Raw genomic sequence first — 72,089 nt, 5'->3', positions numbered from 1 at the left:
TTAGGGTGGCTGCAGAGTATTGTTTCATGTAGGGTATGGTCCCTGGTACAATGGTTTTGACATATGAGCCTGGCCTTGCCTTTCTCCGCACGTCTTCTAGTTCCTTTCAAATGGGGTGCCCCCGGTCAGATGGCTCCAGTCGGCTCTGAGTGCGCCAGTCGGAGAAGAGTGGTGAGTAGGGTTCCTACGAGCCTTGGTCGGAGGGATGTGGGGTCAGAGTCGGAAGTAGGGCTCGGGCAGGCCTTCTGATCGGAGAGGTCATCCAGACGCAGCTGAAGCCTGAATTGAGCGCTCCGGTCGGATAGGTGGGCCGAAGTAGCCGACGAGCGGGTGTTGCTCTTCTTGGGCCTGGCCTTCCGATCGGTTGCTGGACCACTCCTTTGCCCTATTGTTTTTAGACTCTTGGGCCAAGCCTTGGCCCAGAAGCCAGTCCTCGAGGGACCCTGGGTTTATGAACCCGACATTAGTAGTCATGATTAGTTCATTAGCTAACCATTCTATGTAAGCACCTGTTCTACTTTCAAGCAAGAGTTGAGCAATCAGATCCATTCATCCCCTTTCACCTTCTAGTTCTTACTACTGTGCTAGACCATAGCCAAGTCATACCATATCACATGGTGATTCATGAATCAATGTATCCTAGCTGGTTACCCTGAAACACACGCCTAGCCTATACCCCAGGCACAAGCAAGACCAACCCACCACTCTCCTATCAAGGGGTCTAGGTCCCCGTCTAAACTTGGACTCCAAGCCCCCACTCCTGAGTCCTAGACACAATGTGGTGCTTAGACCTCCACCATCCTCACCTCTAATTAGTTGGTCTAGAAAGAGTCGGAACCCATGACCAGAGAGCAACGAGCCCTTCCGCTCCCATAAGCAAGTATGTGCTTAGGATAATAAGTCCATGACCTGACTACCATCCATAGCAACAGACGGTCCTTACCCGACATGGATAGGGAAAATAGTGTAACCAAGCTATGCCCCGTTGGCCGTGGGACACAACCTATTACAGCCACCAATACCCATACCATATCCCTTCCCAGTCTCCAATTCCTTTCACCATTTTATCATGAGAGTAATAACAATAATCACCTATTGTGAGTAACAGTAGGTTACTCACGCTACCGATAGCGTAAGCATAGCAGCTACTCAACCTATGCTAGTAGGACTCAGGTAGGTTTATCTATGCATGTAGTTTCAATATAAATCCTGTAACGTAAATGCACATCATATATATATATATATCCAGTGATTATTCAAAATAAGGGTTATGCATCGGGGCTTGCCTTGGGCAGGCGGATTGTCCGCTATGTCAGTCGTCAATGGCTATGGGGCTTCCTCCTATATGAGAACCTCCTCGTACTCCTCGATCACCTCCTCATACTCCTACTCTCCGGCGGTCACGAACTCCACCAATTCGTTCTCTACATGCATGCAATGATGATGGAACACTTAGTATTTTGGCAACAGCAACTCTTAAAATAAGAATACACATGCTAAGCTACTAAGCTAGCTCTAATGACTAAGATACTAAGCTAATCATTATCTCTACCAAATAGATTTCAAGCTCACCCAACAAGTGCTTAACTTTTATAAACCAATATCATGCCATTATTCCTTTAGCCTTAATGGGTATTTATCTACCATATTAAGTAGTTTATTATAGGGCTACAAAAATTACAGTGAGCATATAATAATACAATGAAGCTACTATAAAAATTTTAGGGTTTTTGCTATCACCAATCTACCACAAAAATTCCTACAATTATTAATCGAAATAATACTAAGCATCTCAACTATTTTAATGCTCCTTAGCAACCACACAAATATGTATGAACTAACTATACTAATAGGTAGACAATTTTTTTGGCAACCTAACAAAATTAGTTTCACAATTTTTGGATATCTATATTATTATATATTAATTACCAAAGTTTAGCTTAGAATTAAAATGAAAAGCTATTTCTATTTTAGAGGAAAAAAATAAACCAATTTCGGCCCAACGCGGCCCACGTGGGGTGCGGCCCACGAGCAGAGGCAACCCACGGTGGGGAGCTTGCGCACGTGCTAGCACTCTTGCAAAAATGCCCTCATGTTATCAGACAATATCACGAACACTACACGAACTATTTCTATAGACATCGACTTTGCAATGGAGCCCTCGTACCTTTTCACCTTCGCACCGAAGAGGTCCTCGAGACACCCTGCACTTGCCAGCATAGTGGACGGTGGCACTAGGCACTATGCTGGCCACTCAAGGCTCGCACCGACCCAAGTAACGAGACAAACCCCATCTATGACCCTAACACCTTCCCTACGTGGTGATATAGAGCAACAGGGCGCACTGGAGCGAGCTGCCACTGCGCGTGGTCACCCACGATGATGCCGCGGTCATCCCGATGAGCTACAGCACTAACAGGATAGTAGAGATAGGGGATAAGCACTAGGGGCACACCGTGAACTTGACTGAAGTGGTGGTTCGGCCGGTGACTACCTGAGCACGATTGGCCACGTGCATGCAACGAGCACGGCGATGAGCCATGGTGGACATGGCCGTGTCAGCGGCGGTGGGGATGTGGTAGCGCTCCCACTAGCGTGTGCATGATGGAGAGGGAGCTAAGGCAAGCTAGTGGTGCAGAGGAATTTGCGTGGGGTGAAGTGGTGGAGGCTGGCCACGACGTGGGCGGTGGCGGGTCTTAACCGCGGTGGCTGGGCGAAGCTCCAAAATTGAGGCTCGGCTAAGCCACAATCAAAGTGGGGTGGGGGCGGTTGGAGAGGGGACATGAGGGTGAAGGCATGAACAAAAGGGACTGATAAGAGGTGACCCCTCGCAGCTACGGTGCCGCTGCGATTCGACGGTAGCAGGGAGACAAGAAGAAAGAGGGAGCGAGGGAGTGGTGGGGGAGGGGCCACCAATGACTTGGCAAGGGCATGCCTTAGCAGGACGTGGTTGGTGCAACCAGCACAGCCCATGGCTAGGCACTAGCCGATAGACAAGCACGCTCACAATCGGCGTGGCCCGCACGCCGTAGTGCCATCAATGGCAAGGCGACGGCGACACGGCCACGTGCACGAGCATCAAGGTGGGCTAGTGGCGTAGTGCAGCTATAGGCGCATAGCATGCTGATGCGATGGTGGTGGCAGTGGTGTCATCATGATGTGGGCGTGGAGGCAGCAGCAGCAGCGGCAACCACGGTGGCAGGGGCGGTCAAGCATAGAGCGGGCGGGTGGCCTAGCGGTGCGGCCAGAGCAACCAAGCCACGGCAAGTCCATGGCAGCCACAGCCAGCTGGTGCATGGCCACACACGTGCACGGCACAACCATGCAGCGATGCGGGTTGGCCACGCATGGTGACCATAGGCATGGCGCCAAACAGCACAAAGTTGTGATGTGCATGAATTTTAAAGCGCTGATCATGACCAAACCGTTGCTCCAAAACCTAAACCGGATTCACTACACTCAAGATGGCATATGGAACTACTAAATTGAATCGTAGCACTACACCACTCCTTAACCCAATCTCTCCAAATAAATTGCTAAACATAGCAGCGTATAGCTGTCCACAAACTTAGAAATTTTCTAAGCGTTTGAGCTAATCTTAATTTCATATTGCATTTCTAACCTACTGAAAATATTACTTAGCAATATTATTTTTCAATAGCAAGTATTTTATTATCATCTACAAAGTTTGCACTTCCAACTTTATTTAAGTATCGCACACATGTTATATAGTATTTTTGCATAATAAAAATTGGTTTTAAAGCCTACTTGATATGCATGAACCATCGAACCAACTTTCATTTAGCATTTTTATTGATCATTTTGAGTTACAAAAATTGATCTACACACTTCACCACATGCATTAACACACAAGTATGATGCTTATGACATGTTTTAGTAGATGATTAACAAGGTAACACCAAGGGTGTTACAGCCAGCCCCACCTGGCAGCCACTCGCGGTCTGCCTCGGCGCAGTGTCCTCTGGAACCTTCTAGTGTCTGTTTCATGGTGGATAATCTCTATTAATTCTAACATGTAGGTCCACCTTGACGGTTTTTTGAATAAACCCTGCTGAAATCATAGATTCACCAAAACTCATGGAATTTATTAGTTTAGATCCCTAGACCTTTGTTGGTGATTGCTTTCATGTCGTTATTCATGTTTTATTGACTGTTTATAATGGCTGTTAACAACTGTCAACAGAGATCCACCTGGAGCTGGGCCAAAACATGATGAACCTTCTTATAGATCTGAGGGTGTGGGTCGAGACCCTCATCCTGTGTGTGCAAGCTGCCATTAACTCGAGCTTCCCCGTGCGAGCACTGGATAATCTGTTTGCCGTAGAGGAGCCATTCCGAGCCCTGCCGGCCCGCCTTCGAGCCATGGTGACTGAAGCCATTTGCCAGGGGGCTGCCGCTGTGCTAGCTGCTACCCAGCTTTAGATTAGTGTAGTGGTTCATGTCTGGGTGGTGGAGCAGGGTTTTCTGCCGGAATCGATGGACGATGACATCGTTGATCTGGTCGAGTGTTTCGAGCTGGCCACCAACGTCGTCTTAGCAAAGGTCGACATGGACGAGATCCTACATGCCCGCCTCGACCCTCGATCTGTGGGACATGCTAGTAGTACGAGTAGTCATGACTAGGTTTGATCTATGGGATGTATCAGTAGTACTAGTAGTACTGGTTGTCTTTGATCTGAAACTTAATTTGCTAAACATTCATGAGTGCCTTTGATCTTTGTTAAAGCCAACTCATGTCTTTGATAAAATTTGTTGAACTTGAAAGAACCATGTAGCGAGGAGTTCATCTGAACAAGTCTTGCCTTGATCTAATGCAAAATAGAGGAGCAAAAGATGTTGACTTTTACTATGAATGCAAGAAAGTCCAACCGCTGCATATTTGATCTCGTAGGATGGTAGAGTGCCATAGCAATCAGTCTACCCCTCGACTACTATGACTACTTAGATTGGAGTGAAATAAGTACAGAAAAGACCTATCACAATAGCACCAGGCATTCAAGTCTCAAGCGTGTCATGGTGGTCAAAAGCTCTTTTTCTCGATTCACTTCTTGTGTCTAGCTTTCCTGCCGCATTCGCTTCATTCTCATATTTTACTGTGCTTGTAAGAAAGTCCGAATGCGGCACATTCGATCTCATCGGACACTATATAGTACAAAGCTATGAGTAAAACTATTGCATACGGAGTGCACTCGGTCACAACATTTGTATCAGTAGTAGTAGTCATGAGTGGCTTTCCCCTTCCATCGATTGACACTAACCAAAATCATGCTTACATATGGCAACTAGTTACCATACCACGGATGAGTACTCTACAACAAACGATCACAACTTTTCCCCCAACCACGTCCCTCTAGTATATTCGACAAAATGATGTTTACCTATTTCTTGTAAACCACTTGCTTGCCTGATAGTCCGAGTAGCATAAATTTGAACGGGCTAGACATGTAACTAGTTTCAATTTTATTTGTTTTCTCTAGGGATTCAACGAATGTATTCATACGAAACAGGTTTCCCTATATAAATAATATAATGTGAGATGTGTCCGACCTGATCGGATTTACGATACTCGTACTTTCTTGCATGTGCTGTAAAATTTGAATAGCTATGTGGCTCCTCCATTAGGCATTACATCGACATGAGACTTGATCGGATGAATTCCGTTATGCATGTTTACCATACTACAGATCAAAAAAAGTACTAGAAAGAAACCTGCAGGCAAAACCAACCAATAGGGGCTAGAAACCAGCTACCATACTATAGATCAAAAAAAGTACTAGAAAGAAACCTACAGGCAAAACCAACCAACAGGGGCTAGAAACCGGCTACCAATTGACCAAAGGACCTGATTCACACCATGCTCAACAGAGTTTAACCCACCTAATACAAAGTTCAACAAAAGTAAACATACTCAAGCAAATCAGACTTCACAAATCAAAACCTCTGTACATTTGAATGTGTCTGACATAAAATGCAAGCCAAGATACATAAGGAAGAATAACAAAATAAGGAAAGAGTAACAACATGTACTCCATCTGTACTCCCAATATAAGGAAGATACATCAAATGCAACGTGAGATAGATCAAATGGAACTTTACTTACTCCTCTACTCATTGTCGATATCACTGTCCTCGTCCTCGTCCTCGTTGTTGGTATCAACATTGTTGTCATCCTCCTCTATAGCCATGAGGCCCTTTTGCTCATCAGCGATGATGTGGTTGGCCACCTGCTCAGCATTGGCACGAACCAGGTTGTGCCAGTGCTTCTCAGTGTTGTGGGCGGTGTAGATTCCCTATGTCGTGACGCTAGTGTCGAAGCCATCTATCCTGCTCCGGTAGCAGGCGAGGATGTACTCCATGTTGTCCACATTATTCTTGTTCAGGTAGGCTGGCAATTCATCTAGGACATCAGTGAGTTGGTGAAAATGAAGACGTAACTACTCACCTTTTCCTCTAGAGGCGGGTTGAGGGAGCCCACCCCGGTGTTCTATAGCACATGCCTGATCTTCAAGAAAGCCTTACTCACGATGCCAACAGCTCAATTATCTCTATCTCCAAAGGGATCCAATGAAGCTTCATCTTGATTCACCATGAGCATGGTGTCATCGTCCTTCAACATGGGCATGACGTCATCCCCCTCCTATGCACGCTTCATAGAAGGCTCACCCTTCACCATGGCGGTGGCTAATAGTGAAGTAGGTTTGGAGAAGGCAACCACACGTTCCTAGCGATTTTAGATCTACAGTGGGAATGGAAGGGCTCAGGGAAGGAAGGAAAACAAGCAGAGTTGTAGAAGAGATCACGGCGGTTAATATATCACTACAATAGAGGAGCCATTGGTGTTTTTTTGGAGAACAAAGAGGAGCCATTGGTGTTGAAATGTTACTGCACACGCAAAAGCCATTGGTGTTGAAATGTGTCTAACACACTACACAGACCTTAACTTACATTACAAACAAGTTAAAGTTGCTGCAAAATAATGACAACATCCATCCAAGAGGAAATTAGCATGTCCATAGACAACCAAACAACATTGATCCATTTAAACATGTCATGATAGAGAGATACATCAAATGCAACTTTATTTACTACTTTGCTATTGACTCCAACTCCGAGAACAAGGGAACATAGGAAAGATAGTAAGGTCTATCGATGATTTCTGGCAGGATGTCATGTCTACCATATAGAATGTAATGTGTAGGGATGACATGAACTTTTCTGCTATCCATGTTATATGTGATGACGGCTCTTTCCAACCCAACCCCAACAAAGAAAACCAAATTCCATTCTGGGTAAACTATAACCGTTGTGTAGCATGACTCAAAATCAAAATAACCCATTTGTTTCTTAGTCTTTCCAAACAACTTACGTAGGCTGATAGTATGCTTCAATGTCCATTTATTATTAGTACCAAAGTCTTCAAGGATCCAGATTGAAAGCTTGGACATATTATGACCACCAATAGTACATTGATACAAGTGACCCTGAGCTTGATGGATGGAGCATGAAAAACCATGCGGCCAATTAGGAATTTTCCTCCATGTCTTTCCCTCCATATCCACAGCAAGTATACGATGGTAACCCTCACATGACCCAATATAGTGCAGACAACCGTTAAGAAACACAGTTGCTAATTTTGACAATGTCCACTTAGTCTCCTCGCCCCAATTAGATTCCTTAAAGATCCATGCTGCAGTTTTAGATGAGTAGGTGTCCACACACATGCACTTACCATCCTCCTCCATATATTCAAACACATAGAAGTGCGAGGAGGCTGTCAGATCAAACCCCAATTGAGCCTCACCAACAGAATGGATTCTAGGTGGCAGTACCTTCAACTCCTTGTTGCCAGATTGCAGACGACATAGCAGTATCCATCAGCCCCAAGGCACCAGCATAGGATAAGGCCATTGCAGCAATCTAAGACAACTACATTGTTCATGGTGAAGGGCAAGAAGGACAAGGAGGGGTAAATACCAGTGATGCTGGTGAAGTGTCTTTGGCTGTAGATTCCATCATAGAAGAAGTCGGCCATAGTCTGGAGCATCAACTTATGGTTGTCCGAGATGAGGCATCTCTAGGAGTGACAGACACATTTGCAGCAGAACAAGGAGTGAGCAAGAGGCGGCGGAGGATCTCGACAAAGACATCATCCATGAGGCTGGCCAGTGCCTTCCTCTTATTGGGGGCCTCCTCCATTTTGTCATGTGCATGTAGTAGGATGAGAGCTTGCTCAGTAATGAGATCACTGAGGAGGAAAATAATCCAACAAAGATCCATCAGTAAAGTCCAAAACTCATACCAAAGTGCAATTTTAACAACCATTAACAATTTTTATGGTATGACCTCATCTAAATTTAGAGTAGCACCACATAGATATATATAACTCAAACTAGAGTAGCAATTAATGGAGCTGTAACCATTACAATTCTAGCTACATCAAGTCTAACCATCACACTTACAATTAGTACATGATCTCAGAGCTTCTTCCATATGAGATAGACAAAGATTAAGAGGACTACAATTACAACTGTTTTAAAGGATGAAGAGGGTGCCTCAGTTTTCACAAGTAGAATGTCAGTGAACAAGTGGTAGTGAGCATCATTGGCATCAGTAGCAACATATGCAGCTTAGACATTAATTAGTGACCTCAGTCATGTGAATGATGGACACAAAGCATTGATTTGCTTTCGAAGCCTTCATCTTGTTTGGAACCAAATGGATAACTTGGTTATCAACATGGAGAAGACACAGAAAACAAACATATGAGCTACATCCTAATACATCTAATAGCCATGTAGACATCATTGGCATAGAAATGTGGCCTCAGATCTGTTATAAGATCAAAATACCATAAGGACTCACTGGTGGCACTAGAGCATACAAAACAGAAATGTAGAATCAAGCAAGCACTAGAACAAAAAAATGTTTAAGGCAGAAGCGAAGTGCCTATTTGTTTGCCTAAACAGATCTACAAGTGACACGCGCTGGCAAAAAAACAACCAGTGCCACCTCCTAGTTTTTTTATCATCATTGGCCTAACCAGATCTGAAATGCTACAATGTTTCTTGTATACCTCATGTTCAAGCAAGGACCAAAATAGTGAAGCAAATAGGAAAAGGTGAGAAAGGAGACCTGCGGATCGGATATGTTGCCTCTGCTGTGGCACACGACAGACACGGATGCCAATGCCACCGCACTCCACTGGGAAGATCCACCACCTAGCCTCCAAAAGGAAGCCTAAGCCACCATAGCACATTGGGGATCCTCCATTGCCGCCACCATCGCTGGCACCGCCGTCGCAAGTCCAATGGGCACAAATTTGTTTCTACTTGCAGGGGATAGGGATATATCCAATATATAAGTCAACCTATCCACACAGAGAACATATACTACTCCAAAGACATGTCAACACAACCAGGTGTCTAGTGTAATGGTGAAGATAGTCTATTCCTTGCTCTGGGTCCTGGGTTCGACTCCTAGGTCTCATGTTTTTTTTAGTTTGAATTTATTAAACCCCGGTGGCAACAAGTGACACGCAAGCCATCGGGTCCCATAGGCCAGATCGAGATGGAGAAAGGTCCCACAGGTATACAAGACATGTAAGCCATCGGTTCCCAAAGGTTGAATGGTCCCATAGGTACACATGACACGCAAACCATCGGGTTCCATAAGTCGAATGGAGATGGAGAAAGGTGCCTTCGGGTCCCACAAGTCGGATGGAGAAGGGTCCACAAGCACAAGTGACACACAAGCTATCAGGTCCCATAGGTTGAATGGACAAAGAGACAGGCCCCATAGGTTCGGGTCCCATAGGTCGGATGGAGAAAGGGTCCCACAAGTACACGTCGCATGGAGAAGGGATAAAGCAGAGACTTTTATGATGAATTGCAAGTGTCACGGATAAGTAACTGTAGGTCCCACAGGTACATGTCAGATGGAGAAGGTACCGTATGGAGATCTATGATGAAGCACCGTCATTATAGATCGAATATTGTTCATCATAGATCAGTAATTAATTCAATGATGAAGCCTTGTTCATCACAGTTCTGAATAAGATCGTCATAGACGAGCAGGAACAGTCACATGAGTGATCGGTGACGAAATAATGTGCCGTTCTATGACGTTTTTTGTGATGATACCAGGTTTCATCATAGATAAAGAGGGTTCAAGGTTCGTCACGGTGATCTATGATGAAACCAAAATTTTCGTTATAAAAAGCGATTTTTTATGACAGTTTCGGATTTATGATTAAAATTTTCATCATAGAAGTGGATATTCCTAGTAGTGTCATCAAAAGGCACTATATTGTTCTCCACTTGGTTCCTTTAGTGAACCAAGCCACCAATTCAACTATGCGTCCAAGCCATTACAAATTTTCACTATGCACCATCTCCATGATGACTCCGTCCAGCATCAAACTCTCATGTCCTTCCAACTCCTCTACTCCACTTCCATAACGAAGCTAGCAGATAACCAAATTCATCCGTATTTTCTCTTGGATACCCATAGCAACGCGTGGGGAATTCTTCTAGTTTATAACAGTCTAAAAATCTTTAGGGCGACGCCAAGTTCCATTATAACTGTAGTATATAAGACAACCTTCAATGATGAAAATAACATGAACAACATGCGCTTCTCATTCTGCCATCATCAATGGGCTATGAATAGGCGTAAACATGTAAACTCATTCAAAAGATTATTTGTGTGAGCGGTTGTAAGGCTATTGTTGGTTATGTAACAGTTTTTCATTTGTCAGACATACTACAATCATTGCTACAAGCTGAATTCTAGGCCATCTCAATTTTGGGCCTTCAATTGCAAGTCATGCTATTTGGAAAACGATAATGATAGGGTGCGTCCCTTTGCCCACACTTACTCTATCTTGCCACCACAACCATCCTCCGCTGTGCCCCATCCCGTGATGTGCCCGCCCTAATCCCGCGCCACATCATCAAGCCACGGAATCACGAGAGGACAGCCATCTTTGGGTGCTGGCTTGGTCCAACCCCACATCTACATAGAGCTAGCTATTTTTGTCACGGCGTCCGCTTGCCGTGCTATACAAGGTCCACCATCCACAACTCATCTACAAGAGGAGAGCATAGGGAGCATAGCTGTGCTCTTTAACGCCCGATGCTTCATCACACACGCCTGTGCTATCGAAGGGTGAACGCATGTCGTGCTCTATCACTGGAGGAGATGCCAAGTTGTTGGGCAATCGCGTTGAGCTAGCCAGGCTGAAGGAGACACCCAGTTGTTAAATGACCGCATCGAGCTAGCTGAGGAGACACCCCATCGGCCATCGTTGGAGTCACCAAATAGCAAGGCCGGACAGCCGAAGGAGCGTGCCATTGACGGTCATCTACGTGCGCCTACACCTAGGTGTACACTAGACCGTTGTTCTCGACGTCCCCCTGACTCGAGCTTGCTGGATACTGTAGTTCCTCACCAAGTAGGTCATGGTTGTTGGCGATGTCAAGTTTTAAGTGTTTTAGATGTTTCAGATAGATATTTCAAGTGTGTCATTTGTATGTTGCAGAAGTAGATCTAGGATGTTGCATATGTTGCAATGACAATGTATGCATGTTCCAAGCGTATGTTTCGAGTGTTTCAGGTGTTTTAGACGTATGTTTCAAGTGTTTCATCTGAATATTGCATAAGTAGATCTGGATGTTGCATAAATGTTTGTTTTAAGTGTTTCAAGTGTTTTCATACATATGTTGCAAGTGTTTCATCTAGATGTTTCATATGTTTTGCAATAGCTACACATGTGTTTTCAAGTGTTTCAGACATATGCTGCAAGTGTTTCAACTGTTTTGGACATATGTTGTAAGTGTTTCATCTGGATGTTTCAAAAGTAGATTGGGATGATGCTGCACATGTTGTAATGTGCTCCACCTGCCACAACCTCCTACAACAGTTGTTGGGGTGTCGTGCATGCACATGGGGAGTGGAGGGATGGAACGCTGCTTGACGATAGGCATGAAAAGTGGAGGGAGATGCGGGGCGCAGGCAGTCCCCACGTGCGTGGGGGAAGTAGGGGAGCAGTGGGGGAGCGGTTGGAGTGGCAGGGAGGGAGGCACGGCAAGTAGGAAGCACGGGGAGCAGGGCGGGTAGTCCCCCTCCTGTCCATGTAGCAGGCACTAGGTGTGGGCATTAGCTGATATGGGCATGGACGCGCGCATCCATCCGGACATCCGGGCACTAGCATTGTCGTTTGGAAAAATTAGTTACCAAGACTAGGTTTAAGGTATTATTATAAGCAGTAGTTGCTAAAAAGGTATTATAAGCAATACTTGTCGTGTTTGGGTTTCTAGTTTTTTCCCACCCTTAACCCTTGGAGCATATCCATTTATCCAACAATATGTAGAAAATTATGTCCAAAAAATTGGTTTGAGAACTATCGGTGTTTTGAATAAACACCAACTAGTAAATTTATATTTATTACGCTTTAGGCCCGGATGGTGTACTAAAGGACATAAGGTTTATACTAGTTCGGGTAGAATGTCCCTACATCTAGTTTGTTGCTGCTCGTGTTATTAGCACTAAAAAAGGTTCGTAGTAGGGGGTACAAATGGTTGAGAGAGGGACAGGTCCCAAGGCTCTGATGGAAAAGTTGAAAGGATGCCAAGAGCTCGGTTGCTACTTGGCTGTGTGTTGTGTGATGTGTTGTGTATGAAAATGATCTGTCCCCTTAGTGGGGTATCCTGCCCTCCCTTTTATAGACCAAGGGGAGCAGGGGGTTACAGATGGGAAAAAGAGGAAAAAACCAAAGGTGGAGAAGGTCCTTCGAAGGTGCCGGGTCTTCCTTTTCCCTTGAGCCTACCCTATTGACATGGTAGACCATGCCAGGGATAGCATGTTTGCTGATCCTAATAGGGCCATGCTCTGGATTTATTTCAGCAAGTGGTCACATCCCATCCTACTCCGGCAGACGGTGCGGTATACCAGGGTGACAAGCCGTGACCCTACGAGGAGCAGACGAGGAAGTGACTATACATCTGTTACTGTACAAGGTGCAAGTTCTCTCCTGGATTGTAGTGGTTGTCGTATGCTTATGTCAAGATCCATGTTTGAGGGTTGATGGCGGCGCCCATAACACTGTAAGACAAAAGTCGGTGCCTACAACACTGTTTGGGCTCTGTCATGCCTGGAAGGGCTTAAAGCGCCCGTCCCATCATATCCTAACTATACTTTCCTACAGGCATGCAGGGCATGCCCTTGGTACTGCAGTTGACTCGAATGTCCAGTCTTACCTTGTGCTCATCATTATGAAGGAGCAAGGTGCAGTCGTCGGGCAAGGCGGAGCCAGCCCCAGAATGTCAGGTGAGGCGGAGCCTGCCCTGGGATGTTGGGCGAGGTAGAGCCCACCCTCAGCCATCGAGTGAAGCAGAGTAAGCCCTCAGCCGTCGGGCGAGGCAAAGCTAGCCCTTAGCCATCGAGTGAGGCAGAGCCAGCCCTCACCCGTCTGGCGAGGCGAAGCCATCCCTCAGTCGTCAGGCGAGGTGGAGCTAGCCCTCAGTCGTTGGGTGAGGCAGAGCAAGCCCTCAGCCGTCGAGCGAGGCAGAGCCTGTCATAAGCCATTGGGCGATGTGGAGCTAGCCCCCGGTCATCGGGCGAGGCAGAGTCTACCCTCAACTGTTGGGCAAGGTGGAGTCTGCCCCCAGACATTGGGCGAGGTGGAGTCTACCCACAGACATCGGGCAAGGTGGAGTCCAGCCCTCGGGGGTTGGGTGAGGCAGAGCCAACCCTTCGGGGCTAGGAGAGGCGCAGCCAACCTTCGGTTGTATGGGCAAGAAGTGTAGTTGCATTCTTGCCTATTCAAAAGCATCAGCATTTGATGGTTATTAGTTCTACCTCTTTGGGTACCCCAGTAATTGGTCCCTGATAGTAGCCCCCAAGCCCTCGAGTGATTCGGATAGAATCGTCTAGGGGTGATTTGACTTGCTAGAGGGTGCGCACGAGCGCACCCAATGGGTGTAGCCCCCGAGCCCCTAGGTGATTCGAATAGAATCGCTCGAGGGGTATTTTGATTCGCTAGAGGGTGTGCATGAGCGCACCCATCAGGTGTCATCCCTGAGCCCCCGGGTGATTCGGATAGAATCGCCCGGGGGGGTAATTCAGACCCTTTGAGGGTATGGCTATGAGATTTGGTGTTTAACAACTAGATAGTTTAAAGGGAACCCTGGTATCCCATTCGTGGGGATTCATCCAAGGTTAGCTCGGTTGAGACTCAATCGCGGATTAAGACTCCCTTAAGGCTTGTGTGCCTGAGTTTTCACTGCTCATGGGCCCATCCCTCGTTGGGGCAGCCATCAAAACTATTGGGCCAGCCCTTGAACTCCTAGGCCTAGGCAGGCTAGAGAAATGCTTTTTGACCCGTATCCCCTCTGTGGAAAAAGAGTCCTGGTCTACCCGGGAAGGCGAATCATTCGGCATGACTTTGGTGGGAAAGGATAGGGATCGTGGGTGCATATCCCATGACATGACGTGGTGGTGTATCATGGTAGGCATAGAGATCTAGGTAGATGGTTGCCCTTCTCACATCCATCACCCCTATAAAACCAAGGGGTTCGCCCCCAGGGTTCCATACTTTGCCTCCTTGCCTTTGCATCTACAACCTCCACCGCCAATCGCTTGAGCCTCCAGCACTCGCATTGCAGCCGCCGCTAAGCTCACATCCAACCACCCCTCCCAATTGTTCAACGGAGCCATGGTGCAGATCCAATATCTCCCTTCAGCACCTGGAGGGCCTCATTCATTGTGGCCTCCTTTGCTCATGGACCGCAGCCAAGGAGTGGTGGCTGCCTAGTAATGAGGACGCATTGTTGCCGCCCAAAGGCTACGTGGTGTCCTTCACTCTCTTTCACGAGCGAGGATTCACCATCCTCACCCACAAGTTTCTTCAGGGTTTGCTGCACTACTACAAGGTGGAGCTGCAACATCTTAACCCCAACGGAGTCCAACACATTGCGTTGTTCGTTGCCCTGTGCGAGGGATTCCTAGGGATTAGTCCCCACTTTGACCTGTGGTGGTATTTCTTTGCTGTCAACCTCTTGAAGAAGCAGGAGAAGAGGCAAGAGCTGAGCGTGCTAGTGGTATGTGCCGGCATTCATCTCTGCAACAACCGGGCAAATGAATACCCATTGATGTGTCTGTCGACCTCCAACAAGGGGTGGCATTTGCATTGGTTTTACGTCAAGGACAACGTAGTCGCCCCCTTGCCAACATTCTCTGGGCGCATTATCAAAGAGGTCCTAGAGCCATGGAAGTGGGGTGTACTGGATAAAGACAAGAAGAAAATCCAGGACAATCTCGCCGCCATCTGAATTCTGAAGGAGAGGGGCGTGAAGGGGTCAGGTATCATCGATGCCTACCATACATGGAGGATGGTGCCTCTAATGAGCCGCACACTTCACATATACCTGATGGCGCCTAGAGCGTCACTTGATGGGATGGTGCTTGTCGATGAAGCGCTTTCCCATTTTGAAGTGGTGCAGCGCATCAAGGAGGCGATGGAGCCTTCAAAGGATGACGCTGGCGTCATCCTCGATTTCGTGTATTTGGTGCCAGCGTATCCTCCAATGCGGCCGGAATCGGGGTACATTGACTTTGTAAGTTCACTTTTTAATTGAACTTCTGACCCCTTGATGCCGACATTGGGATAGCGGGACCAGCCGAAGAGGCTTGTCCTTATGGACAGCTTGGCTCCACTACCGAAGGACCCACTCGTGGCAGCAGCGAATCATACCATGGCTAAGTAGGAGAGGAAGACAAAGGAGTTCAAGAGGAAGAAGGAACTACAGAAGCAACAGGCATAGGAGCGAGGTGAAGAAACAGACAGTGATGATGACGACGACGACAACGATGAGGAAGATGACAAGGTAGTCACAGAAATCGAGTTGGGTGACCTAGGAGGTGAGGATGTGCTGACAGGTGCCCACTCGTCAATGCAGGGACCCTTCCCATTCCACACAAGGAAGGTGAGGCTATGAGGCCAGAGGAGGAGGCGGGCCAGACCCTCGGCCCATCCTTAGCACCATCAGGGGTGGGCAGATCTACCACCATGCCTGAGGTGCCAGTGGGAGTGAGCGGACCCATCGCCGCGCCCTAAGAGCTAAAGGGGGTGGGCGGATCTGTCGCCGCACCCATCATGCCGACAAAAGCGGGCGGATCAGCCACCATGCCTGTGGTGTCAAGAGAGAGGGCTGGCTCTGCCACTATGCCCCCAAATACGAGGGAGGTGAGCCCCATGGCCCAAGAGTAGGGGACGGGCTCGAAACGGTCCTGCCTAGATGAGGTGGAGCAGGGAACTAGGGGTTCATCCCCCAAACATCTCCACCGTCCAACAGCGCCGACGTAAGTTGTTGATTCCTCTGTTTTTCATAGTGACTCTCAGCTTTTGTTTCTCCTATAGCATCGGAAGAGGGGTCAGACGGGGCACTTCCATCGCACTGGCGCCCAAGAAGACCATCGCCCTTCAGGCAAGGCGAGGGGCCGCCACCAGACGTCACTCCTCTTTTGGGCAAGAGCGGAGCTAGTGTCATAGCCTCATCGATTAGTCTGGCACTATCCATGGTGGTGCCCGTGCCCTCGGTGGGTCAAGCGGTCGGTGAGGCTTAGGGGGCGCCCTCGGAGGTTGCCACGCAGTGGCGACGGAAGCGATGCCACTGTCGACTTTGGGGTGGGCAGAGCTATTGGCCACACCTATTGCGTCGACCACGGTGGGCGCAACATAGCTAGACAAGGTCCCGCCAATGGAGGTGGAGGTGATGGTGGCTACAATGGATGGGTCATAGCCAGGAGTAGTGGTGGCGGAGCTCGAGGCGGCGGCACATCCTGTGCCACCGATGGCCCCTGAAACGACGCCCTCCGTGGGTAGGATCGAGGGGGTCATGACCTAGGGACCCTCAGGCTCTATGGTGGTTGCTGAGAAGATCAGCGGGGAGTTGTCCCTAGCCATGCCATCAATGGGCCACCACCCGCCCATGCGGGATGATCCCCTGTTCCGGTGGGTGAGTCCATTGGACCCGTCGTCAGAACTCTTCACCCTCGATGATGTTGCCAAGGGCATGGAACGGGAGAAGCTCCACGAGGGGTTCACGGCCACGCCCTTCGAGACATCTTTTTTCATCTATTTGGTCTTGCCTCCCGATCTATTCTTTCTTCATCTATTTTTGTTTTCTGACCACAGTCTTTTCTCAGTCGCTTATTGCACATAGCCGAGAGAAATCCTAGTTCCTTCATGAACACAAGGAGGATTGGGACTGCCTCGTCGATGAGGCGTGGCTGCATAGGGATGTGACTACCTAGCTCCAACAGAGGGTGCCGAGTTGACTCCTCTTGCCACAGAGGTTGATGATCTTCGACGGCAGGAGGCCGAGGCCCACGGGGATGCGAAGCTCGCTGAGAAGTCTTTTGATGAGCTATTAGAGAGGGTGTGGTGGGATTAGGAGGAGGCCATCGGAGTGTGGAAGGAGCAGGATGAGCTGCTCTAGTGGGATGCTGAGACCCGCCAGTGGATCATCAACCTCCTAGTCGAGGCCAAGAGGGAGCGGGATCTTAGGCTGGTGGCCGAGGAGAGGTCTGCGGCCCTAGAGTAGAGGGCAAAACCGGATGTCGAGATGGTCACCCGGCTACACATGGAGTGAGATGAGCTGCGCCATACTATGGAGAGGCTCTGCTCAGAGCGTGGCATGGCCTACGGGGAGCACAACTGGGCTATCCGAGAGTGCAACGAGGCACAACAAAGGATCAGATCCCTCTAGGCCGAGCTGGAGACCATGAGAGCCCAGAAGTTGGAGGCCAAGGGTGCCGCTACCAAACTAGCCATGGATCTTGCCAATGCGAGGTGTCTTCTCTAGGCAGATAGCGACGAGCTTGATATCCTGAAGGTTTCCCTTGGCGTAGTCTGCAACGACCTATAGGTGGTGCAGGCACAGGGGACCAACTCACTCGTGGCCCATGCCATAGATATCATGGCGCAGGTGCGCTAGCTGGAGAAGGAAGCTCTTGGCATAGGGATCACCCAAACATTCATCATCGCCCGCTCACATTATGATGACAACATCGATTTTGAGGCGATGAGCCTTGGCTTCGTGCCTGGTTATGAACCCTCTAAGCTAGATGCCATAAAAGCGATGGTGACTCCTTTTGTGGAAACCCTAGGGAGCAGAATTGAAGATTTGGTTCTCCCCGAGAGGGGATAGTTAGTTGACTGAGTTCGATGGACATTTATCTGTAATCTATGGACTAGTGTCAGCACTTTCATTTTTTGAAAATAGATTCGCAACTTTGTTTTGTTTGTTTTGGTTCTTCCTTTTTTGCATTCAAAAAAAGGTGCTCATGCAATCCAACAATTCCGTTTGTAAAGGCCATAGGGCCCGAGGTGTATAAGAGGGGAATTTCGATTATGCCAGTGAGCAAAGTTACCATAGCCATCGGGGCGTGGGTTTTTTGCAGTCTTACCAGGCATGCTCGGTTATATGTTCCCATAAACCTTGTCACTAACCTTAACATGAGGGAGAGGTCAGATGCAGTGATAGTTTTGAAAAAAATGAGGTATTTATACCTTTATCAGCCCCCGAGTGAGGTCCGACCCCTTGTGGTTGGAGGGGTCAGATGTCACTAGAGACCAAAAAGAGGATAGTGGAGCTACTTGTATTCACACATACCCCTTCCTTAGGATTTTAGCTATCGTTCTATGACCGTGCATTCAGTCTCATTGCAGGTCTAGCCTTCCCTGAGCCCCCACACATGGCGGGGATTCAGTCAAGGGTCGGCTCGTTTTGTGACTGTCGCCCCATCCATGGTTTTCGCAACTGGAGGGGTTGAGGTGACGTCACTTGCCCCGATGGCTCGAGTGATGTGCTTGATGAGCTTGCTAATAGGGATGTTCGAATGGAATCTGATCCCGTCGCTCATGATAGGGTCAGCAAAGCCCTCGGGTGGCACTCTATGGGGACTCTATGGGCTCGGCTAGAGGTTGAATTGAACAAGAAGGTTGAGATGACCCTATCCGCCTTTATGCGGGTTGGGCAAAGGCCACTATGGCTCATCCTTGTTTTCTCCTCTTGCTCTTGTTTGACGAGAGGTGGCCTCGGACCCTTCGTGGGCCAGCCTTTGAACCTCGGTCTCTCGATCTAGGATCGAGCGGCTTGAGCCCCTGAGCCCCTTGGGATCTAATAGGGGTCATTCATGTTTCGTGCGTCACCTCATCCTTAGTTTCGCAACCAAAGGGGCTGAGCTAATGACACTTTCCTCAACGGCTCGAGTGTCGCCCTCAATGAGCTAGCTAACGGGCATGTTCGTGTGGAATCTAGTTTCGTCATTCGCTGACGGGGTCGGCAGAGCCCTCATGTGGCATTCCACTACTTCTTAACCTACCTCCTGGTAGATGCCCAAGCCATTCGATAGGCTCAGGTGGCCCATTGGCCTCTCCTCGACGGATATTCTATGGGTTTAGCTCGAGGTTAGAATCGAACGAGAAAGCTCGAGATGTCCCTGTCCGCTTCTGGGTGGGGTCAGGCAAGGCCGCTGGGGCCCATCTCAGTTTTTCTCCCCTAGCTCTATTTGACATGAGGTGGCCTCGAGCCCTTCGTGGGCTAGCCTTTGAACCTTAGTTAGTTGTCGCTCATGTCGAATGAGGTGACTACCGCTTCGTGACGCAACGCGAAGCGTTTGAGATGCGGCAATCGCATATGCAACGCTTGAATGTATGTACGATGTAATGGAAATGAGAGCAAGGGTCGGTGATGTTACCTTGGTGGTCATGAGTGACCAGAAGTTCTTACCAGATATGCCCATGCGGGGTTCGGGTCCGACGTTCACGACGGGGCCAGTGTGACCTGCACGAGCATCGAAATTTTTTGTTTCTGTCTTCGGTGGTGATCCGAGCCATTTGATTGACTTGGGTGACCTAACAGCTTCTCCTTGAAGGACATTCCACAGGCAGGCCCCTCCAAACCCTTCTCGAGAAGGAGGATGCTAACGCTCGGGGTGCGAGGAACTATGAATTTGATTATGCTGGTGAACAAAAAAGTCGTAGCTGCTGGGGCATAGGGTCTAGTGGTTCGTCTAGTTTTACTCAAAGTTTTACATCCACACACTATGCCTCCGGTTTTCAAACATAAGGAGGGGTCGGGCGAATATAATGTCTAAGCAAGTAGACACTCTCAGCAGCACCCGAGCGATGTCCGCGCCCCTGCCATTGTAGGGGTCGGGGGCTCGGTAGTAAAATTGACACACAAAGTAAGTAAACAAATGTGCTTATCTTTTAGCGGCCGTGCATTTGGCGTTCACTTGGGCCGTTCGATCGACCCAAGAGGCCCGTTGGGCTCTCCTTGATGGAGGTTTCATCGTTGGGTCCTTCGGGGTCCTACCTTGGGAAGCGGAGAGTCGCCTACATGTGGGTGTGCCTTGTTTCTCGCGCCTAGTGTGCCATAATGGTGGGCCATGCCCAAGTCACATCCCATTTGACCAGGTGTTGTCTCATTGAGTGAGGCATGTCTCGTTGGTCCAGACATGTCCCCTCAAATTCCCATCAGCATCAAATTCCCATCTGCATTAAATAGGGGAAGAGAGAGGGTTTTTCATCCCAACCTTTCGCCTTTCTTCAACTGTTGCATCTCCTCCATAAATAGGGGAAGGGAGAGGAGTTCTCGTCTCATTCCTCCACCTATTCCTGAGCTACCGCCTCCCCTCCTTCTTCCTATTCACTGAGCATGCTCACATGTCATGGTGGTTCCTAAGTGAGAGAGGGTAATGCGAGGGAGAGGAGAACTCACAGATCCATTCATGAATCTAGAGTGCGATGTTGAGCTAGAGGTCATCCAACGTAGATGAGATGGTGCTGGCTGCCTTTACCAAGAAGGGGGCCACTTCCGCCAAAGGAGGTGGTGTACTGGAGTGTGCTGAGCATCATCGGCTTTGTCATCGTCCGTGAGGCCTTCATCGGGACGGAGCCATATGGGGACCTCTTCCGGTAAATCTTCTCAGGGTGAGCCTTGTTGGTGGGGAAGTCGCCTAGGACCACGTTGATGGGGGGTTTCACCCTTGTAGCCGCTTAGATTGGCTAGTTCATGAAGCTTGATGAGATGTTAGAGACATCCATCAGCCATGGCAACCATTCTTTGTGGGGAGCGCCCCCCATCCAAGTGCCATTGTTAGGGTTGTGGCTGATCACAATGGCATAGTCCCTAGATGCCCCAGCGAAGGTGCCACGGTCACCGATGTGGTGCTCGACGTTGCAGACAACAGCACCCTCAGGGATCCTATAGAGTGGTAGGACATTGCTGATGGAGAGCATGTAGCGGCGATCATAGTAGTATCTAGAGTAGAACTGGTCAGAAAGTGTAATCGTTTAAGTTGTGGGGGGAGCCCCCACGGGAATAGTCTTTTGTATCCATGAATACATCAGTCCCTTTTCATGATGAAATCACTTTATAAGCGATGAATTTGTGCAAAAATGAACATGTTCTCAAATTTTGTTATGGCAAACGACTTTTTAGCTCTTCTCCCTCTTTTTGGCAAAAGAGGTTTAATGCCTTCTGACCCTTCCCATAGTTATGGTAACAAAAGACTCAGAGTGCTGGCGAGCCGATTCTGATCACGCTAGTGAGCAAGGAGACCATAGCCACTAGGGTGTGGGTTTCCTATAGTCCTACTAGTTATACTTAGATTTTATTCCTGAAATCCTAACCTTTAGGACTTACTATGAGAGAAGAGGGAAAGCATAGACAATGTTTGTGAGATAACACAGAGAATGTTTGTAAAATAAACATACTCATACCAGCCTCAGAGTGAGGTTTGACCCCTCGCACTTGTAGGGGTCGGATGCCACAAAAGATCAGGGATTTTGATGACAAAACTGATAAGAGAAAGTATGCATTTATTTAAGGGTAAAACGACGTAGCTGCTCAATGTTCCAGGCATTGGTGAAGACCTCACCGTCGATGGTTTTCAACTTGTAGGCGCCTGGTCGGAGTACTTCCGCGATGATGTACATACCCACCCAGGGCAGGGAGAGCTTATGGTAGTCCTTGTTGCTCTGCATGAGGCGGAGAACTAGGTCCCCGACGTTGAAGGCTCAGTCCCACACCCATCGGCTATGGTACCATCGTAGCGCCTGCTGGTACTTGACCGAGCGGAGGAGGGCGATGTTGCGGGCTTCATCTAACTTGTCCATGGCATCTTCATGGGATGCCTCGGCTCCCTATTCATCATATGCTCTAATCCTAGGCGCTCCATAGTCGAGGTCGGTTGGGAGGACGGCCTCAGAACCGTAGACCATGAAGAAAGGCATGTAGTCGGTGGCTTGGCTGGGAGTTGTCCTTAGGCTCCAGAGCACCATGAGGAGCTCAGGGACCCAGCGTGCACCAAATTTGTTCAATCGGTTGAAGATCCTAGGCTTGAGGCCCAATAGGAGCATGCCGTTTGCGCGCTCGACCTGCCTATTCGTTCGGGGGTGCATGACGGCGGCCCAATCGACCCGAATGTGGTTTTCATCGTAGAATCGAAGGAACTTTTTATTGGTGAACTGTGTGTCGTTTTCCATAATGATGGACTTCGGTACTCCAAAATGATAGATGATGTCGATGAAGAACATCATGGCTTGCTCGGTTTTGATCATGGAGATTGGCCGAGCTTCTATCCACTTTGTAAACTTGTTTATGGTGACAAGCAAGTGGGTGTAGCCCCCAGGCGCTTTCTTTAGAGGTCCAACCAGATCAAGCCCCCAGACCACAAAGGGCCACATTATGGGGCTCATCTAGAGTGCCTAGGCTGGGATGTGAGTTTACCGAGCATAGTACTGACACCCTTCGTAGGTGCATACGATCTGCTCAGCGTCGGCTACTGTAGTGGGCTAGTAGAAGCCTTATCGGAATGTGTTTCCAACCAAGGTTCTAGGCATGGCATGGTGTCCACAGACCCCACCGTGGATATCGCCCAACAAATGCTTCCCCTGTTTGATGGGAATGCAGAGCTGCAGGATCCCGGTGTGGCTTCATTTGTAGAGTTTGCCCTCTACAAGAATGAAGGACTTGGCATGGCGTGCGAGCCAATGAGCTTCCACCTTGTCCATCGGTAGCATGTCACGGAGGACATAGTCAAGGTAGAGTGTTCTCCAGTCAACCAGAGGGTTGGGCTCTATTGCTGGATCCTCTTCAAGCTCCATGACCTCAGGGATGGATGGAGCCATCGGTTGGTTAGCCCCCAAGGCTGGATCGGGTGAACCATTGTTGGCCCATTCTGACCCTTCATAGCGCACTGAGGGCTTGTGTTGGTCACTGGTGAAGACACCTATTGGTACTAGCTCTTGGGCGAATGCCGCCTTTGCTAGCATGTTGGCCGCCTCGTTGAGGCGTCTTGGGATGTGATTGAGTTCGAGGCCGTCAAATTTGTCCTCCAGACATTGAACTTCTTGGCAGTACATAGCCATCTTGGCATCATGATAGCTTAACTCCTTCATGACTTGGTTGACAACTAGCTAGGAGTCACCTCGAATGTCGAGGCATCGGATGCCCAACTCGATGGCAATGCGTAGGCCATTGATGAGTGCTTCATACTTAGCCACATTATTGGATGAGGGGAAATGTGGATGAACCATGTACCTCATGCGTACCTTGAGGGTTGATACAAAGACCAGTCCTACGCTGGTGCCCTTCTTCATTAGCGATCCATTGAAGTACATCGTATAGTACTCTTGATCGACATCCGCCGGTGGAGTTTGGACCTTGGTCCATTCCACAATTAAGTCAGCCAACACCTAGGACTTGATCGCCATTTGGGAGGCATACGTAATGCCTTGATCCATCAGCTTGAGTGACCACTTTGCGGTTCTTCTCATGGCGTCCTGGCTTTGGACAACCTCGCCGAGGGGGAACGACATCACGATCGTTACCCGGGAGTGACTCAAAGTAATGGCGTAGCTTCCTCTTGGTGATGAGGATGGCATACATGAGTTTTTGGATTTGGGAGTAGCGGGTTTTAGAGCCAGATAGTACCTCACTGATGAAGTACATAGGGCACTGCACCTTGAGGGCGTGCCCCTCTTCATCCCGCTCCACTACCAGGGCAGCGCTGACCACTTCTGTGGTGGCCGCTATGTATAGCAGAAGGGATTCTCCATTGGTTGGAGGAACCAAGATTGGGGCCTTTGTCAGAAGCAGTTTGACCATGTCAAGTGCCTCCTGGCCCTCGGATGTCCACTCGAAGTGGTCAGCTTTCTTCAGGAGGCGATAAAGGGGGAGACCTCATTCGCCGAGGCACGAGATGAATTGGCTGAGTGCGCGCGAGGCACCCTATGACTCGCTGAACCCTCTTAATGTTCTAAATCAGACCCATCCTCGTGATGGCTAAGATTTTCTCTGGGTTGGCTTTGATGCCATGCTTGGAGACGATGAAGCTGAGCAGCATGCCCCTCGGGACCCTAAAAACACATTTCTTGGGATTGAGTTTGATACCATTCGCTCGAAGTTTTGCAAAGGTCTGCTCAAGATTGGCAATGAGGTGGTCAGCCCATTTGGACTTAACTACGATGTCATCAATGTAGACCTCAATGGTCCGCCCGATGAGGTCCCCGAAGCATTTGAGCATACAACGCTGGTACGTAGCCCCAGCATTCTTCAGACCAAACAGCATTGAAACATAGCAAAATGATCCGAAGGGGGTGATGAAAGATGTCACGAGTTGGTCGAACTCTTTCATCATGATTTGATGGTACCCGAAGTACGCATCAAGGAAGCAGAGGGTTTCGCACCCCGAGGTAGAGTCGACTATTTGGTCTATGCGTGGCAAAGGAAACGGATCCTTTGGGCATGCCTTGTTGAGACCCATATAGTTAACACACATCCTCCATCTCTCACTCTTCTTTCATACAAGAATGGGATTAGCTAACCACTCTGGGTGGTATACTTCCTTGATGAACCCGGCTACCAAGAGTTTCGCTGCCTCTTCACCGATGGCCCTGTGTTTCTCCTCGTCGAAGCAACACAGGCGTTGCTTCACCGGCTTGGAGCCTAGGTGGATCTTCAAGGTATGCTCGGCGACCTCCTTCGAAATGCCTAGCATATTCGAGGGTTTCTATGCAAAGATGTCTTTCTTGCCGCAGAGGAAGTCGATGAGTGCACTTTCCTATTCGGAAGAAAGCGTGGTACCAATGCGCACCATTTTACCCTCGGTGCTCCCGGGGTCTACAAGGACTTCTTTAGAGCCCTCGGCCAATTCGAACGACCCGGTTGACTTCTTGGCATCGGGCGCCTCTTTGGTGACCTCCTCTCTAAGGGCGGTGAGTTCCCCGAAGGCGATGATTGCTGTGGCGTGGCCGCAGCACTCGACCTCGCACTCATAGGCCCGCTGGAAGGAGGTGCCAACGGTGATGACCCCATGGGGGCCTAGCATCTTTAGCTTGAGGTATGTATAGTTGGGGACGGCCATGAACTTCACATAGCATGGACGTCCCAGGATGGCGTGGAAGGTTCTGAGGAACCCAACCACCTCAAAGGTGAGGGTTTCAATCCTATAATTGAACTAATCCCCAAAGGTAATGGGCAGATTGATCTGCCCAAGTGGCATGGCTTGCTTCCTAGGCACGATGCCATGGAAAGGCGCTCGGGTTGGGCGAAGGCGTGTTCGGTCGATGGTCATCTCATCGAGCGTCTTAGCATACATGATGTTGAGGCCGCTACCCCCATCCATCAGTACTTTGGTGAGTCGCTTTGGGCCGATGATCGGGTCGACCATGAGCGGATATCTCCCTAGGTGTGGGACACTATCCGGATGGTTGGTTCGATCGAAGGTTATGACGGACTCTGACCACTGGAGGAAGGCAGGCGTGTTCGGTTCGGTCGTATAGACCTCGCGGTGCGTGACCTTCTAGCAGTGTTTGGAGTCATAGGCCGTTGATCCTCCGAAGATCATAAGGTAGCCATCTGGTGTTGGAAAGCCATCGTCCTTCTCCTCGGCATCGTCCATGGTGGGGGCAGGGTTCTTTCCATGCTCCCCTTTATTGGAGCCTCTAGACAAGAACCGCCACATGAGGCTCCAGTCCTTGAGGAGATGCTTAACTGAGAAGGCATGGTTTGGGCATGGCCCCTCAAGTAATTTCTCGAAGTGGTTTAGAGTGCCCTCCATGGGCTTTCGTCCACCCTTGTGGTCAGCAGCGGCCACGAGCGAGTCCTCACACTATTGCTTCTTGTTCTTCCTTTTGGTGGAACGATTGGAGGTGCCTTTGTCGGCACCCTCGTCCCGCCTTGCCTTGCCCTTGAGATGATCGAAAATCGCTCTGACCACCTCTTCTCCTGAGGTGTGGCTGGTAGTGATGTCCAGGAGTTCCTTGGTGGTTCACGGGCCCTTGCATCTCAGCTTATGAACCAAAGACTCATAGGTCATCCCAGACAGGAAGGCTCCTATCACATCGGCGTCGGTGATGTTAGGGAGCTCATTGCACTATCGGGAGAAGCGCTGGATGTACCCATAGAGGGTCTCATCGGCCTTCTGACGGTAGTTCTAGAGGTCCCATGGGTTCCTAGGGCACTTGTATGTGCCCTAGAAGTTCCCCACAAAGATCTGCTTTAGATCCGCCCAACTCTGGATCACGTTGGACAGTAGGTGTTCCAACCATGCTCGTGCCGAAAGAACAGTGGAAGGTTGTAGATAATGAAGTCCTCATTATTCACACCACCAGCTTGGTAGGCAAGCCGATAGTCTTCGAGCCAAAGTCTGGGGTTTGTCTCCCCAAAGTACTTCAGGATATTGGTAGGTGGTCGGTACCTTGGCAGGAAAGCAGCGTTGAGAATGTGGCGGTCGAAGGCCTGAGGGCCCAGCAGGCTGGGGCTCGGGCTCCGATCCTTGCCGCTGTCGTAGCGCCCGCCACGACGAGGATGATAGCCACAGCAGGCTCCTTCTCTCGGGTTGTTGTAGGTGCATCTACGGGTGTCGAGAGTGCTGCATGCATCGTGGTTGCGGCTGAGATGCTGATGTATTAGAACCACAGCGCGCTGCCTATCGCCTTGTGGTGCCTGGTGGACTGACGCGTCCCTAGCGGGGCGCGTCAAGGTTGTACGCTGGCTGGCGTCGAGCTCGCATCGTCGAGACAGCGAGCTCTTAGCTGGCTACGCCGCCGCACGCTCGAGTAGCGTGTGAATCTCATGGTGGGCCTAACGATCCTCGGGCGTCACGGCTTCTGGAAGACCATGGAGCAAGGCCATCGCGGCGGTGATGTTCTGGCTTGCTCAGGTGAAGCAAGGAAGGGCTTCATCATCGGCGATGATCCTCCGGTTTATATCGTGGGCCATGGCACGTGCGCGCCCACCGTCTCCACGGCATTCGATCTCTCGATCGAGCTCCACGCACTCCTGCACAAGCTGGATTCTAGCTTCCTCGATCTCTCGCTTTTGGGCTTTCAGATGCTCCACCCCCATGCGAGGTGGAGCCGCTGTCTCCCCTTTGGTTTTGTCAGCGAGGTCGCCCGCTAGGGTAGCCTCCTCCATGGAGATGCTTTCGATGTGCCCCTCGGGGGTACCCATCATGAAGCATTCCCAGGAGGGGTGATGGCTCCCCCTACTGAAGTTAGAGCTAGAGGATGACCCTAGCACCTCTATGAGGAGGTTGTGGAGAGACTCCGTGACGTGTTCGATCATCCCCATGAACTCGTTATTCGCGGGCGGCTGAACCATGCGTCGTGCCACAAAGTGCCTAACGGTCGCCGTAGCGTTGTGGAGACCAAACGGAAACACTGTCAGGGCGCTCCGTATGTGGCATTCTGGAGAGAGGGATCCTCCTCCGGAAGACCGCGCCATGTCGTTGGCGTTGGAAAGGGTGAGACGGCACGGGTCCTCCCTGGACTGCTGGGGTTCAAGGGAGACACCAAGTCGGCCCCCAAGCCTCTTATGGTCGAGGCCGATGGAGGGGAGAGATTGGATGGCGGCGTGAGCCAATGCCAACTCTCCTCCCACTGTGATGATGAAGTCTAGGCTCCCGAAGTGCAAGTGTGAGCCTGGGACCCAGCTGATGCCGTGGCTAGCCATCCATGGCCTGATGTTCAACGCTAGAATGCGCAAAGGTCCCCTACCTGGCGTGCCAACTGTCGGTGTTTTGAACAAACACCAACTAGTAAATTTATATTTGTTGTGCGTTAGGCCCAAATGGTGTACTAAAGGACACAAGGTTTATATTGGTTCAGACAGAATGTCCCTATGTTCAGTTTGCTACTGCTCGTGTTATTAGCACTAAAAAAGGTTCATAGTAGGGGGTACAAACGGTCGAGAGAGGGACAGGTCCCAAGTCTCTGATGGAAAGGTCGAAATGATGCCAAGAGCTTAGTTGTGTGTTGTGTGATGTGTTGTGTATGAAAACGATCCGTCCCCTTGGTGGGGTGTCCTGCCCTCCCTTTTATAGACCAAGGGGGAGCAGGAGGTTATAGATGGGAGAAAGAGGAAAAAACCAAAGGTAGAGAAGGTCCTTCGAAGGTGTCAGGTCTTCCTTTTCCCTTGAGCCTACCCTGCTGACATGGCAGACCATGCCAGGGATAGCGCGTTTGTTGATCCTAATAGGGTCGTGCTCTGGCTTTGTTTCAGCAAGTGGTCACGTCCCATCCTACTCCGGAGGACGGTGCGGTGTACCAGGGTGTCGAGTCGTGACCCTACGGAGAGCAGACGGGGAAGTGACTATACGTCTGTTACTGTAGATGATGCGAGTTCTCTCCTGGATTGTAGTGGTTGTCGTATGCTTATGTCAGGATCAACGTCTGAGGGTTGATGGCGGCGCCCACAACACTGTAAGACAAAAGTCGGCGCCTACAACACTGTTCGGGCTTTGTCATGCCTAGAAGGGCTTAAAGTGCCCGTCCCGTCGTTTCCTGACGGTACTTTCCTACAGGCGTGCAGGGCATGGCCCTCGGTACTACGGTTGACTCGAATGTCCTGTCTTACCCTGTGCTCGTTATTATGAAGGAGCAAGGTGCAGTCATCGAACGAGGCGGAGCCAGCCCCGGAACGTCGGGTGAGGCGGAGCCTACCCTAGGACGTCGGGCGAGGTGGAGCCAGCCCTCAGCCATCGGGCGAGGCGAAGCCAGCCCTCAGCCGTCGGGCGTCGGGCGAGGCGGAGCCAGCCCTCAGCCGCCGGGTGAGGCGGAGTCAGCCCCCAGACGTCGGGCGAGGCAGAGTCTGCCCCCAGACGTCGGGCGAGGCGGAGTCCAGCCCTCGGGGGTTAGGCGAGGCGGAGCCAACCCTTCGGGGCCGGGCGAGACGCAGCCAACCTTCGGTTGTATGGGCAAGAAGTGTAGTTGTGTTCAAACCTGTTCGAAAGCATCAGCGTTTGATGGTTATTAGTTTCACCTCTTTGGATACTCCAGTAATCGGTCCCCGACAAGAACCTTTCTAAGAAGTATTGGGTACGTCAAAAACACACCTCACACCAACAGTTCCCTTTTATTTATTTGAAAAACATACAGGTGTACATAACGAATAATCGACCATGAATGAAATAACTCGCTGACGTGGTCAGCTGGTACCCTAACTCATACCCAGAACCTTTAAAATGAAATCTTCATTGTCTGACCTATCTCTCATGTTCTCATCTGAAAATAGTGATCGGAGATTCAATTTCAGACACTGTAGATGGCGGTAGTCGCGTTAGTGATGGCAACATTTCACGTGTAAAAGGTAAATTTTGTAATACAAAAACTCAGACACCAAATTACGAATTGATATGCGCTAATTTTGGTTGCCTCCTGCTGTCTCTGCATGTTTGCATGCAACACGTCTTAGTCAGGAAACGAAACCATGCGACATCCCTTCTTTTGAGGGAATCATGTATTCATGTGTAACAAACCAAGGATATTAGGGACTTTCTTTTCTCCATTAATCTGTCCAGAAAAATTCTATAACATCATGTTTTTTTGGGACTGAGGGAGTAATATGTAAGTTTATTATGATTGGAAAAAAATACGGACCATTGGCTGCTTACCTCTTTCTCCAATATAATACACTAGTAATAGTAGGATCACATGGAAAGGGAGAGAAAAATGAATCCGAGAAAACCAGCTGACCCTTTCCTCACACACATGTTGGCCTTTTTCACGTGTTGCAGATCATGTGTTGGTCTCCCGTTCCGCACCGGAGTTCTTCCCGTCCGAATGCTCGGACGGGAACCGTCCGCCGATGATTCCTGCGCAATGGTTGTTGTGGACGGAGGCCGCCACGGCTCACATGCACGCGATTTCCCCAGCGTTTGCGCGGACGGGAGCCGCCGCAGCCCACGTGCACGCGATTTCCCCAGCGTAGGTAGGGTAAGTAAGTATGTTTTGTTTTGTTTTTATTTTATTTTTCTTTTCTTTTCTTTTCTTTCCGTTCCTTTTCTTTTCTATTCTTCTTTTTCTTTTGTTGCTTCATTTTTTATATTTATTTTTTTGTTTATGCTTTTTTTATTATTCTTTTAATTTTTTTCATTTTTATGTTTGTTTTATTTCTTTTTCCTTTTCTTTCCTTTTTCTATTTTTCTATTTCCTTTCTTCAATTTTTTATTTTTGTTTTATTTTTCGTTTCATGTGATTTTTCATTATTCTTTCATTTTATATATTTTTATTATTTATTTATTTTTTGTTTTTACTATAATTAATTATTATGTTTGTTTTATTTTATTTTTATATTTTATTCTTTTTTTCCTTTTCTCTTTTGTCTTTATGTTCTCTATAGATTCTTTATTTTCTATTTTTCTATTTTATCTTACATAATTTTTTTTCATGTTTAATTTTTGATTTTCTATATTTTATGAGATGCTATGTTTATATAGTATAGATGTGATGTTTTATGATATATTTTTGCGATATTAATGTGGTATATAATGTCATGTTCTATGATGTTTTTTGTGATGTTCTATGTTTTATTTTGATGTTCACGTATTATACATGTGATGTTCTGTGATATTTTTTTATGTTTACATGTGATGTTCTATAAATGTATTTTGTGATGCACATATAGTATAGATGTGATGTTCTCGTAGTATACAATGATGTCCTATGATATTTTTTGTGATGTTTGCGTAGTGTACATGTGATGTTCTCGTAGTATATAGGTGGTGTTCTATGATGTTTGATATTCTTGTAGTATACAGGTGATGTTCTATGATGTTTTCTGTGATGTTCATGTAATATATATATATGATGTTCTATAATATTTTAAGTGTTGTTATATGGTGTATTTAGTGATGTTCACTCAGTATACATGTGATGTTCTATATTGTATTTTAGGATGTCTGAAAAGTATCCATGTGATGTTTTTTAAATTTTTCTCTATTATGTGTTTTTTTCCTTACGCTTTGCTCTAGATTTTATTAATTTATTTATGTTATTTATTTATTTATTTCTTTATTTATATGTATATTATAATACCAATACGGTTCTTCTAAATCGAGAACATTTTCTTACGAAGATAGAATATTGTTCTATAAACTTAGAACATCGTCTCTGCTCAATACAAAAATGTTCTATCTTCATAAGATAAATGTTTGTTATTAAAATTTTGTCTAAATATATTCATGTGGGATCTTGTTTTGAATGATTTATTACAAGAAACCCGATAGTGTAACCGGAACTTAATTGGGATGTTTGGTTTAGGAGTTATGACTTTTTTTATTCGTTCAAAGTCATTGTGTGCATGCGTCAGAGCTGACGTGGGTGTCGCGTGGGCTACGTGCGGGCCCTGCGCGCGGGAAAGCTACGAGCGGAAATTAATTAGCGCGGAATTGGCAGGATTAACTACCAACAGGCGGGACGCGGAAGCTAAAGCGTGGGCGGGCGGGAAAAATCGGGGCTGTAACAGCGTCCGATGGTCGGACCCTAAGACCGCCCGTTCCGCACCCCCCACCTTTGGGGTCTGGCCAATTTTACTACACCTAGTATTTTAATTACTTTAACAGAAATACATATACCTCAATTACACTTGTACTACGAAATTAAATAAATAAAAGACTAGAGGGTAGCTCGACGGTCGTCCACAACACTGTCCATGCTCACTGGAGGATGATGCATGGGGGCAGAAAAAGAGTGTATATTATACGCAACAGCCCCTAATAGGACAGCAATTAGTACCTCCCTGTACCGGAGGATCTGCGATTGAAAACATGAGTATCAGGCCATGAACATATATACAGAAGGCACAGCACAGAGCAGTTGAACACGCTGATCACTCATATAGATGATGAAACATGAGCTACTTACCACCCGGTACTTGATTATGAATCTTTGGATTCTTTGCTGATGTACATCTGGCGTGAAGCATTAGTAACATGACCAAGATAACAAGAAGCAATCGAGTGAGGAAATCGCAGCCGTTTGTTGGCATCTTTCCTGGTTAGCATGAGAGATGATTGTTGCTAGCTAAAATTACATTGATACCGGCGCCTATTAATAGCCGTTGGCAGAAGGCAGCAGCTCCAACAATTTTATTAGTGGCAGGATCCCAGAGTCTTTGTCATCATGCTTTGGCTTGCAGGTCATTGATCTTTCAAGCAATTCCCTCAGTGGAAGTATCCTAGAAGGTTTGGGGAGCCTCAGCAACCTTTCTGTTTTACGTATTTCTGGTAATTATCTAACGGGCAACATTCCAATTTCTCTTGGAAGCAGCTCTTCTCTTGTCTCTGTTATTCTCAACAACAATAGTCTCACAGGACATGTACCATTGCTACTAGCTAACAGTTGGTCGCTTCAACTATTGGGCTTAAGAAACAATCATCTCAGTGGAGAGCTTCCTCCGTCACTGTTTAAGAGCACATCACTTCAGACGCTAGTGCTTGCGGAGAACAACTTTGTTGGATCCATACCTGTTCTCTCAAATATTGACTCACCCTTGCAGTATCTTATATTGCAATTGAATGATCTTACAGGAACCATACCTTCTACTTTGGGGAATTTTACTTCCCTTCTCTGGCTCACGTTTGGTGGTAACAGTTTTCATGGTAGCATCCCGATGAGTATAGGTAAAATTGCAAACCTGCAAGTACTAGACATGACTAACAATGGTTTGTCAGGGACAGTTCCAGCCTCGATTTACAACATGTCAGCACTCACACACCATGGCATGGGTATGAATAATCTCATTGGGGAAATTCCAGCTAATATTGGGTATAACCTTCCAAGAATTGTAAATTTGATTATGGCTCGAAACAAGTTCACTAGCCAAATCCCTGTTTTGCTAGTCAACACCACCAATCTCTAAATCATTAATCTCGGGGATAATGCATTTCATGGTAATATTCCTTTGTTTGGAACCCTGACCAACTTAATCAAACAGGATTTTCAAAAGCTTAGGAACAATTCAACTTGTGCAAGCTGTGATTGAGGGATAACGAAGGATATGCGTAATATATCAGGTTGTCTCTTTGTATTACAAGTCAGTATTGGTCTGTTTTGTGCTATCCTATACACGGACCTAGAGTCCTCATCCTGTAATTATACCAGCCATCTATAAAGAAGCTGGCAGCCTAAAAGGGCTTAGTCGTTCCACACAATTGTTTACAGCAAGCTAGCTACAGCCGACCTGTCTTCTATAAATGCAACATATCCACCACTATAGAAAATCACTGAAAGCAAAAGCAAACGTCCACTGCAAAATAACAATGTCTCACACAACACATATGGCCCCTGTAGGCACTCTCAGATCCTCACTGTCGTTGATCATTCTTAGCTTCTCATCTAGCACTAGCTACACCTTCACTTGGCGCTACACCTCTTCGTTGTGAACCTAACGACGACATGGAAGCATTGCTCTGCCTTAAGCACCACCTCGCAGTCTCAGACCCTACCGGACTCCTACCATCATGGAAGAATGATTCCATGCAGTTCTGCAGTTGGTCCGGTGTTACATGCAGCAAGCAACAGTCATCTCGTGTTGTTGCACTGGACCTTGAGTCACTCAGCCTCCATGGCCAAATACCTCCTTACATTGGTAACCTCACTTTCCTCAAAAGGATCCACTTGCCAAATAATCAGCTACATAGTCAGATCCCAGCTGAACTTGACCAATTAAATAGGTTGCGATACCTTAACCTCAGCTCCAACAATTTTATTAGTGGTAGGATCCCAGAGTCTCTGTCATCATGCTTTGGCTTGCAGGTCATTGATCTTTCAAGCAATTCCCTGAGTGGAAGTATCCCAAAAGGTTTGGGAAGCCTCAGCAACCTTTCTGTTTTACGTATTTCTGGTAATTATCTGACGGGCAACATTCCTATCTCTCTTGGAAGCAGCTCTTCTCTTGTCTCTGTTATTCTCAACAACAATAGTCTTACAGGACCTATACCATTGCTACTAGCTAACAGTTGGTCGCTTAAAGTATTGGGCTTAAGAAACAATCATCTTAGTGGAGAGCTTCCTCCGTCACTGTCTAAGAGCACATCACTTCAGATGTTAGTGCTTGCGGAGAACAACTTTGTTGGATTCATACCTGCTCTCTCAAATATTGACTCACCCTTGCAGTATCTTATATAGCAATTGAATGATCTTACAGGAACCATACCTTCCACTTTGGGGAATTTTACTTCCCTTCTCTGGCTCACGTTTGGCGGTAACAGTTTTCATGGTAGCATCACGATGAGTATAGGTAAAATTGCAAACCTGCAAGTACTAGACATGACTAACAATGGTTTGTCAGGGACAGTTCCAGCCTTGATTTACAATATGTCGGCACTCACACACCTTGGCATGGGTATGAATAATCTCACTGGGGAAATTCCAGCTAATATTGGGTATAACCTTCCAAGAATTGTAAATTTGATTATGGCTCGAAACAAGTTCACTGGCCAAATCCCTATTTTGCTAGTCAACACCACCAATCTCCAGATCATTAATCTCGGGGATAATGCATTTCATGCTAATATTCCTTTGTTTGGAACCCTGTCCAACTTAATCGAACTGGATTTTCAAAAGCTTAGGAACAATTCAACTTGTGCAAGCTGTGATTGAGGGATAACGAAGGATATGCGTAATATAAGGTTGTCTCTTTGTATTACAAGTCTGTATAGGTCTGTTTTGTGCTATCCTATACACGGACCTAGAGTCCTCATCCTGTAATTATAACAGCCATCTAAAAAGAAGCTGGCAGCCTAAAAGGGCTAAGCCGTTCCACACAATTGTTTATAGCAAGCTGGCTATAGCCGACCTTCCTTCTATAAATGCAGCATATCCACCACTACAGAAAATCACTGAAGGAAAAAGCAAACGTCCACCGCAAAATAACAATGTCTCACACAACACATACGGCCCCTGTAGGCACTCTCAGATCCTCACTGTCGTTGATCATTCTCTTAGCTTCTCATCTAGCACTAGCTACACCCTCACTAGGCGCTACACCTCTTCGTTGTGAACCTAACGATGACATGGAAGCATTGCTCTGCCTTAAGCACCACCTCATAGTCTCAGACCCTACCAGACTCCAACCATCATGGAAGAATGATTCCATGCAGTTCTGTAGTTGGTCCGATGTTACATGCAGCAAGCAACAGTCATCTCGTGTTGTTGCACTGGACCTTGAGTCACTCGGCCTCTGTGGCCAAATGCCTCCTTGCATTGGTAACCTCACTTTCCTCAAAAGGATCCACTTGCTAAATAATCAGCTGCATAGTCAGATCCTAGCTGAACTTGGCCAATTAAATAGGTTGTGATACCATAACCTCAGCTCCAACAATTTTATTAGTGGCAGGATCCAAGAGTCTCTGTCATCATGCTTTGGCTTGCAGGTCATTGATCTTTCAAGCAATTCCCTCGGTGGAAGTATCCCAGAAGGTTTGGGGAGCCTCAGCAACCTTTCTATTTTACATATTTCTGGTAATTATCTGACGGGCAATATTCCTATTTCTCTTGGAAGCAGCTCTTCTCTTGTCTCTGTTGTTCTCAACAACAATAATCTCACAGGACCTGTACCATTGCTACTAGCTAACAGTTGGTCGCTTAAAGTATTGGGCTTAAGAAACAATCATCTCAGTGGAGAGCTTCCTCCATCACTGTTTAAGAGCACATCACTTCAGACGCTAGTGCTTGCGGAGAACAACTTTGTTGGATCCATACCTGTTCTCTCAAATATTGACTCACCCTTGCAGTATCTTATATTGCAATTGAATGATCTTACAGGAACCATACCTTCTACTTTGGGGAATTTTACTTCCCTTCACTGGCTCACGTTTGGTGGAACAGTTTTCATGGTAGCATCCCAATGAGTATAGGTAAAATTGCAAACCTGCAAGTACTAGATATGACTAACAATGCTTTGTCAGGGACAGTTCCAGCCACGATTTACAACATGTCGGCACTCACACACCTTGGCATGGGTATGAATAATCTCACTGGGAAAATTCCAGCTAATATTGGGTATAACCTTCCAATAATTGTAAATTTGATTATGGCTCGAAACAAGTTCACTGGCCAAATCCTTGTTTTGCTAGTCAACACCACCAATCTCTAGATCATTAATCTCGGGGATAATGCATTTCATGGTAATATTCCTTTGTTTGGAACCCTGACCAACTTAATCAAACAGGATTTTCAAAAGCTTAGGAACAATTCAACTTGTGCAAGCTGTGATTGAGGGATAACAAAGGATATGCGTAATATAAGGTTGTCTCTTTATATTACAAGTCTGTATAGGTCTATTTTGTGCTATCCTATACACGGACCTAGAGTCCTCATCCTGTAATTATAACAGCCATCTAAAAAGAAGCTGGCAGCCTAAAAGGGCTAAGCCGTTCCACACAATTGTTTATAGCAAGCTGGCTATAGCCGACCTTCCTTCTATAAATGCAGCATATCCACCACTACAGAAAATCACTGAAGGAAAAAGCAAACGTCCACCGCAAAATAACAATGTCTCACACAACACATACGGCCCCTGTAGGCACTCTCAGATCCTCACTGTCGTTGATCATTCTCTTAGCTTCTCATCTAGCACTAGCTACACCCTCACTAGGCGCTACACCTCTTCGTTGTGAACCTAACGATGACATGGAAGCATTGCTCTGCCTTAAGCACCACCTCATAGTCTCAGACCCTACCAGACTCCAACCATCATGGAAGAATGATTCCATGCAGTTCTGTAGTTGGTCCGATGTTACATGCAGCAAGCAACAGTCATCTCGTGTTGTTGCACTGGACCTTGAGTCACTCGGCCTCTGTGGCCAAATGCCTCCTTGCATTGGTAACCTCACTTTCCTCAAAAGGATCCACTTGCTAAATAATCAGCTGCATAGTCAGATCCTAGCTGAACTTGGCCAATTAAATAGGTTGTGATACCATAACCTCAGCTCCAACAATTTTATTAGTGGCAGGATCCAAGAGTCTCTGTCATCATGCTTTGGCTTGCAGGTCATTGATCTTTCAAGCAATTCCCTCGGTGGAAGTATCCCAGAAGGTTTGGGGAGCCTCAGCAACCTTTCTATTTTACATATTTCTGGTAATTATCTGACGGGCAATATTCCTATTTCTCTTGGAAGCAGCTCTTCTCTTGTCTCTGTTGTTCTCAACAACAATAATCTCACAGGACCTGTACCATTGCTACTAGCTAACAGTTGGTCGCTTAAAGTATTGGGCTTAAGAAACAATCATCTCAGTGGAGAGCTTCCTCCATCACTGTTTAAGAGCACATCACTTCAGACGCTAGTGCTTGCGGAGAACAACTTTGTTGGATCCATACCTGTTCTCTCAAATATTGACTCACCCTTGCAGTATCTTATATTGCAATTGAATGATCTTACAGGAACCATACCTTCTACTTTGGGGAATTTTACTTCCCTTCTCTGGCTCACGTTTGGTGGAACAGTTTTCATGGTAGCATCCCAATGAGTATAGGTAAAATTGCAAACCTGCAAGTACTAGATATGACTAACAATGCTTTGTCAGGGACAGTTCCAGCCACGATTTACAACATGTCGGCACTCACACACCTTGGCATGGGTATGAATAATCTCACTGGGAAAATTCCAGCTAATATTGGGTATAACCTTCCAAGAATTGTAAATTTGATTATGGCTCGAAACAAGTTCACTAGCCAAATCCTTGTTTTGCTAGTCAACACCACCAATCTCTAGATCATTAATCTCGGGGATAATGCATTTCATGGTAATATTCCTTTGTTTGGAACCCTGACCAACTTAATCAAACAGGATTTTCAAAAGCTTAGGAACAATTCAACTTGTGCAAGCTGTGATTGAGGGATAACAAAGGATATGCGTAATATAAGGTTGTCTCTTTGTATTACAAGTCTGTATAGGTCTGTTTTGTGCTATCCTATACACGGACCTAGAGTCCTCATCCTGTAATTATAACAGCCATCTAAAAAGAAGCTGGCAGCCTAAAAGGGCTAAGCCGTTCCACATAATTGTTTATAGCAAGCTGGCTATAGCCGACCTTCCTTCTATAAATGCAGCATATCCACCACTACAGAAAATCACTGAAGGAAAAAGCAAACGTCCACCGCAAAATAACAATGTCTCACACAACACATACGGCCCCTGTAGGCACTCTCAGATCCTCACTGTCGTTGATCATTCTCTTAGCTTCTCATCTAGCACTAGCTACACCCTCACTAGGCGCTACACCTCTTCGTTGTGAACCTAACGATGACATGGAAGCATTGCTCTGCCTTAAGCACCACCTCATAGTCTCAGACCCTACCAGACTCCAACCATCATGGAAGAATGATTCCATGCAGTTCTGTAGTTGGTCCGATGTTACATGCAGCAAGCAATAGTCATCTCGTGTTGTTGCACTGGACCTTGAGTCACTCGGCCTCTGTGGCCAAATGCCTCCTTGCATTGGTAACCTCACTTTCCTCAAAAGGATCCACTTGCTAAATAATCAGCTGCATAGTCAGATCCTAGCTGAACTTGGCCAATTAAATAGGTTGTGACACCATAACCTCAGCTCCAACAATTTTATTAGTGGCAGGATCCAAGAGTCTCTGTCATCATGCTTTGGCTTGCAGGTCATTGATCTTTCAAGCAATTCCCTCGGTGGAAGTATCCCAGAAGGTTTGGGGAGCCTCAGCAACCTTTCTATTTTACATATTTCTGGTAATTATCTGACGGGCAATATTCCTATTTCTCTTGGAAGCAGCTCTTCTCTTGTCTCTGTTGTTCTCAACAACAATAATCTCACAGGACCTGTACCATTGCTACTAGCTAACAGTTGGTCGCTTAAAGTATTGGGCTTAAGAAACAATCATCTCAGTGGAGAGCTTCCTCCATCACTGTTTAAGAGCACATCACTTCAGACGCTAGTGCTTGCGGAGAACAACTTTGTTGGATCCATACCTGTTCTCTCAAATATTGACTCACCCTTGCAGTATCTTATATTGCAATTGAATGATCTTACAGGAACCATACCTTCTACTTTGGGGAATTTTACTTCCCTTCTCTGGCTCACGTTTGGTGGAACAGTTTTCATGGTAGCATCCCAATGAGTATAGGTAAAATTGCAAACCTGCAAGTACTAGATATGACTAACAATGCTTTGTCAGGGACAGTTCCAGCCATGATTTACAACATGTCGGCACTCACACACCTTGGCATGGGTATGAATAATCTCACTGGGAAAATTCCAGCTAATATTGGGTATAACCTTCCAAGAATTGTAAATTTGATTATGGCTCGAAACAAGTTCACTGGCCAAATCCTTGTTTTGCTAGTCAACACCACCAATCTCTAGATCATTAATCTCGGGGATAATGCATTTCATGGTAATATTCCTTTGTTTGGAACCCTGACCAACTTAATCAAACAGGATTTTCAAAAGCTTAGGAACAATTCAACTTGTGCAAGCTGTGATTGAGGGATAACAAAGGATATGCGTAATATAAGGTTGTCTCTTTGTATTACAAGTCTGTATAGGTCTATTTTGTGCTATCCTATACACGGACCTAGAGTCCTCATCCTGTAATTATAACAGCCATCTAAAAAGAAGCTGGCAGCCTAAAAGGGCTAAGCCGTTCCACACAATTGTTTATAGCAAGCTGGCTATAGCCGACCTTCCTTCTATAAATGCAGCATATCCACCACTACAGAAAATCACTGAAGGAAAAAGCAAACGTCCACCGCAAAATAACAATGTCTCACACAACACATACGGCCCCTGTAGGCACTCTCAGATCCTCACTGTCGTTGATCATTCTCTTAGCTTCTCATCTAGCACTAGCTACACCCTCACTAGGCGCTACACCTCTTCGTTGTGAACCTAACGATGACATGGAAGCATTGCTCTGCCTTAAGCACCACCTCATAGTCTCAGACCCTACCAGACTCCAACCATCATGGAAGAATGATTCCATGCAGTTCTGTAGTTGGTCCGATGTTACATGCAGCAAGCAATAGTCATCTCGTGTTGTTGCACTGGACCTTGAGTCACTCGGCCTCTGTGGCCAAATGCCTCCTTGCATTGGTAACCTCACTTTCCTCAAAAGGATCCACTTGCTAAATAATCAGCTGCATAGTCAGATCCTAGCTGAACTTGGCCAATTAAATAGGTTGTGACACCATAACCTCAGCTCCAACAATTTTATTAGTGGCAGGATCCAAGAGTCTCTGTCATCATGCTTTGGCTTGCAGGTCATTGATCTTTCAAGCAATTCCCTCGGTGGAAGTATCCCAGAAGGTTTGGGGAGCCTCAGCAACCTTTCTATTTTACATATTTCTGGTAATTATCTGACGGGCAATATTCCTATTTCTCTTGGAAGCAGCTCTTCTCTTGTCTCTGTTGTTCTCAACAACAATAATCTCACAGGACCTGTACCATTGCTACTAGCTAACAGTTGGTCGCTTAAAGTATTGGGCTTAAGAAACAATCATCTCAGTGGAGAGCTTCCTCCATCACTGTTTAAGAGCACATCACTTCAGACGCTAGTGCTTGCGGAGAACAACTTTGTTGGATCCATACCTGTTCTCTCAAATATTGACTCACCCTTGCAGTATCTTATATTGCAATTGAATGATCTTACAGGAACCATACCTTCTACTTTGGGGAATTTTACTTCCCTTCTCTGGCTCACGTTTGGTGGAACAGTTTTCATGGTAGCATCCCAATGAGTATAGGTAAAATTGCAAACCTGCAAGTACTAGATATGACTAACAATGCTTTGTCAGGGACAGTTCCAGCCACGATTTACAACATGTCGGCACTCACACACCTTGGCATGGGTATGAATAATCTCACTGGGAAAATTCCAGCTAATATTGGGTATAACCTTCCAAGAATTGTAAATTTGATTATGGCTCGAAACAAGTTCACTGGCCAAATCCTTGTTTTGCTAGTCAACACCACCAATCTCTAGATCATTAATCTCGGGGATAATGCATTTCATGGTAATATTCCTTTGTTTGGAACCCTGACCAACTTAATCAAACAGGATTTTCAAAAGCTTAGGAACAATTCAACTTGTGCAAGCTGTGATTGAGGGATAACAAAGGATATGCGTAATATAAGGTTGTCTCTTTGTATTACAAGTCTGTATAGGTCTATTTTGTGCTATCCTATACACGGACCTAGAGTCCTCATCCTGTAATTATAACAGCCATCTAAAAAGAAGCTGGCAGCCTAAAAGGGCTAAGCCGTTCCACACAATTGTTTATAGCAAGCTGGCTATAGCCGACCTTCCTTCTATAAATGCAGCATATCCACCACTACAGAAAATCACTGAAGGAAAAAGCAAACGTCCACCGCAAAATAACAATGTCTCACACAACACATACGGCCCCTGTAGGCACTCTCAGATCCTCACTGTCGTTGATCATTCTCTTAGCTTCTCATCTAGCACTTGCTACACCCTCACTAGGCGCTACACCTCTTCGTTGTGAACCTAACGATGACATGGAAGCATTGCTCTGCCTTAAGCACCACCTCATAGTCTCAGACCCTACCAGACTCCAACCATCATGGAAGAATGATTCCATGCAGTTCTGTAGTTGGTCCGATGTTACATGCAGCAAGCAACAGTCATCTCATGTTGTTGCACTGGACCTTGAGTCACTCGGCCTCTGTGGCCAAATGCCTCCTTGCATTGGTAACCTCACTTTCCTCAAAAGGATCCACTTGCTAAATAATCAGCTGCATAGTCAGATCCTAGCTGAACTTGGCCAATTAAATAGGTTGTGATACCATAACCTCAGCTCCAACAATTTTATTAGTGGCAGGATCCAAGAGTCTCTGTCATCATGCTTTGGCTTGCAGGTCATTGATCTTTCAAGCAATTCCCTCGGTGGAAGTATCCCAGAAGGTTTGGGGAGCCTCAGCAACCTTTCTATTTTACATATTTCTGGTAATTATCTGATGGGCAATATTCCTATTTCTCTTGGAAGCAGCTCTTCTCTTGTCTCTGTTGTTCTCAACAACAATAATCTCACAGGACCTGTACCATTGCTACTAGCTAACAGTTGGTCGCTTAAAGTATTGGGCTTAAGAAACAATCATCTAAGTGGAGAGCTTCCTCCATCACTGTTTAAGAGCACATCACTTCAGACGCTAGTGCTTGCGGAGAACAACTTTGTTGGATCCATACCTGTTCTCTCAAATATTGACTCACCCTTGCAGTATCTTATATTGCAATTGAATGATCTTACAGGAACCATACCTTCTACTTTGGGGAATTTTACTTCCCTTCTCTGGCTCACGTTTGGTGCAACAGTTTTCATGGTAGCATCCCAATGAGTATAGGTAAAATTGCAAACCTGCAAGTACTAGATATGACTAACAATGCTTTGTCAGGGACAGTTCCAGCCACGATTTACAACATGTCGGCACTCACACACCTTGGCATGGGTATGAATAATCTCACTGGGAAAATTCCAGCTAATATTGGGTATAACCTTCCAAGAATTGTAAATTTGATTATGGCTCGAAACAAGTTCACTGGCCAAATCCTTGTTTTGCTAGTCAACACCACCAATCTCTAGATCATTAATCTCGGGGATAATGCATTTCATGGTAATATTCCTTTGTTTGGAACCCTGGCCAACTTAATCAAACAGGATTTTCAAAAGCTTAGGAACAATTCAACTTGTGCAAGCTGTGATTGAGGGATAACAAAGGATATGCGTAATATATCAGGTTGTCTCTTTGTATTACAAGTCAGTATTGGTCTATTTTGTGCTATCCTATACACAGACCTAGAGTCCTCATCCTGTAATTATACCAGCCATCTATAAAGAAGCTGGCAGCCTAAAAGGGCTCAGTCATTCCACACAATTGTTTACAGCAAGCTGGCTACAGCCGACCTGCCTTCTATAAATGCAACATATCCACCACTATAGAAAATCACTGAAGGCAAAAGCAAACGTCCACTGCAAAATAACAATGTCTCACACAACACATATGGCCCCTGTAGGCACTCTCAGATCCTCACTGTCGTTGATCATTCTTAGCTTCTCATCTAGCACTAGCTACACCTTCACTTGGCGCTACTCCTCTTCGTTGTGAACCTAACGACGACATGGAAGCATTGCTCTGCCTTAAGCACCACCTCACAGTCTCAGACCCTATCGGACTCCTACCATCATGGAAGAATGATTCCATGCAGTTCTGCAGTTGGTCCGGTGTTACATGCAGCAAGCAACAGTCATCTCGTGTTGTTGCACTGGACCTTGAGTCACTCAGCCTCCATGGCCAAATACCTCCTTACATTGGTAACCTCACTTTCCTCAAAAGGATCCACTTGCCAAATAATCAGCTACATAGTCAGATCCCAGCTAAACTTGACCAATTAAATAGGCTGCGATACCTTAACCTCAGCTCCAACAATTTTATTAGTGGTAGGATCCCAGAGTCTCTGTCATCATGCTTTGGCTTGCAGGTCATTGATCTTTCAAGCAATTCCCTCAGTGGAAGTATCCCAGAAGGTTTGGGAAGCCTCAGCAACCTTTCTGTTTTACGTATTTCTGGTAATTATCTGACGGGCAACATTCCTATTTCTCTTGGAAGCAGCTCTTCTCTTGTCTCTGTTATTCTCAACAACAATAGTCTCACAGGACCTATACCATTGCTACTAGCTAACAGTTGGTCGCTTAAAGTATTGGGCTTAAGAAACAATAATCTCAGTGGAGAGCTTCCTCCGTCACTGTCTAAGAGCACATCACTTCAGATGTTAGTGCTTGCGGAGAACAACTTTGTTGGATCCATACCTGTTCTCTCAAATATTGACTCACCCTTGCAGTATCTTATATTGCAATTGAATGATCTTACAGGAACCATACCTTCCACTTTGGGGAATTTTACTTCCCTTCTCTGGCTCACATTTGGTGGTAACAGTTTTCATGGTAGCATCCCGATGAGTATAGGTAAAATTGCAAACCTGCAAGTACTAGACATGACTAACAATGGTTTGTCAGGGACAGTTCCAGCCTCGATTTACAATATGTCAGCACTCACACACCTTGGCATGGGTATGAATAATCTCACTGGGGAAATTCTAGCTAATATTGGGTATAACCTTCCAAGAATTGTAAATTCGATTATGGCTCGAAACAAGTTCACTGGCCAAATCCCTATTTTGCTAGTCAACACCACCAATCTCCAGATCATTAATCTTGGGGATAATGCATTTCATGGTAATATTCCTTTGTTTGGAACCCTGTCCAACTTAATCGAACTGGATTTTCAAAAGCTTAGGAACAATTCAACTTGTGCAAGATGTGATTGAGGGATAACGAAGGATATGCGTAATATAAGGTTGTCTCTTTGTATTACAAGTTTGTATAGGTCTATTTTGTGCTATCCTATACATGGACCTAGAGTCCTCATCCTGTAATTATAACAGCCATTTAAAAAGAAGTTGGCAGCCTAAAAGGGCTAAGCCATTCCACACAATTGTTTATAGCAAGCTGGCTATAGCCGACCTGCCTTCTATAAATGCAGCATATCCACCACTACAGAAAATCACTGAAGGTAGAAGCAAACATCCACTACAAAATAACAATGTCTCACACAACACATACGACCCCTGTAGGCACTCTCAGATCCTCACTGTCCTTGATCATTCTTGGCTTCTCATCTAGCACTAGCTACACCTTCACTTGGCGCTACTCCTCTTCGTTGTGAACCTAACGACGACATGGAAGCATTGCTCTGCCTTAAGCACCACCTCGCAGTCCCAGACCCTACTGGACTCCTACCATCATGGAAGAATGATTCCATGTAGTTCTGCAGTTGGTCCGGTGTTACATGTAGCAAGCAACAGTCATCTCGTGTTGTTGCACTGGACCTTGAGTCACTCGGCCTCCGTGGCCAAATGCCTCCTTGCATTGGTAACCTCACTTTCCTCAAAAGGATCCACTTGCTAAATAATCAGCTGCATAGTCAGATCCTAGCTGAACTTGGCCAATTAAATAGGTTGTGATACCATAACCTTAACTCCAACAATTTTATTAGTGGCAGGATCCAAGAGTCTCTGTCATCATGCTTTGGCTTGCAGGTCATTGATCTTTCAAGCAATTCCCTCAGTGGAAGTTTCCCAGAAGGTTTGGGGAGCCTCAACAACCTTTCTGTTTCACATATTTCTGGTAATTATTAGACGGGCAACATTCCTATTTCTCTTGGAAGCAGCTCTTCTCTTGTCTCTGTTGTTCTCAACAATAATAGTCTCACAGGACCTGTACCATTGCTACTAGCTAACAGTTGGTCGCTTCAACTATGAAGCTTAAGAAATAATCATCTCAGTGGAGAGCTTCCTCCATTACTGTATAGGAGCACATCACTTCAGATGTTAGTGCTAGCAGAGAACAACTTTGTTGGATCCATACCTGTTCTCTCAAATATTGACTCACCCTTGCAGTATCTTATATTGTAAATAAATGATCTTACAGGAACTATACCTTACACTTTGGGGAATTTTACTTCCCTTCTCTGGCTCATGTTTGGTGGTAACAGTTTTCGTGGTAGCATCCCAATGAGTATAGGTAAAATTGCAAACCTGCAAGTACTAGACATGACTAGCAATGGTTTGTTAGGGACAGCTCTAGCCTCAATTTACAACATGTCGGCACTCACACACCTTGGCATGGGTATGAATAATCTCACTGGGAAAATTCCAGCTAATATTGGGTATAACCTTCCAAGAATTGTAAATTTGATTATGGCTCGAAACAAGTTCACTGGCCAAATCCCTGTTTTGCTAGTCAACACCACCAATCTCCTTATCATTAATCTCAGGGATAATGCATTTCATGGTAATATTCCTTTGTTTGGAACCCTGCCCAACTTAATCGAACTGGATTTTCAAAAGCTTAGGAATAATTCAACTTGTACAAGCTGTGATTGAGGGATAACGAAGGATATGTGTAATATATCAGGTTGTCTCTTTGTATTACAAGTCTGTATAGGTCTGTTTTGTGCTATCCTGTACACGGACCTAGAGTCCTCATCCTGTAATTATACCAGCCATCTATAAAGAAGCTGGCAGCCTAAAAGGGCTTAGCCGATCCACACAATTGTTTACAGCAAGCTGGCTATAGCCGACCTGCCTTCTATAAATGCAGCATATCCACCACAACAGAAAATCACTGAAGGCAAAAGCAAATGACCACTGCAAAATAACAATATCTCACACAACACATATGGCCGCTGTAGGCACTCTCAGATCCTCACTATCGTTGATCATTCTCTTAGCTTCTCATCTAGCACTAGCTACACCTTCGCTAGGCGCTACACCTCTTCGTTGTGAAACTAACGATGACATGGAAGCATTGCTCTACCTTAAGCACCACCTCGCAGTCTCAGACCCTACCGGACTCCTACCATCATGGAAGAATTATTCCATGCAGTTCTGTAGTTGGTCCGGTGCTACATGCAGCAAGCAACAGTCATCTTGTGTTGTTGCACTGGACCTTGAGTCACTCGGCCTCCATGGCCAAATGCCTCCTTGCATTGGTAACCTCACTTTCCACAAAAGGATCCACTTGCCAAATAATCAGTTGCATAGTTAGATCCTAGCTGAACTTGGCCAATTAAATAGGCTACGATACCTTAACCTTAGCTCCAACAATTTTATTAGTGGCAGGATCCTAGAGTCTCTGTCATCATGCTTTGGCTTGCAGGTCATTGATCTTTCAAGCAATTCCCTCAGTGGAAGTATCCCAGAAGGTTAGGGGAGCCTCAGCAACCTTTCTGTTTTACGTATTTCTGGTAATTATCTGATGGGCAACATTCCTATTTCTCTTGGAAGCAGCTCTTCTCTTGTCTCTGTTATTCTCAACAACAATAGTCTCACAGGACCTATACCATTGCTACTAGCTAACAGTTGGTCGCTTCAACTATTGGGCTTAAGAAACAATCATCTCAGTGGAGAGCTTCCTCCGTCACTGTTTAAGAGCACATCACTTCAGATGTTAGTGCTTGCGAAGAACAACTTTGTTGGATCCATACCTGTTCTCTCAAATATTGACTCACCCTTGCAGTATCTTATATTGCAGTTGAATGATCTTACAGGAACCATGCCTTTCACTTTGGGGAATTTTACTTCCCCTCTCTGGCTCACGTTTGGTGGTAACAGTTTTCATGGTAGCATCCCGATGAGTATAGGTAAAATTGCAAACCTGCAAGTACTAGACATGACTAACAATGGTTTGTCAGGGACAGTTCCAGCCTCAATTTACAACATCTCGGCACTCACACACCTTGGCATGGGTATGAATAATCTCACTGGGGAAATTCCAGCTAATATTGGGTATAACCTTCTAAGAATTGTAAATTTGATTATGGCTCGAAACAAGTTCAGTGGCCAAATCCCTATTTTACTAGTCAACACCACCAATCTCCAGATCATTAATCTCGGGGATAATGCATTTCATGGTAATATTCCTTTGTTTGGAACCCTGCCCAACTTAATCGAACTGGATTTTCAAAACCTTAGGAATAATTCAACTTGTGCAAGCTGTGATTGAGGGATAACGAAGGATATGCGTAATATATCAGGTTGTCTCTTTGTATTACAAGTCTGTATAGGTCTGTTTTGTGCTATCCTATACACGGACCTAGAGTCCTCATCCTGTAATTATAACAGCCATCTAAAAACAAGTTGGCAGCCTAAAAGGGCTAAGCCGTTCCACACAATTGTTTATAGCAAGCTAGCTATAGCCAACCTGCCTTCTATAAATGCAGCATATCCACCACTACAGAAAATCACTGAAGGCAAAAGCAAACGTCCACCGCAAAATAACAATGTCTCACACAACACATATGGCCCCTATAGGCACTCTCAGATCCTCACTGCTGTTGATCATTCTCTTAGCTTCTCATCTAGCACTAGCTACACCTTCACTAGGCGCTACACCTCTTCGTTGTGGACCTAACGATGACATGGAAGCATTACTCTGCCTTAAGCACCACCTCACAGTCTCAGATCCTACCGGACTCCTACCATCATGGAAGAATGATTCCGTGCAGTTCTGTAGTTGGTCCAGTGTTACATGCAGCAAGCAACCGTCATCTCGTGTTGTTGCACAGGACCTTGAGTCACTCGGCCTTCGTGGCCAAATGCCTCCTTGCATTGGTAACCTCACTTTCCTCAAAAGGATCCACTTGCTAAATAATCAGCTGCATAGTCAGATCCTAGCTGAACTTGGCCAATTAAATAGGCTGTGATACCATAACCTCAGCTCCAATAATTTTATTAGTGGCAGGATCCCAGAGTCTCTGTCATCATGCTTTGGCTTGCATGTCATTGATCTTTCAAGCAATTCCCTCAGTGGAAGTATCCCAGAAGGTTTGGGGAGCCTCAGCAACCTTTCTATTTTATGTATTTCTAGTAATTATTTGACGGGCAACATTCCTATTTCTCTTGGAAGCAGCTCTTCTCTTGTCTCTGTTGTTCTCAACAACAATAGTCTCACAGGACCTGTACCATTGCTACTAGCTAACAGTTGGTCACTTAAACTATTGGGCTTAAGAAACAATCATCTCAGTGGAGAGCTTCCTCCGTCACTGTTTAAGAGCACATCACTTCAGATGTTAGTACTTGTGGAGAACACCTTTGTTGGATCCATACCTGTTCTCTCAAACATTGACTCACCCTTGCAGTATCTTATATTGCAATTGAATGATCTTACAAGAACCATACCTTCCACTTTGGGGAATTTTACTTCCCTTCTCTGGCTCACGTTTGGTGGTAACAGTTTTCATGGTAGCATCTCGATGAGTATAGGTAAAATTGCAAACCTGCAAGTATTAGACATGACTAGCAATGGTTTGTCAGGGACAGCTCTAGCCACGATTTACAACATGTCGGCACTCACACACCTTGGCATGGGTATGAATAATCTCACTGGGGAAATTCCAGCTAATATTGGGTATAACCTTCCAAGAATTGTAAATTTGATTATGGCCAAATCCCTGTTTTGCTAGTCAACACCACCAATCTCCAGATCATTAATCTTGGGGATAATGAATTTCATGGTAATATTCCTTTGTTGGGAACCCTGCCCAACTTAATCGAAATGGATTTTCAAAAGTTTAGGAATAATTCAACTTGTGCAAGCTGTGATTGAGGGATAACGAAGGATATGCGTAATATATCAGGTTGTCTCTTTGTATTACAAGTCTATATAGGTCTGTTTTGTGCTATCCTATACACGAACCTAGAGTCCTCATCCTGTAATTATACCAGCCATCTATAAAGAAGCTAGCTGCCTAAAAGGGCTCAGCCATTCCACACAATTGTTTATAGCAAGCCGGCTATAGCCGACCTGCCTTCTATAAATGCAGCATATCCACCACTACAGAAAATCACTGAAGGCAAAAGCAAACGTCCACCGCAAAATAACAATGTCTCACACAACACATATGGCCCCTATAGGCACTCTCAGATCCTCACTGCTGTTGATCATTCTCTTAGCTTCTCATCTAGCACTAGCTACACCTTCACTAGGCGCTACACCTCTTCGTTGTGGACCTAACGATGACATGGAAGCATTACTCTGCCTTAAGCACCACCTCACAGTCTCAGATCCTACCGGACTCCTACCATCATGGAAGAATGATTCCGTGCAGTTCTGTAGTTGGTCCAGTGTTACATGCAGCAAGCAACCTTGAGTCACTCGGCCTGCATGGCCAAATGCCTCCTTGCATTGGTAACCTCACTTTCCTCAAAAGGATCCACTTGCCAAATAATCAGCTGTATAGTCAGATCCTAGCTGAACTTGGCCAATTAAATAGGTTGCGATACCTTAACCTCAGCTCCAACAATTTTATTAGTGGCAGGATCCCAGAGTCTCTGTCATCATGCTTTGACTTGCAGGTCATTGATCTTTCAAGCAATTCCCTTAGTGGAAGTATCCCAGAAGGTTTGGGGAGCCCCAGCAACCTTTCTGTTTTACGTATTTCTGGTAATTATCTGACGGGCAACATTCCTATTTCTGTTGGAAGTAGCTCTTCTCTTGTCTCTGTTATTCTCAACAACAATAGTCTCATAGGACCTGTACCATTGCTACTAGCTAACAGTTGGTCGCTTCAACTATTGGGCTTAAGAAACAATCATCTCAGTGGAGAGCTTCCTTCATCACTGTTTAAGAGCACATCACTTCAGATGTTAGTGCTTGCGGAGAACAACTTTGTTGGATCCATACCTGTTCTCTCAAATATTGACTCACCCTTGCAGTATCTTATATTGCAATTGAATGATCTTACAGGAACCATACCTTCCACTTTGGGGAATTTTACTTCCCTTCTCTGGCTCACGTTTGGTGGTAACAGTTTTCAGGTAGCATCCCGATGAGTATAGGTAAAATTGCAAACCTACAAGTACTAGACATGACTAACAATGGTTTGTCAGGGACAGTTCCAGCCTCGATTTACAACATGTCGACACTCACACACCTTGGCATGGGTATGAATAATCTCACTGGGGAAATTCCAGCTAATATTGGGTATAACCTTCCAAGAATTGTAAATTTGATTATGGCTCGAAACAAGTTCACTGGCCAAATCCCTATTTTGCTAGTCAACACCACCAATCTCCAGATCATTAATCTCAGGGATAATGCATTTCATGGTAATATTCCTTTGTTTGGAACCCTGCCCAACTTAATCGAACTGGATTTTCAAAAGCTTAGGAACAATTCAACTTGTGCAAGCTGTGATTGAGGGATAACGAAGGATATGCGTAATATAAGGTTGTCTCTTTGTATTACAAGTCTGTATAGGTCTGTTTTGTGCTATCCTGTACACGGACCTAGAGTCCTCATCCTGTAATTATACCAGGCATCTATAAAGAAGCTGGCAGCCTAAAAGGGCTCGGCCGTTCCACACAATTGTTTACAGCAAGCTGGTTACAGCTGACCTGCCTTCTATAAATGCAGCCTATCCACCACTACAGAAAATCACTGAAGGCAAAAGCAAACGACCACTGCAAAATAACAATGTCTCACACAACACATATGGCACCTGTAGGCACTCTCAGATCCTCACTGCCGTTGATCATTCTCTTAGCTTCTCATCTAGCACTAGCTACACCTTCACTAGGCGCTACACCTCTTCGTTGTGAACCTAACGATGACATGGAAGCGTTGCTTTGCCTTAAGCACCACCTCGCAGTCTCAGACCCTACCGGACTCCTACCATCATGGAAGAATTATTCCATGCAGTTCTGCAGTTGGTCCAGTGCTACATGCCGCAAGCAACAGTCATCTCGTGTTGTTGCACTGGACCTTGAGTCACTCTGCCTCCATGGCCAAATGTCTCCTTGCATTGGTAACCTCACTTTCCACAAAAGGATCCATTTGCCAAATAATCAGCTGCATAGCCAGATCCCAGCTGAACTTGGCCAATTAAATAGGTTGCGATACCTTAACCTTGGCTCCAACAATTTTATTAGTGGCAGGATCCCAGAGTCTCTGTCATCACGCTTTGGCTTGCTGGTCATTGATCTTTCAAGCAATTCCCTCAGTGGAAGTATCCCAGAAGGTTTGGGGAGCCTCAGCAACCTTTCTGTTTTACGTATTTCTAGTAATTATCTGACGGGCAACATTCCTATTTCTCTTGGAAGCTCTTCTCTTGTCTATGTTATTCTCAACAACAATAGTCTCACAGGACCTGTACCATTGCTACTAGCTAACAGTTTGTCGCTTCAACTATTGGGCTTAAGAAACAATCATCTCAGTGGAGAGCTTCCTCCGTCACTGTTTAAGAGCACATCACTTCAGATGTTAGTGCTTGCGGTGAACAACTTTGTTGGATCCATACCTGTTCTCTCAAATAATATTGACTCACCCTTGCAGTATCTTATATTGCAATTGAATGATCTTACAGGAACCATACCTTCCACTTTGGGGAATTTTACTTCCCTTCTCTGGCTCACGTTTGGTGGTAACAGTTTTCATGGTAGCATCCCGATGAGTATAGGTAAAATTGCAAACCTGCAAGTACTAGACATGACTAACAATGGTTTGTTAGGGATAGTTCCAGCCTCGATTTACAACATGTCGGCACTCACACACCTTGGCATGGGTATGAATAATCTCACTGGGGAAATTCCAGCTAATATTGGGTATAACCTTCCAAGAATTGTAAATTTGATTATGGCTTGAAACAAGTTCACTGGCCAAATCCCTGTTTTGCTAGTCAACACCACCAATCTCCAGACCATTAATCTCGGGGATAATGCATTTCATGGTAATATTCCTTTGTTTGGAACCCTGCCCTTCTTAATCGAACTGGATCTAAGCATGAACCGGCTTGAAGCTGGGGACTGGTCTTTCTTATCGTCGCTGACAAATTGCAGGCAATTGGTGAATTTGTACCTGGATAGAAACACCCTTCAAGGAGTCTTGCCGAAATCCATAGGGAACCTGTCCAGTACATTAGAGGAATTATTTTTAAGTGCAAATGAAATATCTGGTACCATTCCGAATGAGATAGAACATCTCAGGAACCTCAAGCTTCTTTATATGGACAGGAACCTCCTTACTGGAAATCTTACTTACTCCCTGGGCCATCTTTCAAACCTGTTTTCCCTTAGCTTATCACAGAACAAACTTTCAGGACAAATTCCACTCTCTCTGGGTAACCTGAGTCAACTTAGTGAGCTCTAATTAGAAGAAAATAACTTGAGTGGCCCGATACCAGGCGCTTTAACTTACATAAGCTGAACCTCTCTCATAACAGCTTTGATGGTAGCATACCAAAGGAGCTATTTACTCTTTCTTGCCTTTCTAATGGTTTCGACTTGTCTCACAACCAACTCTCCAGACAAATACCACTAGAGATTGGCAGCTTCATCAACCTTGGACTGTTGAATATTTCGAATAACATATTGACTGGGCAAATACCCTCCACTCTAGGTGGGTGTGTTCATTTGGAGTCCCTCCACATGGAGGGGAACCTTCTTGATGGGAGGATCCCAGAATCTTTCATTGCTTTACGAGGCCTCATTGAGAGGGACATTTCTCGGAACAACTTGTCCGGTGAAATCCCAGTGTTCTTTGAATCATTTAGCTCTATGAAGCTTCTCAATTTGTCCTTCAACAACTTTGAGGGACCAGTACCAACAGGTGGGATATTTCAGGATGCACGTGATGTGTTCGTTCAAGGGAACAAGAACCTATGTGCCAGTACCCCGTTGCTACAACTGCCACTTTGCCATACAGATATATCTAAACGACATAGACACACCTGCGATATTCTGAAGTTAGTGGGAATTACTTCTCTTTCATTAGTCTTGCTACTATTATGCTTTGCTGTCGTTCTTTTAAAGAAGAGAAAGAAAGTTCAACAAGTAGATCATCCATCCAGTATGGATTTGAAGAATTTCACATATGCCGATCTAGTCAAAGCAACGAACGGTTTCTCCTCAGACAACTTGGTTGGCTCAGGAAAACGTGGATTAGTGTATAAAGGAAGATTTTGGAGTGAGGAACATACAGTCGCCATCAAGTATTCAAACTTGATCAACTTGGAGCACCAAACAGCTTCCTTGCTGAATGTGAGGCCCTGAGGAATATTAGACACCGTAATCTTGTGAAGGTGATCACTGTATGCTCAACTATTGATTCAGCAGGACATGAGTTCAAGGCTGTTATTCTTGAATACATGTCTAATGGTAGCCTCGAGAACTGGCTCTATCCAAAACTGAACAAGTATGGAATTAAAAAACCATTGAGTTTGGGCTCCAGAATAGTAATAGCAATGGACATAGCTTCTGCTTTGGATTATCTCCATAATCATTGCGTTGCCTATGGTCCATTGTGATTTGAAACCCAGCAATGTACTTCTTGATGATGCCATGGTTGCACATATTGGTGACTTTGGATTGGCTAAGGTTCTTCACACTTATAGGTATTCAAGCAATCATAGTTCTACAAGCTTAATTGGACCAAGAGGGTCAATCGGATATATTGCACCAGGTGAGCATTTTTCCTTCATATGTATGTTTCAGTTTCCTACTTTGAGAATATGCTTTTATTTCCCTAAAAAAGAGAATATGCTTTTATGATTAACAATATCATGAGGGTACAATGTTTGATAAATTACAATATTGCAGAGTATGGCTTCGGGAGCAAACTCTCAACAGAGGGCGATGTCTATAGCTATGGAATTACCATCTTAGAAATGCTCACAGGGAAGCGTCCGACAGATGAGATGTTTTCTAAGCGTTTGACCCTTCACAAATTTGTGGTAGAAGCATTTCCTCAAAAGATTCCTGAGATTCTAGATCCTTCTATAATTTCGGTTACGGAAGATGGTGATAATCATACAATGGATGAAATAACAAGAAGCATCATGAATCTTATTAAGCTTGGTATCTCATGCTCTGTAGAGACACCAAAAGACCGGCCAACAATGAAGGATGTTTATGCTAAAGTCATCACAATCAAAGAAACATTTTCAGAGCTATGCCACTGAGGAAAGGAACAATTACTTTTACTATTCAAATTAGGGAGCAATACGTATTATTTAATTTGTTTGTGAGGAAAGCTTGGGAACCATTTGCATTGTGGGTCTTGTCCTAGATTTTGTCATTATTTGTATGTAATGTTTAAGAAGTTGCGAGCTGAGAAGTCCGTTTGCTTGGTTATTTTGTCTAGTTGATGGAAGCTCGGTGATAGCAGACTGGTACTTTCAGACCCTGCTGATCACAAACAACAGAAACATTAGTGAGATGTCAGTGTTGATCTAGCTTGTCTAGGCTATGTCCTGCTCAAAAGTCACATTCTACTTTGGTTAATTTACTTTTATTAAGTTTGTTTCTGAGTGGATCATGTACATGTCTTGTGTCGCGGTCATGCCGCTCGACAAGGTCTGAGAAACGCGCTTGGTGAGCGCAGGATAGTATGTTTGTTCATGCAAAGTTTGGCAGTTTGGCAGGTGAGCGGGCGTTCGTCGTGCATCGTGTTTGAGTTAACACTTGAATAACAGGCGTAATATCTTAATAACATTTGAATAACAGTCACCGTCAAAGAAGGGGGCCACCGGAGGGAGGGAGCGTAGAGGTGGTCGCAGCGCGCGGTCGTCGTCGAGGGAGGAGATCGGGGGAGGGGGCGCAGAGGAGGCGGTGCCTCCTGGTGTCAGCAACGTCGGGTGCCTAGAGCACAGTGTCCATCACTCGGAGCGTGAGGGCTCGGTTGAACAGATACGGGAGGCAGAGCGAATCGATGTGAATCTAGGCAATTGTCGTTTCGAGTCTTTACGAAGGAAAGGGGAAAGGATTCGCTCTGATTCTTTGTGTTGTAGACCCATTTGGAACCGTTTCTGCCGATTCTTTGTAGAAACGGATCCAATTCGGCCTTCCAAACACACCATAAGTAGAAAGCCTGCTAGTTGCTCTATCGAAATGTGCGACAAGCTCCAATAAAAAGGAGCTGTTCTTAGTTTCTTAGGCTTGCACCTCTGCACGCAAGGGCAGCGACAGAACACACGCAGAGCCTTCGCAGGGCCAAGTGTGCGGCGGCTAGGTGAGACGCCAAAGCCCAAAGCTAAACAGGGTTAATTAGCATCTTGACCGGTAATTAGTGGCAGAGCCAGGATATAAAACTTGGGTATTCCCACTTCCACATTGAACAGAATATGACAAACGGGACATATAAAGAGCCTTTTCCTTATCATTTACTGCATCAAACTTTTCAACAATTGTTGATTTAGGTGAAATGAAGGAATTATATCTCTCTTGAGCCATATTGTGAAAACTAGTCATAGCTCCACAATGTTTAGCAATCCTCTTTCTCATGTGCCAATTTCTAAACCCCCCTTTCACAAAAGCATCTCCACCAGAACTATTAATTTTATGCTTGAACAAATAGCAAACAAAACAAAATGCGGCAACCTTCTCAACACTATATGCAAGACATCTAAATTCATCAAACCAAGTTGCCATGAAGCGCCGAGGCTTACCTCCAATGCTCCTTATAGGAAAATTGTGACTCCGTTGCTGACAAGGCCCTAATGCAATGTATGCCCTGATCACAGAATTCCATTCATTAACATCATATCTTTTGATTGGAATCCTCTTTCCGGGATCATGAGAGAGAAGGCCAATGTCATAGATAGCTTCATCACTTGATTTATACTGAGTCATCACCATCTCTGATAGGGGACCAAGTAGAAGGTTCTGCTGCTGTTCTTCACCCACTTCTGTGGTTGCTGCTATATCAGGTTCATTGCTACCTATCTCAGGTCCTGCCACTTCTCTCATTGCTATCTCATTCTCAACAGATGGAGTGCTTTCATTATGAACTAGAAAATTATGCGTGGCGTTGCCGCGCCCTGCCTATGTCTGGCCAGCCTGCAATACTGTTGTGTGAGTCCATGGTGATACTATTGTGCGAGTCCCATTTGAAGACTAATCTGTTGTCTTAGTCAGGTAGAAATAGAACGGATTCTATACGTATTGACGTATACGGTGGTGTACAACTTGAGCTATCATTTATGTGTACGCAATAAATAGAACTGATTGAAGATGCATTGTGTTTGTCAGTTGCAAAACTTATATTTTCTTTCACTTAGAGATATATAAGAATAAGATCCCAATTACATCTCTGCATAACATAGAGTTAGATTCGTAGTTTACTTTCTGTATTAGAATATGTATGAGCAGAAGTTTAATGTTTGAACAAATCATTCAGAGTTCATGTTCTCTGGGCAGTAGCCTAACCGGAAATATGTAATGATCTCAAATTAATGCCATAAATAGTTGTAGGGAAAAAACATATAGTGGCTTGATTACATAATAGTGATTTATCGGACCAAAAATTGGAAATCATGGCTCACGCTACATCTATGGAAATACGGCAAAATATCAAGTTCCATCTAGATGCCGTGCCTACAAAGACGAAGGTGGTGACGCTCACACCTGTGAGGAGAGAGGTAGGTGCACCGCACATACTTGTTAATTCCGTTATATGAAAACCATTCTAGTTTAACGTTTGGAATGATATAAGTTTTTTATTTAAGATAATTTTTTTAGTGTCTGAAGCAGTGAGATGAATAGGATAGAAGACATCTTGAGCAGGGCAACCGGTACTTGTTGGGCCTTCAGCCTTACCCACGTACCTGTACCGATGTTTACACACGTCCAGGAGACCTCGAAGGCTCGAGCACGCAAAGCCGTCGCTTGCCTGCGTTGTAGCCGGTCACCGCGCTCGTTTGCCCGGCCTAGATGCTCACCCGTGCCGCGCGTTCGCTCGTGCAGCCGTCGCTCCGGCGCTCGCTCGCTCATGCGGCCGCAGCTTCCTCGCGCCACCGCAGCTAGCTCGCCCGTGCGGCCGCCACTCCCTATTCCCCTAGCCCCCCACAGTTCAGCTCGCCCGCCCGCTCGAGCTGCCGTCCCCATTTGCCGCACCACCCTTCACCGCCGGCGTTGGTCCGCACTACATCACTCGGAGGGCGGAGCTCAGCCGGTCGTGCACGCGCCACGGCGCCTGTAGCCAGATCCGTGTCGCGACGGGATGTGGGAGGAGGGACGCGCTCACCGTGCCGTCGTGGCAGGTGAAGTCGAGCGCGGCATGTGGAGATAGGAGAGGCAGAGGGGACGAGCGGGTTCGCGAGCCTTCGCAAAACTTCGGGTCCGTGGCTTAACGGTTGAGACCCGCTACAAACCCGATCGAACGGCTCATATTGCGTCTTTGCCCGATCCAATGGCTAGTAGGCTAACGGATGACGTGGCACTATCCATTAGTCTGCTTTTGGAAGCAGGATTCCTTCAGTAAGATATGAACTTGACTCTCGATAGTAACTGGAACAACAAATGGATTCTAAGGCTGAGCGTCACTCTCGACAGTAACTGGTTGCGACACTGATGGGGAGGCTGATTCTACCTTTCTTGCCTTTGCTGCTCTATCCCACAAAGTCTTCAAATTAACTGATTTGTTCTTCATTTTGCAAAGCAAAACAAATCTATGGAAAACATATATACACACTATTAGGTAGAATTCAATAGCAATAGCAACTAGCAAATACTTCTATTTACTGAAGATTGAAGTGAATCCTCACCCAAATCTGCGAATCAGACCACTGCAATTGCTTTGCTCTGCTCCAAATGCTCTCTCTCTCTCTCTCTCTCTCTCTCTCAGGCGGCGGGTACGGGTGTTTTTGGTACCTTGAATGGCTTCTCCGACGCATGAAGGTGGAGCGACCGAGCCGAGCGTCAGGACCGGGAGCCCAACAGATGAGTGATCTAGACCAAAAAAAAATGTTGGAAAAAATGAAAGATCCGTCGACAGCAGGGTTCGAACCTGCGCGGGCGAAGCCCAACAGATTTCAAGTCTGTCTCCTTAACCACTCGGACATATCGACTACGATGGTCACTGGTCATTTCGATAGGTTTTATCTGGACTGATTTATATGTTGAACACTTGTTCTAATATCGAGCAACCTTGAGGATGAAGAATTCGGACCAGTGAACTTGCGCGCCTCCATTTCACTTTTGTTACATGTAAGCTGCCACTTTTTACCGTTTTGGCCTCTAGTAGGAATGACAAATCTTTTCTCCCGAGTTCTGTCCGCCAAAGAAGAAAATTTTAGTTAGTGGGCTCGGCCGTCTTTGGTCCGGCCCAAGATCTCTCGCTGGCCTGTACAAATCGAGAAAAAAAAAACCTCTTTCCACTCTTCGATTGAACTATTGTTGTCTGAATTTTTCTCTCCCTGAATTCTAAAAGCGGACACCTTAACCCCTCGACTCCAAAACCGTTTAAATTACCTCCTTGCAGGGGTCAAAAGTGGTATTCAATGTAGTTTTATTTTTCAGTTGAAAGAATATGGTAACTATAAATGGTAAGGTTTTTAAATCACAAAAAATATCTTTAAACTTTTACAATTTACGAGAAAATTTTAAAGATGGCTTTGGACATGAAAAATCCAAATAAAATATTCGACTTATGAAAATATCGCTAGAAGCTTCCAAAACATAGATTTAGCTCAAAAAACGGGACAACAACTCTAGTAAAATATTAAAAATTTCATTACATTCCAATTGATTTAACATTGATGTATTCATGCAGTTTCTCATGTTTTTATTGTAAAAATGTTTCTAAAACGTGTCTAGACATCTATTGGAATGTTTTAGGAATTCTCCAGATTTTTCTAGATATGTTTCCTATTTTAGAACTAAATCTAATTTTTCAAAGCTTTTAGAGATACTTTCATGAATTTTAAATATTTTTCATGGGTTTGTCGTGTCACAGTATATCTCTTAGATTTTTTTCATAATTTTTAGAAGTTTAGGGACATTTTTCTTGTTTTTAAAACCTTATTGGGTATTTACGGCATTTTAAAAAAAACTAAGAAAAATGAAATAAATCAACTTGGAAACCACTTCTAATTGAGGAAGGAACATAGTTTAAATGATTTTGAGAGTCGATGAGGCAAGGCGTCTGGTTCTAGAGTCATTCGAGGTGAAAATACCATTAGTTTAGGCAGATAAATGTGGCCTTTTTGCATATATTGCATCATCATATATTCATTCATAGGCTTCTTGGATGCTAGACATGGATAAACAAGCGTAGGTTCTGCTGCTTTTTACAGAGGACGTGGGCCTCTATGAAGCTGAAGCCATATTAAAAAAAAGTTTGACCAAAATGATCCTAGTGACAGTTTGTTTATATAGTTTATTATGCTTGTGAGGAGGCAGAAGAAAAGAAGGAAAGAGGCAACAGAGATGCTAGCGTCCGGACGTCCAGTGCCCCAGAACGTGTCCGACGCAGTTCCCACCAGCTAACTATTAAACGATTCCACCAACCGAGGGCTGGCGTCGTGGCCCACCAACGGGAGTCCGCTCTCAGGCTACTCATAGTAATAGAACAACGAAGCGGTATCCCTGCGCTGCCCGCATAACATAGAAGGGGAGAGCGTGCGCTCAAGTCCGCATCACCATCCACCGGCTCGCCCCCTCCACCCCCCCCCACCCCCCGCCGCCATGCCCCCTTCCGCAATCTAAAAAGGATGCAAGGCAGCGAAAGGCGAGGAGGAGACATTGAAGCAAGGCAACAAAAAGACGAGGAGGGGAATGCAACACCCGATGTACTTTTAAAACATCCAGGTGCAACGCTTGCAACATACATATGAAGATAGATAAAACAAAACATGCGTCTGAAAAACTTGCAAAAACACCTAAAACCATTGTAAACATACGCAATATCTAGACAAAACATTTACATATGTGTGAACCAAATTCAAAATCCAATAAAACACTGTTGTAACATATGTTTGAAAAAGATGAAATATTGGGAACAGACGTTTGCAACATACATGTACAACCATTGCAAGATATGTAACATCCCCATCTATTTTTGTAACATCCATATAAAACACTTGCAACATATCTCTGAAATATCTGTAACACTTGAAACAGAAGGTTGCAACATGCACTTCTAAGCGCAACATCTACTTGCTGCTTGCGAAATGGAGGCTCGCCAGCGTGTGGAGTTCACTAGAGGCAGCCATGTCATCGTCACCATTGACCGGATCGACTCCGCCTACGACGAGGCCGACGGGGACCCCTTCGTGGCCGCCGGTATCCTGGGCTCCAGGCAGGACACGCAGCCCCCCGTAGCTCCCGGAACCAGCGCCGCAGTCCCCACCACCACCAGATCTGGTGGAAGGAGCAGCGAGGCAGAGTGGGGCGGAGCGGCGAGCGGGTTGGTCAGTCCGGACGCTAGGGTCTAATCATTATCGAAGAGGCAAAGATATAGCACCTTGGGCTGTTCGTTTGAAAAAAAAATACCATATTCCAAATTATATGTATATAAATTCTTCCTTTGTTTTTTTTTGGAATCAATTCTTCCTTTGTTAATAATACTGTACTAATAGATGTACTCCCTCCATTCCAAAATAAATGACGTTTTTTATTTCTAAACATCTTGTTTGACGGTTCTTCTTATTTAAAATTTTAATATAAATATATTTATTTTATTATAACTTATTTTATTATTAGAGATACTTTAATAATGATTTGTTTATTTTATAACTTTGCAAAAACTTTGAATGAAAGAAACGGTCAAATAAGATGCCTATAGCAGAAATAAAAAACATCATTTATTTTAGAACGAGGTGAGTCCGCCGAAAACCCGGGATGGATTATGCAGACGTCCGTGCACGCACGTGGTGGTGGTGGGAGGTGGATCGACCATCTCTCTCACTCGCCTGACACAGTGGCACGGGCAGTCATGGAGAGCACTCCTATACATACATAAGGCCCTATTTAGTTCTCTAGTTCATGGACTAAAAGTTTTAGTCCATTTTAGTTTATGAACTGAACGTAAACTAAAGTGGTGTTTTGTTCCTTAAATTAAAATGGACTAAAGTGGAAAGAGAGGACAATAAATGAGAGGCATGAGTGTCCCCCAATACCTTTTAGTCTATTTTAGTCCACTTTTGTGGACTAAAGGACTATAGGATTTTAGTTCACTTTTAATTTAAGTGTTTAGCTGTTTAGTTCAATTAAAGTATAGATTTTAATCCAAAATGCTTTAATCCATGGAAACCGAACATCCCTAATATCCCTAATACACGCGGCAATAAGTAGGTAGTCCTCCGCCGCCCGTCCGTCCGCCAACCGTACCACTCGATCCATCTCCAATCCTTCGTTCTCCGTGGAGCTGAGGTGCGTGTGATGGCAGATGGCACGCGCGGCACACACGGCCGCCCCCCAACCCCGACACGTCGTACGTACACGCGCGCGGATCGGTGGATGGGGTACCGGCGTACAGCGTACGGTGTCGATGCGACAGCGAGCAACCAAGCGGGTGGATATGGATCCATGCATCACGTGTCAGACAGAGAGAGGCAACCGAGTTGGATGCATGACCCATGATTACGTCTCAGCCCACGCGCCGGGCCCGTTAACCAAACTTTCCTGGACCGAATAAATTGGAGGAATGAATTCGCGGAGTGCGGGGCAGGCTGCGCGCGTGCTTGCCAGCCAAGCTGTGAACTGTGATGCGCGCCCGTCCGCCTCCCGCCGCATGGGACAGGGACACGGACACGGACACGGACACGGACACGGATCCGCTATCGCTGTGCTGCTGCCCCAGCCGCGAGCAGTTGGCTATTGCTACCGGCAACTAGGAAGGAAAGGGGAAGACCACCACCGTCTAGTTGGATGGGCGCTGACAAGACAGCTAGATGGATCGCATACATTATTGAGCCGGGGAGAAAGTTAGAATTTGGCTACGGTAGCATTTTCGTTTTTATTTGATAATTAGTGTTCAATCATGGACTAATTAGGTTCAAAACGTTTGTCTCGTGATTTTCAATCAAACTGTGCAATTAGTTTTTTTTCGTCTACATTTAATGCTCCATGCACGTATCGCAAGATTTAATGTGATAGCTACTGTAGCACTTTTTTTTAAAAAAAATTTAGAACTAAACGCGCGCTGACATAGGGGGATAAAAAGTGTTGCCGGAGACAGAGGGGAGGGCAAGATGATCTCCTAAGCCCGTACAATTTCTACTAAACAATTTTGAATTTAACTAAATTTTGATTTTGAAAAAAAAAATCATGCTGCTGGCCGGTCTCCCCAAAAAAGGAGTAAAAATTGTATTTTGACTCCGACTCTGATTTCTACAGTTTTACAAAATGCCAAGATACTAGTAATTTCTAGCTTGAGTAGCTCTGATGCATGTATTTAATCCCTAGCATGGATGTTCATATGGTTTCCTTCTTTTTCGGTGACATGACAAAATCCAATTTTGTAGCATGTATTGGATTCAATACTACCATGTCTTTCTCGTACATGTTTTGTTTGTTTTGGAGTCTTTATTTGTTTATTTTCATATATCTTTTTTCATAGATCTAGATTTCTATACAGTTAATGTAGTAGTGTTTAGCCTAGTTGTTTTTTTACGTCACATGGAAAACAAATTATCATTTTTAGTAATTCTTAATTTTGAATTTAGTTGTTTAGTAATTATAATTTATATGGACTATTTGGAGACCAAACTATTAGTTTTTATAGTGTTTATTAAAATTTTGCCTTTATCAAGTGTCTTTCTCCTAGACTCCTAATTTATGTATTTTTCTTCCCAATTCGTATCGAAATAAAATTGCTACTTTTTATTTAATTTGTTGTTTTGAAGTACTTGCTATTTAGTACCTTTTTAGTCATGTACTCTTTTGTTTAATCCGAGTCATTAGATAATTATAAAATCTAATTGTGTAGGTTCTTCTCTTTTTTCATGGTTAATCTTCTTGCAATTTCTTAGCACTCTGGGTGAACTTGATGTCCCTTTTTAAGCTATTGTATATAGTAGGTAATATAATACATGTTTGCAAAATATGGTGAGCCGTAATATTTGGAACGTTTTCTAGAAAAAATGTAGAAGCGTGCCATCTAAATAAATGGGCTTAAAAATAAATTCAAAATATGTTTGACTGAACCCAGCCTAAAATAGCATTGCTTTGCGAGTAGCCAAGCCACGGAGATTGGAATAGTAATGATTGCTATAGGGGGCGAAGCTTTATGATAGCTAGGGGTGCAAATGCACCTCCTAACAAATGAAAAACAGTGAATTTAGCTAAATTTCCACCATATATATGTACCCCTATGACATAAGTCTATGTACCCACAAGATAAGTGTACTTTCTCTAATTTACTTTAGCTTTGGCACTGTTGCTATAGACATGCTTCCAGGGCGTTGTCGATCCAAAACAATGCAAACAAGAGACAAAGGAGTCGGTACCAAGCTTGTTAGTAGTAATCAATAACTGCAGTTGGTCGTCATCCTTTCCTTAACATGCATGATAGGTTTGCTGCGTGTCAGGTGTTGTGTTGGTGGGCCGTTTTTAGTGCCGTGCACGCTGGTAGTAGTAGTAGATCCGTAGATCCGGGTCCGGTTGTACTACGCTGAAGCTGTCGGCGGCACGAATTTCCAAGCAGCAGGGGTTCATCAGGGACAAAACCTTGCTCTTGCTGCACACAATGGTCGGCGGCGGCGACTCGGCGGCACACGTCTGTGTGACTGACTGTGCGTGTCGTCTTGCGTTTGCGTCAGGACAACGGGATCGGAGGTCGAGCGTTACCTGCACCAATACGCGGCAGATGTTCCGTCGAGCCTTGGCATGCATGGCAGCACCGCGGATCAGGCTCTTGTTCTTTTTTTTTCACTGGTTCTATATTTCAGGTGTCTGAATTTTAAGATAATTTCAGGCAATACTTATATACACAAATTAGTACAAGTAAATTGTCCATTTTATGATTTGTTATTTGTCCTTACGTAACATATATTAAATTTTTGCCATTGTCGGACTATAAAAATAATTATAAATTGTTAAGTTATCTTTGTGTCAACATATATCAGATTTTTGTCAGCTTTATGGTTTTGTCTAATGATTTTTTTTATTCTCAGAACAAGAATTACAGATTGTGTCTATATAAATTGCAACGAACTAAAACTGTAATTTTAGTATAAAATATATACAATAACCATCGCCTGAAAGAAAAACTAAAATCCACAAATCCTCTTTTTTTTGCGAAGGGAGGCACTTGTTCAGTTGTTAGCTATATATGGTTAAGTCTTCCACTACTACATAAACATTTTGTAGGGGCGGTTTGGCCAGCCGCCCCTACCAAACCGTTTCTACAAATCATGTATTTATAGGGGCAGTTCCCAGACCGCTCCTGCAAATTGATTTATAGGGGCGGCTGTAGTACCAGCCGCCCCTATAATACATGTTCTAAACCGTCCCTATAGTACGTTTTTTCATAAAAAAATTTAAATTTACAATTCAAATTCGACCAGAACACTGTTTGTTTCCGCGTATTCCATCCAGCGTTCGTGTTGCCGAACGCCCCACGACCAACGTGAGTGAGGAAAGCGAGATAATCCCGCCAAACGCCCGCGACTAACGTTTCGAACCGCGTTCGCTCAAGAATATTATATAAACTACAAGCATAAGAGTATTATATAAACTACAATTACAAGTCCAATTCACAAGAATATATACAATCCATCATTTAATATATATAATTCACAAGGTAAAACCAATATCAAATTACATACACATTGTTATCAACGTCCTAGAGCTAGTCTTTCAGTCTCACGAAGGTGTTGGTACTGAGGATTTCTACCTAAGTCAGACTCTCGGTCATGGTAGGTGTCTTTGACGTGTACAATCTGGTCCAATATAAAGTTACAAAGGTCGCCGACGAGCTCTAAGAGTTGGTCATCCTTGTATAGGTCTCTTTTCATTTCTTTCTCTTCTTTCCACTACAAGAGAACAAGTTTCGATTTAGTATTTCATACCATGTATGAAGTTTTTATACTACGGGTGAAGAGGTTCAAACTTACCCTTAAGGGGTGTCTCCTGTAGGCACCGGTGTTACTCATCATAGAATATACATAGTATCCATAATATACACTCCTAGGCTTTTGCTTGGGGCACTATGTGTTTTGCATATAAAAATGTTAAGTAATGCTTTTGACAGCCATGTAATGGAGTACTGAAGAAGTAAGTTACACTTACCGCACATAGTGTTTTTATAGCCAGCTTTTTTTTCCCTTACTGGATCATGTCTTCTGTGATGTTTAGTGACATAGAACCTAAATGCCATGTTCGAATTATTTTAGCAAATACAATTTGTTAGTATCCAAAAGTGAACGTTACAAGTATGTATACAAACATATAAGTTAATGAGGATTGTCGATATGTATACGTCTTGAGAATTGATATGAAGTCTTTGTATGTCACCGGGTCTCTATATATTGAATCAAAGACCCATGCCATGCTCCTTCCGACATCGATGCCTATACAAATCCAGTGGTTGTTGTATAGATTTAATCAAATAACTAGATAAGCTCTTTTGCATCGAATAAAATATATCGAATAAAGCTTTAAGTATAGAGTTGAACTTACTCGAAGTTGTATGGTAGCCATATAGTAGAGTGTTGTTGGAGAATTTTAAAAGCCAGGGCAATGTATGCCGAAACCTTAAGGGACTCTTCCCTTAGTTTCGCCTTACGGATGTGCTCTTTCTCCCGAAGAGTCTTTCCAGCAGCTAGCTCTTTGGCATCTAGTTTCCACTATTTAGGATAATTAAAAATTGTTTGTGCTATAGCTTGAGGGTCTATATACCCGACATTCACACTTGGCATTTGTTTGACAATGTGCACTTGCATTCTACAAATCACGGCGTGGGTTAGTTACAACAAAATTCAAAGATTACATTCATATCATATCGGGAGGACAAGGACTTACAGGCACCATGTGTGAATTAGATTCATCTCCATTGCTCCAAGGTGAAAGCATGTCTGCATGTCATTGAAGTCAAAGACAATTTTCCTGGCTGGGCTTCCAAATGTGCCGATGGGGAAGCATGCTTGTACGAGGTCTATGCTCGTTGGGAGAACACGCAAGTACCAATCATGGAACCTTCTCATTCCAAGTGGTAGGCGCCGGATGTCCCGGTTTGGTAGGAAGGGCTTGCCTCTTTCATATGTTTTCAGGCAATCCTTTAACCATTTGATGGCATCAACATTTGGATACTGCTTTGCTGTTTGATGGAGTTTGCTAGTGACGACCTCCTCAGAACCCTATGATGTGACTTTTTTTAACTTGGTTCTTAGGCTTGAACTAGTCATGGGAATACCACTTATGCACCGACGAGACGTCTTTCATCGGAACATGAACTAGTCTTATGGTGATTGGATGCTTCTTTCGAAGTTCCCATTCAGGCACGTCCTCATCTTCTTATGCATCACCTTCTTCAGGAGGCACTCGTTGTTCATGTATCGGCTGTGTTTGTTGAGAAGACTATGGCATCTCATCATGCATTTGCTCGGTATGAGCTGGAGAAGGTTGTGGCTTATCAGGCACATGCTCGCTAGAAGGTGGGGAAGAATGTGGCATCTCAGGAATGTGATGGTCACGAGATGGTGAAAATATCTCCCTGACCTTAATAACTCGCTCCAAATTTAGGAGAGGAGGATGCGGCGAAGAAGCAGTCAATATAATATCCCGTTTGTGCCAGAGGATGAATTGCCCCATAACGTCTTTGAGTAACACCAGCCTCTCGAGAGTTGCATAGTCTATCCTCCACTGCATGAACTCAGGCTTCACGGTATGCACCTTGACCCTAGTATAGTCCGGTAATATCTTATTATTGTGGTGTAAGCCACCGGAAGGATGTGCCACACCCGTTGCCACCTCCATCACAATGCTCTATTGGCCGCTGAGAAATACTAAGGTGCAACTAGTTAGTTCCCATATGTGATTGACGGGGGTTGTGGCTGCAGTGGAACCTTAGCTGCTAGAAACTTTTGGAGGGCTGCCAACTAATGCCAGTTCTCCCGACGGCGTCATTAATATCCGTGGATCCATAGACAGTCCTTGCCCCTTCAGCGCCTTCGCAACTAGAGCCTTCACTTAGAGCTCAAGATTAGTCTCCCAGTCTTTGCCATGTTTCTTGTACATGTGCCTGTCCTCTTCGAATCCTTGCATCTAGGTCATCCTTTTCCCTAGCCCCCTGGTGCGCCTTGTGTGCTCCTTGTTTCCCAAGCTAAGGCTAAGCTCGTCCCTCTCTCTGGAAGGATTGAATGAGCCCTTCTCCTTGTCTTCAGCATATTTTAGTATCCCTGATACTGCCTCTTGGGTCTCTGGCTTATCAAACTTAAGATTATTGCTGGATGATTCTATACTCCTCGTATATATCTAATTCCTTGAGCGTACCTTTAAATTCGTTACATCGATATTCCCAGCAGCTACGGCCTCTTTGTCCATCTTTCTAAACTGTTCTTCCTTGGCATAGTAGCCACCGGGGCCTAGATGATGGTGGTGTTTGTTTCTCTTCGCCAACTCGGTGTTACGGGCACTGAGCTCCAATGCCTCCAGTGAAGCCTTCTGAGCCACGAGCTCCTCCCATTGACTAGGAGTTATATTGCCGAACTCATTGAAGGGAGTTAACCCCTTTTGGATATACTTCTTGTTGAGCTTCAACCTCCAACATCAGAATGACTCTCCCATCATCCTAAAAGCATTTTTTTTACCAGTTCGTGCTTACCCTCCTCCGAAAATCTAAAATTGAGCTTCAACTGCCAATCCCATAGTTCATCATTTTTGTTCTCTGGTACCTCTTTCCAGTTAGGGATTGCTGGGTTCAATTTATCTCTTACTAGGGCCCCGATCGCATTACAAAATCGTCCTCTTAATTCCTTCAGCTCAAGGATCTCCCCTACTGGCCCGACCTCCGTTATCATATAACATGCCTTATTTGGATATTGATTTGCTTTTCTATCCCCTCATTTCCTCTTAGGCTTGGTAGTCGTGATTGTGTCTTGAGGTTGTGGAGCAGAGGCCTCAATGTTCATCTCTGTGGTTGTTGCCTCTGCTCTCCTTTCCTCTACTCCATCTTGTCCAGCGAGATGTCGTGGACATCGATGTCGTCTTTTCTGAGTTTTAGGAGGGACCTATATATACCATAGGTCAAAGTGTTAGCAGAGGTAACACAGCCAAAGCTTTAGCAAAATTTACAAGCTAAGGCTTTTTTCCTACCTCCTCGTTCGGGTCAAAATCCTTGTCCAAATCTTCCTCCATTGGCCTCCTTCTGGCTTCATGTGGAAAGGATCCTCGGGACTTACATATCCCTCTTTTGAGTCATCATCATCATCATCCTCTTCTTCTTCGTCTTCAGCAGCCTCTCCAGCTCTTCCTTCTGCTCCCCCTTCCTCCTCGTCATACTGCTCCTGAGTAAGCATCACTTCTAGATCCTTTTCTAACTCGTTATCGAACTGCTCCTGAGTAAGCTGGTCCTCTAGTGCTTGCTCCTCATAGGTTGGCTACTCATCATGCTCGGGGCATTAGGCTGCATTGTCTGGTGTCCGTGATATTATTTCGCGCTTTGTTCTAATAGATGCAAGAAAGTGTGCCTTAGGTACGCGAGAAGGTATAAGAAATCAAAAAGGTCTATAAACCAAAGTAGTCCTATAAAACAACAATATAAAAAAAACAAGTAGTAGCAGTAGTAGAGGCCTCAGAAACATGTCAATCATCATTTGATCATGAACTTGGAGCATCAATGCATCATAATAGAGAAGAGAGGAGAAGGTAATGTAGGGGCGGCTGCTAATGATGCCAAGTTCCTCACAAGTTCTTGATCATCAGCTCATATTCCATATAATATATGGACTTGGACAATTTTATCATCGGCAAAACAAAGGAGAGGGGAGATTTGGCAAAAAAAGCAACAGCTACTTAGCAAACATAGAGCACACGACATGTAGAAGAGGAGTGGTAGAGTAGTAGGATAAGAGCAGGACGATAGTATAGTAGTAGAGTAGTAGTCGAGTAGCAAGTAGTAGTAATAAGAGTTGTAGGAGACCAACCAGCAGTCACTAGTAGTAAAAGTAGTAGGAGACCAGCAACCAGCAGCCAGCAGCAATAGTTAGGAAAGTAGCAGCAGTTAGGAGAAGATAATAAGTAGCAGTAGTAGTAAGTAGAGAGAGGAGGAGGACAGCCAGTAAGCAATGGAAATAAAAAAATTGAAGTATAGAGTGTAAGCAAAAATCACAGGTGAAAAAATCATTCAAGTGAAAGTGAAAGTATAGAGTAGTAGTCGGAGCAGCCGGCCAGCAGCCACCAAGTACTAGGAGCTATGGGTGAAAATGGTACGGATATTTTTTGACCGTATTCGATACCGAATTCGTTTAGAGGGGTTTAAATCTGTCCGTATCCGAGTCCGGATATTCAACACCCGATATCATATCCATATCCGAATCCTCAAATCACATATTTATGATGTCGATATCCAATCGTATCCTATCCGGCATGGTTGACACTATCCGTATTCGAATCCGAATTCGGACAGAAATATGAAAACAAATGTAATATCAATGATATTCGTTCGTATCCGATCCGTTTTCATCCCTACTAGGAGCAGACAACAAGTACAAAGGAGATTAGTAGCCACCAACCACATAGTAAGAGAGAATAGTAGTAGAGAGTAGAGACTATGGAGTAGTAGAGTAGTAGTAGGATAGCAAGTAGTAGTAGAAAGGACATTTTCTTGTATGCTGAGAGAATGCAAAATGCATATATGTATACCGAATTGAGAACAAATAGAGATGAGGAGAAGAAAAAAGAAAAGTGTAGGTCTTGTGAACCAATATAGTAAATAATGGTGATATAACACGAGCACACGACAACATGTAGAAGACGAGTGGTAGAGTAGTAGGAGAAGAGCAGGAGGATAGTATAGTAGTATAGTAGTAGTAGGAGTAGCAATAGTAGTAATAAGAGTTGTAGGAGACCAACCAACAGCCACTAGTAGTAAGAGTAGTAGGAGACTAGCAACCAGCAACCAGCAGCAACAGTTAGGAAAGCAACAACAGTTAGGAGAAGATAATAAGTAGCAGTAGTAGTAAGTAGAGAGAGGAGGAGGACAGCCAGCAAGCAATGAAAATAAAAAATTGAAGTATAGAGTGTAAGAAAAAATCACAGGCGAAAAAATCATTCAAGTGAAAGTGAAAGTATATAGTAGTAGTAGGAGTAGCAAGTAGTAGTAGGAGTAGCCGGCCAGCAGCCACCAAGTACTAGGAGCAGACAACAAGTACAGAGAAGATTAGTAGCCACCAGCCACATAGTAAGAGAGAATAGTAGTAGAGAGTAGAGACTATGGAGTAGTAGAGTAGTAGTAGGACAGCAAGGCAGAAATTAAGAGTATATTTTCTTTGGACAGAATCAACTAAACATTACTTAAGGAATCATTTGTTAAAGCTCAACGAAAACATCCAATACTATAAATGATACAAAGAGAGCACCAAATTATAAGTTGACCTATGATGCACCAGAAAAGGCACAAGTATTCACCAATGACTAGGGATGAAAACGGATCGGATACGAACGAATATCACCGATATTACATTTGTTTTCATATTTTTGTCCGGATTCGGATTCGAATACGGATAGTGTCAACTATGTCGGATATGATACGATTGGATATCGACATCATAAATATATGATTTGAGTATTCGGATACGGATACGGTATCTGATGTTGGATATCTGGACTCGGATACGGACAGATCTCAACCCCTCTAAACGGATTCGGTTTCGAATACGGTCAGAAAATATCCGTACTGTTTTCATCCCTACCAATGACACATATATAGACCCTTTCAAATGTGGCTGACAGACTTGTTTTCAGTATGTATAGATTTAGCAGCATAACTAAGTTCATGATTCGTTTGGGTAACTATTTTGTATATTTGAAAAAACCAGCAACTAAAGAAAATTTTGGACATCCATCCAGGCTTTTCCAATTTAAGTCAAGTATCAGATCTGAATTTTACAGGATTATTTCCCTTTCTTACAGTAATAGCGTCTAATGAGATTGTACCATGTTTTTAATGTTTGATGTATTTACTATTTAGACATGGTTTTAATATCTAACTTGGATAGTGCTGCCAAATACAGCAAGATGTTTTAAACTGGTGAAGAGAAACATCGGAGATGGAAGAACCTCATTTGCTGATACGAGCAAACATGCTATGCATAATAAGTGTCTACTGTCCAAGAGTGTATCTGAACCACAACAATTTTACTAAGAGGCAAAGTACATATATATTATCAGGATATTAGTGAGACAGGTGTTCCACTAGTGATGCAACAATGCTTGATCAAAGTTATCATGAAT

General features: G+C 45.0%; 3 protein-coding genes, 1 non-coding gene and 2 pseudogenes across 4 annotated transcripts; 4 read left to right on the top strand and 2 right to left on the bottom strand.

Annotated features, from left to right (window-relative positions):
* The first annotated feature begins 33,772 nt into the window (after positions 1-33,772).
* Positions 33,773-42,700, top strand: LOC136515473 (LRR receptor-like serine/threonine-protein kinase GSO1). The gene is made up of 6 exons (XM_066509051.1): positions 33,773-34,348; positions 35,752-36,213; positions 37,370-37,831; positions 38,988-39,449; positions 40,606-41,067; positions 42,224-42,700. Exons 1-6 carry the CDS (start codon positions 33,773-33,775, stop codon positions 42,698-42,700), a joined length of 2,901 nt encoding a protein of 966 aa, XP_066365148.1.
* A 781-nt stretch (positions 42,701-43,481) lies between these two features.
* Positions 43,482-44,687, top strand: LOC136515472 (LRR receptor-like serine/threonine-protein kinase EFR). The gene has a single exon (XM_066509050.1). It carries the CDS (start codon positions 43,482-43,484, stop codon positions 44,685-44,687), a length of 1,206 nt encoding a protein of 401 aa, XP_066365147.1.
* A 5,250-nt stretch (positions 44,688-49,937) lies between these two features.
* LOC136515471 (DNA damage-repair/toleration protein DRT100-like) lies at positions 49,938-50,753 on the top strand. The gene has a single exon (XM_066509049.1). The coding sequence runs from the start codon at positions 49,938-49,940 to the stop codon at positions 50,751-50,753; it is 816 nt and encodes a 271-aa protein (XP_066365146.1).
* A 643-nt stretch (positions 50,754-51,396) lies between these two features.
* On the top strand, positions 51,397-54,877 carry LOC136514993 (probable LRR receptor-like serine/threonine-protein kinase At3g47570; annotated as a pseudogene).
* Positions 54,878-55,961: 1,084 nt separating this feature from the next.
* On the bottom strand, positions 55,962-58,344 carry LOC136515470 (uncharacterized; annotated as a pseudogene).
* A 336-nt stretch (positions 58,345-58,680) lies between these two features.
* On the bottom strand, positions 58,681-58,762 carry TRNAS-UGA (transfer RNA serine (anticodon UGA)). Its single transcript has one exon. It is a non-coding gene; the product is annotated as a tRNA-Ser (tRNA).
* Between the last annotated feature and the right edge of the window lie 13,327 nt (positions 58,763-72,089).

The sequence above is a fragment of the Miscanthus floridulus genome, chromosome 17 (assembly GCF_019320115.1).
Source record: "Miscanthus floridulus cultivar M001 chromosome 17, ASM1932011v1, whole genome shotgun sequence".
NCBI lineage: Eukaryota > Viridiplantae > Streptophyta > Magnoliopsida > Poales > Poaceae > Miscanthus > Miscanthus floridulus.
The sequence above is the reverse complement of the archived record's forward strand: the minus strand, read 5'-3'. Positions and strand labels throughout refer to the sequence as shown.

Coding starts and splice junctions, on each gene's coding strand:
- LOC136515473 (XM_066509051.1), top strand. CDS start 33,773: ATGGAAGCATTGCTCTGCCTTAAGCACCACCTCGCAGTCTCAGACCCT. Junction 36,214..37,369: donor TTGGTGGAACAGTTTTCATG/GTAGCATCCCAA, acceptor TTTGGCTTGCAG/GTCATTGATCTTTCAAGCAA. Junction 39,450..40,605: donor TTGGTGGAACAGTTTTCATG/GTAGCATCCCAA, acceptor TTTGGCTTGCAG/GTCATTGATCTTTCAAGCAA.
- LOC136515471 (XM_066509049.1), top strand. CDS start 49,938: ATGACATGGAAGCATTACTCTGCCTTAAGCACCACCTCACAGTCTCAG.
- LOC136515472 (XM_066509050.1), top strand. CDS start 43,482: ATGGAAGCATTGCTCTGCCTTAAGCACCACCTCACAGTCTCAGACCCT.